General features: G+C 40.4%; 1 long non-coding RNA gene across 1 annotated transcript; it reads right to left on the bottom strand.

The window, feature by feature from the left end:
- Nucleotides 1-10976: 10976 nt before the first annotated feature.
- LOC110309961 (uncharacterized) lies at nt 10977-49158 on the bottom strand. The gene is made up of 3 exons (XR_003834821.1): nt 48980-49158; nt 30945-31115; nt 10977-11534 (listed from the first exon to the last, which is right to left on the bottom strand). It is a non-coding gene; the product is annotated as an uncharacterized LOC110309961 (long non-coding RNA).
- Between the last annotated feature and the right edge of the window lie 22931 nt (nt 49159-72089).

Genomic DNA, 72089 nt, shown 5'->3' on the forward strand with positions numbered 1-72089 from the left:
GCTTTGAGGTCTCCTATGCTCAAGCTCCTCCCAGGAAGGAACAGTCTCCTCTGCTGTCTTTGCATCAAGATGTAGAACTCTTGGTTCTGTCTCCAACAACAAACAGGCTCGGATGCTGTTATGCTTCCTGTCCCTATGATAATGCACTAAGCCTCTAAACTTGTAAGCCAGCCTCAATTAAATGTTCTTTATAAGAGTTGCCATGGTCATGGTGTCTCTTCAAAACAATCACATCCTAACTAAGACATCCTCCCTGGGGGATGGAACTTAGACCATCTCTGTCATGATTAGCTTCAATTATCAACTTGATACTTCAGTCACCTGAGGAGAGTCTCAATTGAGGGGTTGTCTGGATCAGATGCCAATGGCCATGGATAAAGGACTGTGTTGACTAATATTTGATGTGGGAAGGACTAGTCCACTCTAGATGGAACCATCCTTAGAAAGGTGCGCCTGGGATGTATAAGAAAGCTAGTTCCACATGAGACCAAGAGCAATCCAGAAAGCAGCATCCCTTCATGGCCCTGGCCTCTAGATTCTGCTCTAAATCTCCTCCACTGAGCTGGTTTTAGTCACTGTGTTTTATCACACCAAGAAAAGAAAACCAGAATAATGTCCTTTTATCCAGTCATATTTTTTACAGTTATCCATTCTTCATGGAATCTAGGATAAAATTTGCTTTCCTATATCACTATCTCAGTTTAGAAAGCTCCTGTGTCATATAAATTTTTTGTTAAATAACTATGTCTATTTTCTGTTGTGAAATTGTCCTTTGTGTTGGAGTTACCCTGGTGGTCTATGGAGAGATGGGATGGTCTTTTTGATCCCTACATTGCTAAAGCCTCACATCATGGCTGGCGCATGTTGAATAGTGATTTTAGTTGATTGAATGAATGCTCTCTTGAGGAGAGCCAGTGACATAACTTTTCTACTAGGTGAACGCTCCCTACTAAATACACCTGGCTATACATTAAAAACCATAGATATCATCCCTGCAGAAGAATTTCTTTTTTCATTAAAGACTAAAAAAATGACAAGAATTGACTGTCAAGCTTCTTTACTGAGTTTTATCACAACCATGTACAGATAAAGAAGCAGATGACAGGTCTCCATTTGGGAGAAGTGAAGCAATGAGGATGCTGGAGTTACATTTCATAACATAGAACTGTAATTACATGGTTGCCCATAGTATTGTATATTATAATCTAATCTGGTATATAACCTAATCCATGTGCGTACAACTCAGGCATGGCTTTAATATATTCAGAGATGGGAAGAAACTATCAATATAGTCTCAGAACATTAGCATCATCCTAAAAGGAATTTTAAATGACTCTTGAAAACAGTTATCATATGGAAACTGAGTATTTTCTGATGGTTGGCCTTGATCTAGCTGACTGGATTAGGAGAGTACTAGGAGGTGTGAAACTCACCTCTGAGTGTCTGTAGCAGTATTTTCAGAGAGAAAGGGCGTGGGGCTAGAACCTGGAGAAAAGAGGTGGCTAATGTGTGCAACACCTTCCAAAGGGCCCATGTGGATGGAAGGTGATGAGAGGCGGCAGCTTGCAAGCTTTCTTAGTAAATGTATGGCTTTGCTATCTACCATTGACTTCAGACACCAGCTCCTCTGGCCTTTAGACATGTCAGTACTACTGACTAACCAGGGACATTGTGGGCCTTTAAAACTGAACTGAGTCTGCTGAGACATGCACCTTCTTGGACTGAGCAACTCTCACCCACGTTTCTGGCCTCTCCAGCATGCAGATGGCTACTATTGGACTGTCCATACCCTGAAAGCCAATCCAACTAGCCCCCCATTTAGAATACATATTTATAATACATATAATACATATACACTATTGGTTCTATTCTTCAGTAAACCCCGAACAAGTTCAGTTCTAAACAAACAGAAGGCCATGGAAGTGATGGGACATTTCTAGTTAATTTCTTCCATCTGAAATCTTTCTGTCTCTTTTTTTTTCTACTAGTTTTATGCTCACAGGCATAAGGTTTTTGGGCAAAACACTCAGGACTAAAGAGTTCATCACACCCCAGTCTTGGGAAGGTCATACATGCCCAGTTCATGCCCCTGAGACAGCAGTGTTTACTGCAGACAGTAAGAAATGTGACAAGTCATATGCCATCTCGACATTGTCACTACTGGTCACTGAAAATACTGACTGTGCATCAGCCTCAAGGCCAATTCCCACAGGTCCTTTGCCAAGTTATCTGAGTAAACCCAGGCGAGTCTATGATTCTCGTTGTGGCTGAGAAATATTTTTCTCTCGGCAGTCTAAATAGATCTTGGAGCATGTGCAGATGAGCTGTAACCTGCTATGCCCAAGCCATATCTTTACTAAAATGGAATCTACTCAGTATGCAATGTCCCCGTGGCTGTGAGTATACACAAAGAACAGAGAAGCCATCACTGCAGTCAACATTAGAACATGTTGTAACAGTTCCCCGAGATTTAAACATTCTGTTCTGCAGGGAAGGTCTTTAAACAGGGAGGCAAACTACACCAACAATTTCAGGGACTCTCTGGACCTAACCAGATTCACTAGGACCCACCTTTCAAAAGTAAGCAGTAAAGCTGCTAAGAGTCATTCTCTCTCTCTCTCTCTCTCTCTCTCTCTCTCTCTCTCTCTCTCTCTCTCTCCTTCTCTCTTTCTCCCTCTCCCTTCCCCTCTCCTCCCCCCATGTGACTCTCCCCCTACCCCCTCTCTGTGTCTTTCCTCTCAGTGGAGGCCTGTACAATGCTTGGAGAGGACTAAGTCTTACTAGGGTTGAGATATCTATGTCCCCTGGCCAGCCCCCTTGTGAAGTATATAAAGTTCCTGAGATTCGAGGCTGGGCCTTAACATGGAATTTCTGGTCTTCTGCAGACAGCAAGAAACTGGGGGACTCCTGGAACAAATCTAGGAGCTGTGTGTGATCCTGGTATAGGACGTTGGTGGCCGAAAGTGTGGCTCCCTGGGGCTGTAGGTGGACTTAAAGCAGCTGAAACTCAGTACAGGAAACAGTGAACTTCTTGTGCAATGCATACAGGTAGCCCTAGGCAGGGAAAGCTTGTATCCTATGTGCTTCAAGAAGCCATGCAAGCTAGGCTCCTATAGCAAAATTCCTGAGTGCTGTGGTCTTCTCTGATGCCTGGCTATGTCCAGTGCCTAGAGCCCTTATGATTGTACAGGTAGACAACTACTAAAAGAATTTTGTGGACAAGGAAATAAACAAAATACAAAGAAAAGAAGCAGTAGTAAAATTTCTGAACATTAGTAAAATTTCTGAACTCCAAGAACACTTGAAACCATTTTAATAATTCCAGGCCATTTCATTGTCCATGAACAAAAATAAATTTGATTTTTGTAGACCTAGTATCAAAGTTATAGGAAAATGCCATAGCTGTCTGATGTCCCCTGTCTCTGTAGAGTCCAAGGGGAAAATCCTAGAAAGGCTGAAATTATTATTAACACTATGAAAAGTCATTAAAACATAAATGCCAGTATCTTTGCATAAAAACAATAACGATCCCCTTAATTTTACATCTCAGAGTATTGTAATGATTAAGTTACTGCTTAGGTTTTAACTCTATGGAATTTTGACCATCATAGATATTCAGTCAATAATAATTTACTTAATTTCAATGTTACTAAAGACACTCATGGAAACATTGTTTTAATTTCAATGTTACTAAGGATACTCGTGGAAACACTGTTTGAAAAATATTTCTTTATTAGTCTAAGAATGTTTTAAAGCAGGGTACTGGGGTCAAACTCTTTGCCAATCTGCAAGGAACAGGAATTGACGTTTGTGTTGCTGTGAGGAAGACAGGAGATAGGTAATTCTCATTGAAAGTGTAGGAACATTTTCATAGCAGTATTGATTAAAAAATATACGAACTCCAGTGATTCTTTTTTCATTTACATAAAAGTATGAATTTACCATGATTCAGTTATATAGATGTTCATTGTTTTTTAAAATCATTTTGAGATAACAATTTAGTCACAATATTTGTGTGTTCCCTACCCTCCCTCCGTGTGTCCCTCCCCATTCTTCTGATCCATGGCTTCTTTTTTTCATTAATTGCTATTGCATGCACATATGTATATACAGATGTATCCCAGAACCTAACCTGTTCAGTCCACATATATATGTTGTATATATGTTGCCAGAGCTGATGGTTAGACAACGGACAAACAGTTGATGTGCTGTTCCCTGGAGAAGGTCACTTTTCTTATCTATATAGAGGTTCCTAAAACCTCTTCATTTTAGGCTACTTGCATGGCCATGTACCCATCTTGTCATTATTCCACTACCCAAATAATAGAACATGTTAAGTGACGAATCTAGTGCCAAGAAGACACAGCACTTCTTTAAGAACCTCAGTCTATCTAGGGAGCTCCATACCACATCATACTGAGCACTCTGAGAGTAGGCACTGCTCATAAAGTGGGATTGAGAAGCTAAAAAATAAATCTTTTTCTTACTTTAAGGACACATTTCTGATTGAGTATTTCCTTAAAGCAATACATAAACATGCATGTTAAAAATAGATCCCCTTTTGCTGAAAGGACCCAAATATAGCTGTCTCTTGTGAGACGATGCCGGGGCCTAGCAAACACAGGAGTGGATGTTCACAGACAGCTATTGGATGTATCACAGGGCTCCCTATGGAGAAGCTAGAGAAAGTACCCAAGGAGCTAAAGGGATCTGCAACCCTATTGTTGGAACAACATGATGTACTAACCAGAACCCCGGAGCTCTTGTCTCTAGCTGCATATGTATCGAAAGATGGTATATCAATGGAAAGAGAGGCCCATTGGACTTGCAAACTTTATATGCCCCAATATAGGGGAATGCCAGGGCCAAAAGAATGGGAATGGGTGGGTAGGGAAGTGGGGGGCGCGATGGGGGACTTTTGGGATAACATTGGAAATGTAATTGAGGAAAATATGTAATAAAAATATTAAAAATTAAAAAAAAGAAAAAAATAGATCCCTTATAACCAGGAATGAGTAGACACATTCATATTCATTGGCTCAGGAAGGTCTCCAATTATTCCTCCTTCAGAGATACTTTTGCATAACCCCATGACCATCGCGCCAGCCTTAGTGACTGCCCCTTCACCTTGGCTGCTTTGATAGCTCCCACACTAGTCACTTTCATGTGCTTTCCAGGTCCTTGAATATATACATTTTACCGTGCGTAACACATCCTTCTTAGAGTGTTCACATACCTCTTCTGCGGAAAACACACGTGAAGCTTCCCTTGTATACTAAATAGCATGCTAATTTCTGAATATGCGCCATAAGTTCTTGTTGAATATGGTGTTGACCTCAGTCACACCTAAAGTCACCCAGCATTTTATTTGTTGTACTCCAGCAGCATCCCTGTGCATGCTATGCCACATACATGGAGGTCCAAAACCACACGGAAGAGTCACGCCTCTCCTTCATCATGAGTTCCAGGGATTAAACTCAGATTTTCAGGCTTGTGCGGCAAGCCCCTCTTACTGATTAGGCCGTTTTACAATCCCCCGTCACGTTTTAGTGAGCCTGTTTCTAGCTGTCCAACTGCTTTTAACAGCAATTTTCCTCCATGTGTCCACGTGTCCTTTGTGCCCTGTGTGTTAACATCTGCATTTTCAAACCTTCTTGTTACACTGGTGCTTTGCTCTCTGTAATTGCTCACAGAAACTACACTTAGTTAGTTTTTAAATTCCTTATTCAAATTGGTTATTCTGAAATCTAGTCCTGTAGTTGTATCTACCCTTTGGAGTTTCAGAGCTATGCTTTCTTCTCCCCTGGAGTGAAGCGTCACTATCTATAGCTCCTCGATCAGGAGTTTGGGGGCATCCCAGAATCCCCTTCCCCTGCAGTGCAACAGCCCTAGATTCTTCAGCTTAGTTTACAAAGCGGTTCTCTTATCTACATTTTTCACTATCTTCGTAGGGACCCTTAAGTCTTTCTTGGCTCTTCCTATTGCTCTTCTGTCTGATCTGGTGGAATTGTTTGTTTTTCAGAAATGGATTGACAGATTGCTTGTCAGACGATTTAGTCTTTTATAACACCATTTTGAAGCTGGATCAACAAAAACAGATAGCACTGGGGGAGTTTTTATTTCTAGCTCCCAATCAGCTTCCATTTTTTATGTTATTTTGTAAAGTTTCTTTCAAGGACATGGCTTGGGCTAGAAAACCTCTGGTTTTCCTTTAAAATACAAACTGTTCTAGAGTTAACGTCTAGGCACAATTTTATGGTTACTTTCTTCTAAGTTTCTTAGAAACTATTTTATTTTAAAATGGGGATGAAAAACCACACGAAAGGCAGTGTGACCACATAGTAATAGAACTTTGACCCCCAAACGAGACAAGAACCGTCCCAGGAAAGCAGAGCGAGCCTCCAAGAACCGTCCCAGGAAAGCAGAGCGAGCCTCCAAGAACCGTCCCAGGAAAGCAGAGCGAGCCTCCAAGAACCGTCCCAGGAAAGCAGAGCTAGCCTCCAAGAACCGTCCCAGGAAAGCAGAGCTAGCCTCCAAGAACCGTCCCAGGAAAGCAGAGCGAGCCTCCAAGAACCGTCCCAGGAAAGCAGAGCTAGCCTCCAAGAACCGTCCCAGGAAAGCAGAGCGAGCCTCCAAGAACCGTCCCAGGAAAGCAGAGCGAGCCTCCAAGAACCGTCCCAGGAAAGCAGAGCGAGCCTCCAAGAACCGTCCCAGGAAAGCAGAGCTAGCCTCCAAGAACCGTCCCAGGAAAGCAGAGCGAGCCTCCAAGAACGGTCCCAGGAAAGCAGAGCGAGCCTCCAAGAACCGTCCCAGGAAAGCAGAGCTAGCCTCCAAGAACCGTCCCAGGAAAGCAGAGCTAGCCTCCAAGAACCGTCCCAGGAAAGCAGAGCTAGCCTCCAAGAACCGTCCCAGGAAAGCAGAGCGAGCCTCCAAGAACCGTCCCAGGAAAGCAGAGCGAGCCTCCAAGAACCGTCCCAGGAAAGCAGAGCGAGCCTCCAAGAACCGTCCCAGGAAAGCAGAGCTAGCCTCCAAGAACCGTCCCAGGAAAGCAGAGCGAGCCTCCAAGAACCGTCCCAGGAAAGCAGAGCTAGCCTCCAAGAACCGTCCCAGGAAAGCAGAGTGAGCCTTCTTTGGGTCTTACTCAATAACCACCAGCCTCCTTAACTTTTGCTTGTGCCTTTCTTTCTTTTTCTTATTGTTAATTTGAATTCTTCTATCATTATAAAGCTCTGCCTAGAGGTACATATTTTTTGATTGCTATTTTGCCTGCATGTAAGTGTGAATCTATTGGAAACCCTGGAACTGAAGTTACAGTTATCAACCACCATGTAGATGCTGGGATTGAACCCAGGTCTTCTGAAAGAGCAAGCATTCAGTGTCCTTGACCCCTGAGCCAGCTCTTCAGCTTTGCTTGTGCTTCTAACCGAGGACAGAACTGCTGGAAGCAAATGTGCTCCTCAAACTGATCATAGCTCTGCTTCCGACAGACTCACTTCTGTATCCCCTTTCTAAAACCTCGCCGTCAGGATTTGCATCTACAGACCGTATTTATCACCATAGGTTTTTTGTTTGTTTGTTTGTTGTTTTCTTTCTGCTCTAAGTCAATGAGAAATGCTGTTGATAGTGGCTGATTACTATACTGTACCAGCTCCCCCCAAAATAAACTTTACTTTCTCTTATTTGAGTAATCTTTAGTTGTTTCCATACATGTATGATACACGAACCTTAACCATACCCCCCAACCTACATGTCTCTCATTTCAGTTATAAAACACTCAGGCTCAACACGAAGAGAAAAGCTTTACTTGAAACAATATCTTCTGTTTGGCGTCTGGCTGGCTTGGCTGAGGTCACATGGGCTGGTACCCTGAAGATCTGGCTACTTCCTAGGAGATTTGTGGGGCCCAGTCCCTTGTGTAAATTTCCTCTACCCTGGCCCTTCCCTAATGAACTGAGGGAACACCCATCCTAAGATAAGGCAAGTAAATAGTCCATTGTTTGCTCCAAATGTAAAGTATCTTAAGAGCTTTCATATGGCCTCTTATCTCCTTAATTTTTTTTGAGATGGGTCCTAGGCTTCAATGGAGGGCAATGTAAACCCTGGGCATTGTGCTAACCAAAGGGGTCAACACTGAGGAGCAGGACAGACTTTATTGGAGGGCAGGGGAAGGCAATCTCCAAAGGCTAAATGTAGGCCAGAAAGCTTTTAAGGACTGTGAAAATATTCCCAGATTTCTGGCCCCAATACTGTCAATTAAAAGAAAGTTTTCTCTTTCTTAAAGGGCTATATAATTTCTAAAGGAAAATGAGATAAAAGGGTTATGGCAGGCGGCAGCTCTCTGTATAACTGCAGCGTGGCTAGGGGTTATACGAAGAGCATTTGACATCTTTGCAAGGCCTCCCACCATCCTAGGGCCAAAGAACATTTGGAAAGTTCACACCTGCACTATGTCCTCAGAAAACCCAGGCAGGGTAAGCCAGCCTCCAAGGCCAGCAGCAACTGATCCCTCCTTGCTAAAATGCTTTGTTTGCCTCTCATTAACAAACTAGGAACGTTTGTTAGTCCTTTTTGGAACTTGTAAGACATGGGCCTCATGAAGTTCTGTAATGCTCTGGGTCTTTGTGGTTTTACTGGGGTCCTTTTGTCTTCTAACTAGGCTTTAATGTTAACATTAGATCCACTCTACGGATTCTATTTTAAGGATGTTTAATCATTTGAATTTGGATAAATGCAATCTTTCTTACGCTATCAGCTATTAATTTTGCCTAACAGATACTGAAAATGGACACTAAGGTATTTATTACATGCTCAGTGAGAAATAATTATTTTCACATTGAATAGGAGTAAGAACATGACTGCTCTAAGGAGAAGGGGGAGGAGGAGAGGAGGAGGAAGAGGAGAAAGAGGAAGAAAGTAAGTTGAGGAGATTAGAGGAAGGAAAGTTGTTATCTTGGGTGTACCCTTGAAACTTCTAGGTCCATGGTTCCTGGTTTGGGGCAGTGGAAGAGTCCCAAAACCAAGGGAAGAGGAAGAGAGCCCACCCTCAGGAATAGGGTGGGGCGGGGAGAAACTTCGTCTGTTGATTGACAGGAGTACCTGTCTTCAGTCTGTTTGACCTGTGACTGGTGTATCCAAGTCTGAAACTTACGAGAATTTTTAAAGTTTACAAATTACCACTGTTATCTGTACTGAAGAATGCATTGTAGAAAAGACAGTAGACTCACACTTTTGAATCGTAGGAAAAGTGTGGGAACCCAAAGCTATGATTCTAGGTTAAATGCATTAACACTTTGTATCCAGAGAACTGGAAGTATAGTTGGACAGAGATGACTTTTAGCATGAATGAGAAGCGCTTTTAAGTCTATATTTAGAAAACAACCAAAGGAAATTTAAAAATTTGCACTTGTGACTGATATGTCAATGTTATGGCAGGCTTGGATTAATAGTTATCAGAACTGCACTGATTAATGTTAAGGCTCTGAACTCTTCCAGTCTTAATACAACAATAGCACAGAGAGCAGGGGTGGGGTGGGGAACAGTCGGAAACACTTCCCATTGTTTTCCACAGCCTAATTCAATTTCTTAGACCTTTACAGCTCACGTTTACACATTTTTCTTTACTATTATTACTTTTTAATCTTTTTTCTTAATAGTCCAGTTGTTATTCCCTCTCCCAGACCACCCTCTGACAGTAACTCATCCCATTTCTCCTTACCCTATCCCCTGCCCCATTTCCAAGAGGATGTCCCCACTCACACCCCCACTCCCACTCCTCACTACACCAGACCTCCCCACTCCCTAGGGCCTCAAGTATCTCCAGGGTTAGGTGCATCTTCTCTCACTGAGAGGACCAGGCAGTCTTCTGCTGTCTATGTGGTGGGGGCCTCATATCAGCTGGTGTATGCTGCCTCATTGGTGGCTCAGTATCTGAGAAACCTTAGGGGTCCAGGTTAGTTGAGACTGCTGGTCTTCCTATGGACTCACCCTCCTCCTTGACTTCTTCCAGCTTTCCCCAATTCAACAACAGGGGATCCCAGCTTCAGTCCATTGGTTGGGTGTATCTGCATCTGTCTCAGTCAGCTGATTGTTGGGACTCTTAGGAGGCCACCATGTTAGGCTTCTGTCTGTAAGCCACCACAGCCTCAGTAATAGTGTCAGGTCTTGGAGCCTCCCCTTGAGATGGATCCCAATTTGAACCTGTCACTGGACCTCCTTTTCTTCAGGCTCTTCTCCATTTTTGTCCTTGTAGGTCTTTTAGATAGGAACAATTCTGGGTTATTTTTTTAAATGTGGAATGGCAACCCCATCCCTCCACTTGATACCTTGTCTTTCTGCTGGAGGTGGACTCTACAAGTTCCCTCTCCCCAGTGTTGGGAACTTCTTCTAAGGTTTCTCCCTCTGAGTCCTGTGTCTCTCACCTCTGGGTCTCTGGTATATTCTAGAGCCCCACCCCCACACCCCAACACACACACACACACACACACACACACACACACACACATCCTACCTCCCTAAAGTTGCCTGTTTCCATCCTTTCTGCTGGTCCTCAGGGCTTCAGTCCTGTGCCCCTCCCATTAAATATTCTTTAATTGTTTTGTTTTTTTAAAATAGTCCAGTTGTTGTCCACCCTCCGACAGTTCCTCCTCATCCTGATCATGTTCCCCTTTCCTCCTCAAATTTACACATCTTAAAACACATTCCTGGGCTCTCACAACTTAAACTTTGAAAAAATTTTTTCACCCAGCCATTCAGGAGACACCAATGGTTGCTTGAGAGTAACCATTGCAAAGCAAGTTTCTTTAAACATAGGAATAGTAAGAAAAATTATACTGAAACCTGTTTTCTGTGGTTGTGTGTGTGTGTGTGTGTGTGTGTGTTTGCAAGCCAAGTAAACTGTCTGTGTTTGCCTTTCTCAGCAAGAAACCCAGTAGGTCTGGTTTTACATATAAAATGAACTGATCAGATAGTTACAGCCTTGCCAAGGATAGGGAGTGGGAGTGGAGGTGGTGTGGGAGAGGATGCCTGCTATTGTTAACATAAAGCTACAGTTAGCTGTCACTGTTGATATCCAGAACTCTGAGAAGGATACACTCTAGCAGAAAGTATAATCCAAATGGCCTGTGTATCAATTAAAATGTCAGCGACTTACTGCGCCCGGCACGGTTTCCCTAGGGTCCCCTGGTCTTGATGACTTTGTTGGGGGCAGGTGTCAATCTTCATCCACTAGGCCCAGAAGACCCAAGAGACTTTTCTGTGAAGGAGAAACTTGGGGGTCTGGCCTACCTTGTTTAGGCAAAGTAGGTCGATCAACTCTCTAGTGTCCCGCTTGTCCACGGTTTGGGCAGGGTCCTGTCAGTGGGTGAGGCATGGGACAGTCTTGTCCAGTGGTTAGCATTATGACAGTCCCAGTAGAATCATCTGTGCTCCATCATCTGTTGTCTTCTCATGCCGAGGGTGGTCTAGGAGCTGGCATCCCTGTCTTTCACAGGAAGCCTTTTCTGTTTAACACTTCAAGTGCCATATGCAGCCAATCTCTGAAGAGTGTAAGGACCATTATCTATTAGGTGTATGTGATATTAAAAAGAAATGTCACTTATTAGTCATTTGCTTTAGACTTAACCTCGAAAACATACACAGGGGGCTAAATAAAGCTTGTCACTAAATGAATTACATTTGCACTTAGCGTGCCTATGAACATAGTTTGGAGCACATTAAAGAGTCTTATCATTTATAAGGTAACTGGGCACTAACTTGCATGCCTTAATTATGCTTAACAGTTTTGCAACAAGTTTGTAGCTTTTATGAGATTAGGATTCTACAGCTCTGTCTGTGTTAGGTTGAGTCTTACAGTTTTGAAATGAAGATGTATTTGAAGATCCTTTAGCGTTGAAATAAAACTTTAAGCCATGCATGTAGTAGACTTTAAACCATAAACAGTCCATAGGGTGACTAGGAACTTTCCTGATCTTTTTTATAGTTTACCACTACAAAATATCAGTTTCTGGTATGACTCAGTTTATCCAAATAATTTAAACTTAACAAACTTAGCAAAGTTTGTTAAGACAAAGAAGTTGGATATGTATCTTCAAGCCAGTTTATAATTAGCCTGAGTAAACCTTAGGACTTTATAAACCTCATTTATCAAATATATGTGGCTTTTACTTAAAATTTTCTAGAAGCTCGATGTTGGACAGTGAGCAAAGACATATTTGGTTAGATATTCTTCTCTAAGTTAGGTTATGTTCACCTGCATATGCCTTTATAACCTTTTGAATAAATCTTATTTATCTATTTATCTAACATACCTAACTTATCAAACATATGTTGTTAGCTATCTACAGTTTTTCTAGAAGCCTGGTGCTGAACATATGTGGTTAGACATTTATCTTTAAGTCAGTTTTTGTTAATTTTCATAGACCTAAATAACTTTAGAAATTTATTATAAAAGTCCCATACTAATCTAAAATACTTTGTCTAAAACAAAGATGCAATGATAAGCCAAGGGCTCAGTAGGACTAAGACATTGTTTAATTGTTCTTTATACCATGTGGTCATCTTATTCAAGATGGTGGTAAAGTCATATGACATGTCCTCTTTATCCTTAGTAAACATGGCTGCCAGACACATGCTTGCTTCCATCCTAATGAGGTCATCAGCCAAGATGGAGACAAGCCACATGGTTGTTATTTAAATACATTTTCCTAGTAATTCTACTTTTTAAACAATATTTGAATGAAATAGATAAAAGCTGAATCACATGTATAATATACTATTTTTTAACTATTAACTTTTGTTACAGATTCTTTTATCACACTCATCCAATGATTTTACAAATCCTAAGATAATGAGAGTTTACATAACAGCCTCAGAAGATGTCTTGAGAGCAGTGTGGAAAAATCACAGCTAAGAGGCTTAGGGGAGTGTAGATCAGGGAAAGTTTAGATATAAGAAATTCTGGGGTCATTTATTTGTGCATTGGCAGAAGTTGTTACCATACAAGAGAATTTGAATATCCATTGTGCCAATCTTTGGCTATTGATTGAGCTATACTGAGGCCAAGCTATTTGCAGTAAGATAGCCAGATTTTCTGAGTCCAAGACGAAGAGAGGAAGGGCCAAATGAGGACCAGGAAGGTGTGAGGAAGCTAGAAGCCTAGAGACTCAGGAGGCCGTAAGAGTCAGAGCAGACAGCAGAGATGGGGAGGTCAGGATAGACTTAGGAGGATGTGAAGAAGGTGTGGGGTTTCCAGGAGGGGAGCTGAGAGACAGAAGGGACAGATTCTCAGAGGCCCAGAAGGGCTCAAGGAAGCTGTGGGACAATAGCACTTACAGGGAGGACAGGGAGCTCCAAAAAGAGGCCGAGTGGAGTGGATAAGAGTCATGGTGACAAGAATTTCAATCCCGGGCATCCCCAAGCAGAAGAGACTTGTCAAAGAGAAAAGCCCCAGATCACAGAGGAGAGTCATTCTTTTGCATTGGCTGATGGCCCAGTATGCTGAGAGGAGCATCCTGGCACTCTGGTATGACTTTTATAGTAGTGACAGACAAAGCAGACAGCTCCAGTGCCATATTCATCCAGTAGAGGAGAAGAGAAGAAAGCAGCTGAGAAGGCAGACTGGGAGAAGCTTTTAGGAAAAGTGAGGATTCCAATAGACAGAGTTGGATAAGTGTCTTAGTAGAGAGTTGCCCATGTGGTGGAGCTCTGGGGAATAAAGTAGGTTTGAGATTCCACAGGGTGAGCAGCCAGGATGCTGTAGAAAGCTCCTGGAGACAAAGAGAGGACAGTTACAGATCAGACAAGGTGGATGGTAGAGCAGGCAGAGGGAAGGAAGAAGCGGCCAGAATGGTAGACTCTAGAATTTAGGGTGAAGTGTGGTAGGTGACAGAAGCCAGCAGAAATAAGTGATCTGTATATTCCTTATGAGAATCTAATAAGCAAGAGGTTCCAAGAGTCTGAGTCCCTTAGAAGGGAGCTTATGTAGATCACACCAGTAGTTCCAGCATTGGATGAATGAAAATGAGGACATGACCACTCCAAGGTATGGTTCAGGAGAAGGATTTATTGTAGACAAGTGGGGGAGAACAGACAGAGGAATCTGGAAGGGTTCCGACTGAACCAGACCATGAGAAGAATTTGAGGAGAGGGAGAGAGGCAAAGAGAGATAGGAGAGAGTGGACCAAGATGGGACCTGTGTACCACATGACTGAGAGTGAGGCAAGAAACCAAAAGGATGCTTAGCAGAAATGGCTGAGTCATATAGGGATGAGGTTGGGGGAAAGGAAATGAAGCCTAACCCTGGCTTTGAGAGGTTTAGAGGAGGGAGCAAGGTAAGAAATGGTGGGAGGAGCGACAGGAACTGGGTGAGATGTGTCCACAATGAAGATAGGCAGAACTGGAGATTCAAGGGTAGTGATATTGGCCTGATGGGATTAGCCAGCAATGTCATCTAACACCATGATAAGGTCTTGGCCCATGCTGCAGTCTGCAGCTGAGGCCCAAGTCTGAGTCCATGGCCCTGCAATAGCAAGAGTCTCTTACCATCAAAGACCACACAGAAGTCCCTGAGCTGTTGCCTCTTGTCTTAGGGCTGTGCGGACAAAGCTGACCCCACCCCTCTAGGAACACTTGCCTAGAAGGCCTGAGAGCAGGAGAGCTGACCCCTCCTCTCACCTGGGCAGCAAAGTAGAGCTGGCCCTGGTTGCAGAAATGAGCCAGCCTGTATGGGCCAGTCCCTTGCCTGTTGCAGTCCTCAGGAGAGTGGGCTCTGAAACTTGATTGGGCAGCACAATAGAGCTGGCTCTGCTGACTTGGGCTCAGGCATGGTTGAGCCTGCCCTGGGGTCACAAAGCGGGAGACCTAGCTTAGTCCCTTGCCTGCAGCAGCCTTGGTTATTGTTAGAGTTCACTCTGGTAGACCTCCTCAGCTACCACCCAGGCCCAGATCTACGGCTTTGAGTTGACTTACCCCAACACCTGCCCCATCTATGAACTACTGGAGAGCATACAAGGGCTGGTCCTACAGATCTAAAGCTGCAGGATCCCCATAAAGCAGCATCATTATATCCCAGAGTCCTGGTGAGAATCCAGTAATGATAGTGTAGCAGAAGCCAGAGGCATCGTGCCAGACCAATGACTCGGCAATGTATATTTGCAAGTAAAGAAATGTGAACAAAAGAGTGTACTGTGGGACACACTGTGACACACTACAGTTCCCACAACTCTTTATTCTTTTTTCTTCTTGGGGGCAGGTAGTTGCAAAGGTGAAGGGCAGGGAGATGAGTGGGATTGGGATCCATGAAGTGAAATTTACAAAGAATCGATGAAAAGTTACATTAAACAAAAAAGAAAAAGGAATGTACCTTGATGTTGACATTTTTAGCAGGACAAACCTCAACTACTATAAAACCCACGAACAGAATATTTGCACTTTCCACTGCTCAATGGTCTGTGACCCTAAAAATGTTCCAAAAACTAAAGTTTATTAACAAGCATTTTAGCATTTTAATCGTCGATGACACAGAGTAATCCTTTTATGATTACGATGGACACTATCCAATGAACTAATCTCCATGGCTGTATATCAAACCATGCCACCATCTGTCAGGGACTGTCCAGAGGACCAGATTTTATGATAAGCATTTGTCTTACGTGGTACTTAAAAAACAAATGGAATATCTTTAAAGATCTGCCCTATTATTTAATAATAACTAGATTTTTGTTTCTCTGTTCCTGCTAGTGCACAGGATGACAACCTAAGGAGTGAAGGAACTTCTTGAGTTGGAGGAGATTTTTCTCAGTGGGTAATAATGTTGACTGTGACTTGGCTTGGGATCTCTGTGCCTCCAAGGCATAGAGAAGGTAGAAGGTGGAAACAGGAGCATTGCTGTGACTTGCAGGCCAGCTAGCCAACTGAAGAATGGCAAGATGCAGGTTTGGTAACATACCTGTTCTCAAGGAAATAAGGTGGAAAATGTTACACCATGGCACATTGTGTCATGCTCTAGCCTCTGTGTGTTTGCACGTGCACATGTACATGAGCGCACACATGGATAAAGACACATACAGACTCTTATAAAAAATTTTTCAATAACCTGAAAAAATATTAATTGCTATAAGAAAAAGCCACTCAAATTACTGAAGTTATATTTGTGTTCTTAATTATGCTATGGCAATTAAAATTAAGAATACCTTTGAAGACATGAAATGATATGTATAACTAAACCCTAATAATTTAGAATACCTTATTCATGTATTGTGATCAGTACAAGAGGAGCTGATGAAATGCAATAGCATCAGATGGCTGAGTGATTTTAGAGATGGTTTTAAATTGTATGTATTTTTGAAAGGATAAATACATACAACTTAGAAGAGAAAGAACATCTGTTCTTGGTCAATAAGTTTCTCTACAGAATAAAACTTCAGATAGCTATTACAAAATGCAGTGTCCATCAGTTTTTAAATTCTACCTATGACTAGAAGATTACAGGACACACTGAAAGATGTTCATGTGCATGCTAATTCTAATGGGTAGCTTGATCAGAGGCTATATTGTGTTGGGAAAGCAAAGGGAGTGAAGAATTAGATGATATATTCATTTCTTCACATAAAGGACTATTATACAAAGAGATTCCATACTGTAATATATCATAGAAGTTAGAAACTGCAAAGACACATTAGGTCATCTGGCTGCTCTCTGTACCAAGGACATCATTGTTTGCTACAATATACTCTTTAGTGTTTTATAATGGCAAAATATTCTAAAAGTCTAAGTCAAAGAAAAAAATATCTTGTAACCCTAGAATTATGAAATAAATCAAAGTGATGGGAGATTAGATTACTTCTTAAAGCACCATCTATACGCTAGTATTCTATTAATGAATGAAGAAGTCACTGGGAAAAGCAATGCTCAAAATAAGGACTATAAAACTCTCTTAGGGTATGAAAGTCAACTGGATAGAGAAATGCCTAAATGACCTGGAGTCGGGGCAAACTCCGACATACACTCAGGATTTAAAAGACTTCTCTCATGAATAAACATTGTAGTCTTTTATAAATGAAAAAAGCAGGAGTGATTTGTTCTTCGAATACTGAACAGCTGTAGTTTTCAGTAATGATCTCTGGTGGTAAAGAGGAGTTTCTTTGATGGGTGAGAGCTCATTTATCAGTGGGTAGAAAAACAGATGTCTACCATGAAGTTAGGTGATTGTGGGGTACTCAACCCCAATTGATACATCTACAATACAACGCCTGTACCTAAGGCTCAGTAGACATCAGAGAAGAGCCAGTAAAGAGATTGTAAGAACTGGATGACCAGGAAAGCAGCTGTGAAGATGTGTCTCCTAAAAATAAGAGGGAAGCTTAGCTTAGGATACTTCAACATGGCTGCACAAAGAAGACTTGAAGAATACAATATCAATAGATATGATAATGTGGAAAAGGAGAGATCCCATGGGGCCCCATGCCTAAATGAAGAAGTATATGCAAATATAATGCAAATAACACTAATTTAACTGAGATTTATGTAACAATGACAACTACAGAAAAAGAAGCCATGATTTCAAAGAGAGGCAGCATATATGTGAGGGTTTGGAATGACAAAGGGAAAGAAACAAACAAACAAAATATGACATTATATTTTGGATTTCTAAAAAAAATTCTTAAAAATAATTGTGAAAATTAAAACAGGACAAGGGCGACACTGAGCTATGAAATGACTTGCCAAAGGTGTTGTGTGGGACTTGTAAAGGTTGAGAAAGTATAACACAGTTCTCCTTGGATTTATTCACTGAGCAGTAGCTTACTCAGTTGAATGCTTAATCTCCATGGATTTGTGAATCCTCTAAATTTCTTTTGTGGTTTACAGTGCCATATCCTTTTGATTAGAGAGGAGACACTTGATTTGGTTTGAGTCTTTCGATGTTTGTTAAGGGTGGGTTTGTGGTCTTCCATAGGACCCTTCTTGGAGAATGTTCCATGGACACTTGTGAGGAATGTGTGTTCTGCTGCTGTGAGCTGGAATGTTCTATAAATGTCTCTTAGGTCACTTTGGTCTGAAGTGCAGTTAAAATGCAATATTTCATTGATGTATTTTTTATTCTTGGCAGTTCCCACAGAGCAATGCTATATTCCTTAAACATCTTTCTTGCCTTTGCTAAGACTGAAAGAAGCAGGAAGGTTTTTATTCTCTTCTACATAATACAGAACAGTGACTGGAGTATCAGAGATAAGAAGCAAATCAACTCACTTCTAAACAACAACAACAACAACAACAAGAACAACAACAACCTGTTACTAAAGGACTGACGCAAGGTCACAAATTTAACCTTTAATTTAAAAAACTCAAATCTAGGATTCTTTCTATTATGCTAAATATGTCACAGTACTTTTTGTGTAAGTCTCAAAGTCTCTTGCTATTGGGGAAAGGGAAGGATGGTTTACTGGGGCCTAGGGGAATTCCACAATCAGTGACAACTTTGAGATTTGAAGCCTACAGCTGACATCTCCAGGGACTGGGAATTTACAATATCAGTGCCTTGCATGTCTTTAGCAGGAGGCTGAATTTGTGTGTGTATGGGATATTTCCATTGCCTGCATCTAAATAATTCCAGCATATACCATTTTGGAAACACAGATATGAGAATGAAATATACTGATGTTGAGATAACCTTACAAAATTATTAGAATGTAACAATACCAGCAGAAGTCTCTTCGTTTTTCACACACGGTGGATAGGAAGGGATCTTAGCTTCAAATTCCAGATTTTTACTGGTTCCAAAGTTACTGACATCTAGATTTATCACTCATCTGTAAACTGGTTGACATAATTCCCTACTACGTGACTGTCACCATAGCGTTTGCGGTCAGAAGAGTTGACGCTTTGTCCACACAAGAAATGATTGTAGGCTAATCTACAATCGGCGACACTCATACAAATTACTTGGCCTCTGGAATCAGCTTATGGACACTAATCTACGCAGAGTCCAGGGCTTCAGCACCTTTTCTGAATGTCACAATATACTGAAGGGCATCATCAGCTAACGGAAACCACAAGTGAACCTGTCCCGTGGATAACTCCTCTCTCTCGCTGGCAAACTTGTGAATGTATGACTTCTGAGGAGAATTCATTCTCATACTTTCTGAATATTTTTTGTCAGTGAACCTTTCTGGAACTCGGAGTTCTGGGGACTTAGGTTTGGCAGGTGGGATCCCTTTTGAGCATCCAGGTTAAATCAGAGACATTTGCATGGTCTAGTGAAATCCAGACATAAGCTCAGACAGGCAGACTAATTTCAGCGTTCTGCGGTATTTACAGTGAGCAGTTTTTAATCATGTGAAAAAGCCAGGCATCTTATGTATGTGGCTTTACAAATAAGTCAAATCCATACCTGCCCTTTAAATAAAATGCCATATCATTAAGAAAGCATAGAAGTCTATGAACTGACACACATGAACTGATTGAAAACACACACACACACACAAATTGGAAGTAATATATTAGATACTACTTTCAAGACTTGCCAGATGAGAAAATTCAAATGGTAATCCAAAGACAAACTATACATTGCAAAATACCTCAGGTTCTATAGTGATGTACTGTAATCAATGGTTCTCAATACATGAGAAGAAATATAAGGTTCATATGTACACAGATATAGATATATGTGTATGTGATTTCATTTGGGTCATGTATGCTTTATATTTTATAATTAAATATATAAGATAACCACAAAATAGTTATGTTTTATTCAGAACATGCTAGGGTATCCTATAAAAATCTTAAACCATAGAAGTTCAACTCAGCTAGTAAATGGTTGTTTTCTCGGGACATCAATCTTACTCTAAGGCACAGTCTAGTTAATATTTACTGTGCGCTCTGCTGCTTTGAACTGGAATGTTCTAGAAATGCCTGTTAGCTAAGTATGAAGCAATCTGCCCATGTCCTATATCCTCAAACCAACCCCACGAGGTTAGTACAGTTGATATTATTACCTTTGTACTACAGATAAACAGACCAAAGTTAAAGTGAGCAATTAGCATTCCCAGAGTGTGCGCCACCATCCTGAGGCTCAGCAGAAGCAAGAGCCTTGTTTTATCAGCCAAAATCCCAGGTTTCAACCCATACCCTTGTGTCGGGCTGATTCTATTCCTTCCAGTAAGTAGAACCTAAGGTTCAGAAGACGTAGAACGACTGTAAGAGCTAGAGGAGTGATTCTCAACCTTTCACAAGGGTCTCCTAACACCACCAGAAAACACAGACACTTACACATTATTATTCATAACAGAAGCAAAATTACAGTTTTGAAATAGTAATGAAAATCACTTTATGGTTTGAGGTCAGCACAATTCAAGGATTGCAGCATTAGGAAGGTTGAGTCCCACTGAGCAAGAGGACCAGGCAGTCTGCTGTGAGACTGCGTCTCAACGGTTTCAAAGTGGCTGTGAAGTGAGACCTGAGCCATGACAATATCAATAGAGATTCTAACACAGATGGGGGACTCTCACTAATGACAGCTCTGAGAAGGAGAATCAGTGTCTCCCAGGGATGTGTTCCCTAACGAGTTATTCAAAACAACATGGTCAGTCTTGAAATTATACACAGACATGTAACAAAAATAGACTGGGCAGGCCAAATGTATACATTTATGCATATCTCTGTGTGTATCAATAATAAACAATGAACAAGGCCATCAATCTGAAAGATAAGGGAAACATGGGAGGGGCTGGCTGTCAGGAAGGGACATGGAGGATGAGGGAGGAAAGGAGGATGGGAGTGATATAATTACCTTTTAACCGAAAAATATAGCAGATTGAGGGGGTGGGGGTGGGGAAGGGGGTGGGGGAGGGGGTAGGGGAGGGTGAGAGGAGAGGGAGAGGGAGAGGGAGAGGGAGAGGGAGAGGGAGAGGGAGAGGGAGAGGGAGAGGGAGAGGGAGAGGGAGAGGGAGAGGGAGAGGGAGAGGGAGAGGGAGAGGGAGAGGGAGAGGGAGAGGGAGAGGGAGAGGGAGAGGGAGAGGGAGAGGGAGAGGGAGAGGGAGAGGGAGAGGGAGAGGGAGAGGGAGAGGGAGAGGGAGAGGGAGAGGGAAGTGTATGGGATGAACTGGATTGGAGGCCCAGAAAGACTATTTTGATCTTAGCTATCCCATGTGTTTCCCCTATAGTGACTTCTTGTGACTATTAACTCTGCCCAAGAAAATAGCCTAGAATGAAGTTTCGGATAATGATTCCTATGGATTTTCCTTTCTTTTTCCAAACATGGAAGCCCAACAGGACTAAACAACTTATAGCAAATAGACTACAAGAAATTTACCTGTCTGTATTAAAGTCCACAGGTTTCTGACACTGAAACCCAATCTGATTCATTCCAATTTTTGCTTTCTTCTTTGTAATTGCTTAAAAAATGATATACTAAGATTTATTGTTAGTGTCCCATTTAGCTAAGTTTGTAGGTAAGGCCACAGTCGCGTTCCCTGAGGAAATTCTTATCTTAGATGCCATTTTAGGAGTGAGGCGATATCCCCCCCCCCCCCCCAGATCAGAGACTGGAACTGAAGCATCTATGTTCTCTGCGATTACAGAGTTGTGGTGACAGTAAATGAAGGTGCACATGTGTCCTCACTTGAGGCAAGATGGGTCCTAACACTCTCCTTTCTCGTTCCTTTTCCTTATTTTAGCGTATTCTCATCAAAGTTACATCACATCATGCCAACTTAATGTCCAGCAGCTCATTCCTGATTTTATTATTTAGCATTTTATTTTACATTTTAGAGATTAGGTCTTGTGCAGTCTAGACTAGGTATGAACTTGCTGTGTTGGCACGAAAGAACTGGAATTCCCTGATCCTCCTGCCTTCCCATTCTCAGAGCTGACCTTGCAGGTGTGTACACCACCGATGTATGTTTTTCTAGGAATCGGACTTTCAGGGGTTCCTGGATGCCAGGAAAGTGCTCTGTTGACAGTTATGTCACCAGCCCCAATGCTTTATCAACTGCTTTCAGTACTTTTCTACTGCTGGGACAAAACATCTTGACTAAGGCAACTTGTAGAAAAATCGTTTATAATGGCAGGGACAACAGGCTTGTTAGCATTCTTTCTGGGCTCTGCCCAGCAGTTACCTGGCAATAGCCAAGTAGGCCTGGCTTATATAAAAGGGGCTGTTTGTCCCCTCCTTGCTCTCTTACTCTTTTATTCTCTTTCACTTTCTTCTCTCACGTTCTCCCCCTCTCCCCTCTCTCTTCATGTGTTCCTGGCTGGCCCCTCCCCTCCTACTCCCTTCTCAACTCCCCTTCCCATCCCTAAATAAACTCTATTCTACACTCTATCTGTATGGCTGGTACCTCAGGGGGAAGGAGTACCTCAGCATGGCCCTCCGAGACACCCCTCCCACCTCACCATACCTGGCTCTACAAGCATATCCTTGGCTCCTTTCTTTTTTACAAAACACAACAAGGTTACAGACATGGCACCTGGAGCTGGTAGCCGAGAGCTCAAATCTTGAAAACATTTTCAGGAAAACAGAGGGAGCTAACCAAGAATGTTACACAGCTTTTGAAACCCCCAGTGGCTGCTGCCTGTAGCACACCTCGTCCATCATGTCCACACCTCCTAACCCTCCTCCAAAACAGTGTTCAACCTGGATGAACTGTTCAAGTGCCAAGACCTGGAGTGAAAAGTCTCACGCAAACCATCACAGTCACCGAGCCTGCTTTAGCAGGTGGCCGTTTCCAAGTGGTTTCAGGCTACTGATGGCATCCGCTTGAGAACTGATGATGTTGTCAAAGCTTCTGAGAAGGTTCTTTAAATGGACTGTGTTAGATTTTTCCTGTGATGATGGAATACTTGACATGGGCTACTTGTGAAGAAAACAAAGTTTACTAAGCTCAAGGATCATGGTGTGTAGCACTGAAAGCACAGGCAATAACACATATGTTTATATGTTGAACCAGGAGAGGCAGAGAAGGGAGCCTGGGGACTCGGGATCCTTTGCCAAGGCATTCCTGCAATGACTTAATGACCTTCCTCTAGACTCTGCCTCTTTCACAAAGCAATTCTCTAGCAATTTCTTACATTTATATTCATGATTGGGGGCATCTAGGACTTCATTACATTCTACCATTCACCCTTCCTCTCCTCTCCAATGAAGTGCTTCTTACCGGTAAGGCTCCTTCTCCCTTTACATCCTTTCTTCCCACTCACTGAGTTTAATCATGATTGTTTGCGTAAGGGTGAGTAGGGGATGTGGGCAATAGATTAGAGGCCATGCTACTGAAGAAAAGAAATCCTCTTCCTCTCACAGCCTTTAACTCCCCACAGCCCCTCATTGACTGTTGAAGCCTCATGAGCCCTTCCCCCACACAAGATGAAATAGTGACAGATCCAAGAATGTACAGGATTGTGCAGGTAACCAGAGATACAGTTGGTTCATAGGTCAATGTCTTTGTCATATCTAGAAGACATTTTCATAGCAGTCCACCCCAAAGCTCTCATTCTTTCTGCCCCTGCTATGCTCTGCCTCTTAAAGGTCTTCACCATTTCTCAGTACCATCATACCAGGAATGATGTCTTTAAACACACTGGGCCACTAGGAACACAAACTATAGCAGAGGACAGGGGAAATCATTTTGACCTCACTTATTTTTTATTCTCTTGTTTTAATTGTAAGTTGGCTGGAAATCTGCCATCTGTCTTGGAGTATGGAGCCCACACACCAGAAATGATGGCGCAGGAGCACAGAGGAATCTGCATGTCTGGTGACATCATGGAGGTCCCATGCCAACCTCAGACTCTCTGACCAGGGCGGTTTGTGTGAGAGAGAGGAAGCTCAGGCATTTTACAGCCGCTGTTATTTTAGGGCTGTTATTCTTAAATGATCAAAGATCTTTCAGAAACAAAATAATTGTAATGTTGAGGAGGAAGGAGGTTAAGTGTGGCACAGCATACTAGGTTTGCCATAACCAACTTTCAAGCCATGTACTAGGCTTGTGCATGGCTAATGCAATCACTCTTCATACTTACAGAAGATGAGCCCAGATGGCACACTGCAGTGCTTACTTAGTTCACAGAGCCACTTAAACAAGGAGTTCTATTAAAACCGATCTCTCCATCATGCTTTCTCCCCTTACTCTATTTGCTACTTATAAGAATTTGTTCTTAGTTCTACATTTCTTGTCTTAATTCAAAGCCTGCCTCAGAGTCTTCTGATCTCCAGTCAAAGGGATTTTGGAAGAAAGTGTGCATCAATTTATGTGACACTTTTCAAAGAAGATTGTACATATGTTTGTAATAAGATTGGTTATTGCAATATTTAACTTTATTATTAAATCTGTTTTTAGTGGGTTCTAAGTATCTTGGTGGTATCATTTCTGTATGTACAACCATATCTAAACATGTTTTTTTGCTTTGTGAGTGGTGTTGGTTCTCTTGTGGTTGGCCTGAAAGTGTTAGCAAAGCTTACCTTGCTTAGGAAGCAGGCTTTGCTCAGTGCTTTAGTTATTTTTTTTCTTATTTAGGTGTATTTTATGATCTTTTCATGCCAGATGACTGGTCAAGTCTGAAGAATGTAATTTGCCTGAGTGAAACAGAGGTCAATTATCAGCCATGGTCTAAGCTCAAGTCATTAATTAATAGGAATTACCCATAAAAGCACTAATTTGTAAATCGCATTAAGATGAGAAATCTTTTATGTTTAATCTTACCCATCTTGAAATACTTAGACTGGGTTCAATTTTAATTTTATCATTTACTTTTGAGAAATAAGAAAACATTCTGTTTTTGTTATTTAATTACAAGATACAAGAAAATCTTTGCTTTGTCCACACAAACCCATTTTAAAACTGGCAGACTCATCCATTATACTCAAAGCTCAATTGCGGATGCCAAACTGCCTCAAAGTGGCTTTCTCTTCAGATGCTGTCTTCAGTTTCATAAGTTGATCTGTCATAAATCATAAATAACTCAACAGGATTTGCATGGATCTTTATTATTCTTTTAAGCATCTTTTGATAGAACAATCTTGGGTCAGATGTTAAATATTTACATAAAAAGTTAAAGTAAAATGCAGGCCAAGATGCAGTTCAATGTCCCTGTGGGATGTCACATGTCCCTGTGGGATGACACATGTCCCTGTGGGATGTCACATGTCCCCATGGGATGACAAATCCTCCAGTGATAGCGTCTGCTATGTGTTAGAGTAGCATGCGGACTTTGAAGGGGCTGACATCTTTTTAGCAAAGGAACTTTCAATTCAGAGAGCATGAACTTGAATTCAAACCAATGAAAACAAAACATATTTGCTTGGAATGAATACACGGTATTCTGAGAAAGTAGACAAACAAAAATATGAACTTTATCTCAGTCCGTACATCTACTGGGCTTTTCATTGTATCTATTTGAGAGTCAACAATAGTTCTGTGGACAGCACCCGCAGAACTTGGGAGTCCTTGTAGTGTTTCATTGAATTTACACAAGACAAATTAACAAAATGGTCTTCACATATATACCTATTTAAAGAATTGTCTATGGTGGATTTTCATAAACAAATTATCCCATGGTTTTGAAAAGAATATTTTGAAAAGAATAATTTGACATGTTACATTCTGTTCTCAACCAAACCATCTTCCTTGGAAATCACATTGTTTTTCTAGGGCTAGAGACAAAGTTTCCAAAGAGAGGAGATGTCTCCAACCATTATCAGTGACCAGGGCATAAAGATACACAGTCACTACAGATGTCAAAGAACTTGCTGGAATCACAGGTCCCAACTGCTATTCCATTGAGTACCTATCCTTTCTCTCTCACAGATGACACTTAAGATAGCTTCTCAAACACTTTACTTATAGGGAAGGGTAGAGAGAAGCATAACCTGTCAATAAATTTCTGTTACCCTAATATCTTAGGCAGGAAATAGGGAGGTGGAAGTTCTGGTACAGAGAAAGGATTTCTGGGAATAGAGTCAGGCACAAAAAGATTTGCCCCAGACACAGAAGAAAATTGTCACATGAAACTGAGGACCAGGTAGCCAGCCATGATTTAAAATTGAATAAATGGGTAATTAAGTTATGAGCTACTCAGGGAACAAGCAAAGCTTTTGGCCTAGGCATTTATTCATGAAATATTAAGCATCAGAGTCATTATTTCTATGAATAAAGTAGACAGCTAGAAAGAACTATACTTTACAAATATATCCAGTTACAGGGCAGGAAGGATAGCAGGAAAAGTGTAGGAGTGAGGAGAGAGTCTCCTTGACATCTCCTCAATGCAGTCCCCATCAAAATTCCAACTCAATTCTTCCACATCTCCTTAAATGAATCTTTTCATTTCAAATCTTTCTAACCATGTCTTTGCAACTCATCTTTATCTTATCTATGTTTTCAGACATAAGCTTTTCCTTTCTCTGCCTCCTTGAACACACGGATCATAATGATAGTAATGTCCTACTGTAATAATACTCTAATAATACTTTTGCCCTTCTGGCTGTTTCATCCAAAGGGGTTTCTTCATCGTGGGATGTGGTTGCTTTTGTTTAGGGTGAAAAATAACTTTAAAAGAAATCTGGACATCTTTACAATCATTCATCTCTGTTCAATAGAATTACAACTACCATTTTTTTTTGTTAATGGTTATTGTATTGTTTACTTTTCTTGTGACTCTAAGGCAGGAAGGCAGGAACTTGAAACTGGTTATATTGCATCCACAGTGGAGAAAGAGAAGGACGTGGATGCTGGTGTTTTGTTTGCTTTCATCCTTGTCTATGGTCCATGAACTGGTGTTATACAACAGTTTAAACCTGTTTTTTTTTTTTTTAAGACCTCATATACTTATCAAGATATACACCTCGTGGATGATTCTAAGTTCCTTTGCATTGACAATCAAGGTTAACGGTCACAGATACTGTACTGTTATTTGTTTAGCCAGCACTAATGAAATGCTTACTGTACACTTGATATCACCCTCCAGATTCGGTATTACTGAGACAAAAGGTTGCCTCTTACCTTGTTCCCAGACCAATCATTCTTTCTCAGAAATGTATTCTCAGAACTCATATATTGCTCAATGGGCAAAACACTTGCTATATCAAGATGAAGACCTGAGTTTGGGTCCCCAGTACCCAGACAAGAAACTGGTATGATGGTATGTGGGAAGCCACATACACCATTACAAGGTGGTGCTGGCTACCACCCATAAGTTTGGGTAAACAACCAATGTGTGCATGTGCAGTAGAGTTTTTTGCCGAGTCACAGCCTGGTCCGAGGCATGCAAATGAGGCACTGAAAGCATAATCAATCGGGTGTAGACACACCTCTCGTAGGCCTATATAAGCAGCGCCATTTCTGGGGCTCGGGGTCTTTTCGCCTCTGCAATCAAGCTCTCCCAATAAACGTGTGCAGAAGGATCCTGTTGTGGCGTCTTTCTTGCTGGTGAGTTGGGCACTCACAATGGTATATGTTTGTAGAACTATCTTGGAGCTGGGGAAGGACAGAGTTGAATCCTGGGGAATTGCTGGACATCCAGTCTAATGGAAACTGTGAGCCCCAAGTTCAGAGGGAGACTGTCTCAAAAAGTAAGCTAGAGAGTTTTATAGTGGTAGAGGGTGATACCTGATGTTGGTTTCTGGCCTCCACACAGAAGCATGAATATACCCTCATACATACTACCTCCCTACCCGACCATGCAAATAAAACAAATATATGTAAATTGTTTTTATAAACATAGAGATGTTGTGTTGGAAAGTTTTATGACAACTTGACAAATTAAAATTATCTGAGAAGGGGAAACTTCAGTTAAGGAAATGTCTCCATAAGTTTGGGCTGTAGAAAATACATAGGGCATTTTCTTAGTGACATAGAGGAGGTCCCAACCCTTGTGGTTGTGCTAACCCTGGGATGGTTAAGCAAGCAGGATGAGAGCAACCCAGTAAGCAGCATCCTTCCTTGGCCTCTGTATCAGCTCCTGCGTTCGGGTTCTTGCCCTGTGTGAGAAGCCCTCAGTACTTTCGATGATAAATTGTTCTATGGAACTGTAAGTGAACCTCTGAAACTTGCTTTTGGTCATGGTGTTTCATCACAATAATAGAAACCCTAAAATAGATACCATTATCATTATTAATTAATTAAAAGAACTCTGTGTTTGAATTAATTTCACACATCTCCAGAATTATTTTATTCTTTTTTTGGACATTCATTCTGCCTGTGCAAATAAAATTTTTAATTTCTCTTAAACTTTTAATTATAAAATTTCCACATATTTGCTGGAAACACAACATGAGGGAAAACCATTTGATATATAATGATCACATTAAAAATGACAAAAATGACAGAAAAAAGGATTAATTAAAACATGCAAACAAAACCTTAAAACTTGCTTAAAAACACATTTAGTTTTATTGGAACATGGGAGCGATAGGGCTGAGAAAGGTTTGGGAGACATAGAGGAACTTGCATGACTTACATAAAGCTTCACATAAAGATGTTTACTATAACCTGAGCATCCTGTCAGGACGTGCTCTTTTTCAACTACTTTAAAGATACTTTTAAAATTACACTGATTTACAGTAGAATACATATGATATGAAGGGGGGATTAGAAGCCTGGGAATATTTAATTGAGAAGCAGTTAAAAGATAAATACAGGAGAGGGTAAATATAGGAAGGTTGATTGGAAAACTCAGAAGCAATCATACTGCTTTCAATTTACCTAAAATCACATATAAAAATAAATTTATAGATCCATCCATCAATATATGCACATAAGGATACATAGTTTTAATAAAGTTTTGCACTTGGAATGAAAATACTACCCTTAAGAGGTATAGACTACTAAAAACAAAACATAACAAAACAAAAACCAAACCACCACCACCACCAACAACAACAAAAACCAACACTGTCTCTGGAGTGTTGGTCTAGGGAGCTGGTGAGACCTCCTAAACAACATAGGCTATTGCCATTACCTTATCACTGTAGGCCCTTGGTTGCACTGCAGATAGTGAAGGTAAAGTCCCTACTGCCGAGGACATCGAGGACATCGTGAACTCAGGCAGAGGACTCACAGGATCCAAGCTAGATCTGACATGAAAGCTCCCTCACGAGCCACAGCTTCTGGCACCAGAAGATGCTATGTAAGCTGCCAGTGTGTGTGGGTGACAACCAACACTCTCTCCCAGCTATGACACAACAATGGCAAGCTTGGAAAGCTATCCCTAAGGATGCAATAGTGGCACTCATATTTTTGTGGTGACTAATATCTCTATATCTCTGTAATTACATACACATTCTCTGATCATGTGAATGCTATTTAAATAGAATTTCCTTATCTAGTTTTTAAGTCGTTGATTAACCTATTAGATTAACTTGTAGGTGGTTTTTTTCATTAACTTTAACATAATACTGACACTTTTGTAAATCATACAACAGTACTACATTCTTCGATATTCTCAAGATTCTTTATATAATCCTTTGCTAATGCATTCATAAGTGTCAGTAATTTGAGCAAGACCATATTCTTCAGTGGCTTATAGAATAAATTCAGTTATAGATACATTTTAAGAATGATTTATTGATGTTTTTAACTTGTGGCTTTCTTTGGTAGTGGTCTACTGGGAGGAACTCATTTATAAATATTCTATTATGAAATTAATACAGAGGTTTGTAGTTTTCTCATTATTTTATACTATCTTCTTTGCTATATTAGTTCATATATGAACATTTCTTTAAGCACACTAAACTTGTGACTTATAGCTCTGATATTCTTTCTTAAAGTACTAATATACACAAAAAATTATTGGGAAGAAATAGATTTTGATTACTGTGAGAATTATCCAACAATATAGTCTAGAATATTTGTATAATTCAGAGAAAAATGAGTAAAATAGGTCATCCAACTGAAGACTACACAAATTTAGACTTTTAATGTATCATTATTTGCTAAAGTTTCTGAAAATGGTAAGGTGATTTCAGTAATATTTAATATGATAAAAGGTTTCTTAGCTCAAATGCCCATAGGACCAACTACATATTTGCTAGTAGTTTCTAGCAGTGTCTAGTAAATACAATACCCGCGAGGAATACATAGAAACAGATCAATGAAGATGGTTAGTTTTTATACTTTGTGCCTTTCCTATAATTCATGTAATAATTTCAGATGTGCTTTTTAACTTATCCAGACTGCTTTTGAACAACTTTCAATGTTATATCAATGTCTGAAATTTCAAATATATCTTAAAGGTTCTCAGAATATGCTAATACACACACACACACATACACACACACACATATATATACACACACACACACACACATACACACACACATACATCCTACATATATCCTACAGCTGTTGGATACTTGGAGGACATTTTGTTTGTATGATGAAAAATATTCTTCTGAAGTTCTAATTAATTTTATCAAGAAAAGACTATGATATAGGTACAGAATAAAAAAAGCTATGGTTTTCAAGTAGATGAAAGTTACTCTCACATATATGTTTCTATCTTTGCATCAGAGTATTAAAGGAAGGCATTTTGCAGTTTAATGACTTTACTCTTAATTGAACTTTAACACACACACACACACACACACACACACACACACTTGTGTTTAACTTACAGAGTAATGGTTCTCCATGCAAGGTTTTCATATATATTTTCCCCAACCCACCTTCTCTCAGTACCCTGTTCTCCAGCTGTAACCTCCCTCCCAGTAGTCTCCCTCCCATCGATTATTGTCCTTCCCCTAAAGTGAGCACCACCACCACCACCACCACCACCTCCTCCATCACCACCTCCTCCATCACCACCTCCTCCATCACCACCTCCTCCATCACCACCTCCTCCATCACCACATGGAGCCCTTTCTAGTATCTTGAACAATATCTATGTTCCTCCCATTTGGGTACACATTTTTAAAAGCCAGAGGCTAGGATCTAGATATGAAATAAAACATTTAGGAAATTCACCTTTCAGAGCCTGCATTTCTTTACTTTACATAATGTTTTCCAGATCCATCCATTTTTTTCCTGCAAATTTCGCTCCTCTTTACAGCTGAAAATATTCCATTGTACACGTGGACTACGTCTTCATGACCCATTCATCTGCTGACGGATATCTAGATGGATTCCATTTCTTTGCTATGGAAAAAGATGAGAAACAAATATGGATGGACAACTATCTTTATAGCAGAATTTGAATACCTTTTCATATAGCTTAGGTATAGCTTGGTCTTTACTAAAATCCTAATAGTTACTAAAATTACTAAATTTAGTTTCTCAAGAAACCTCCACACTAATTTCTGTATTAGCTGTACTATACTTTTGTGAACATATGAACTCATACCTGCTGTGACTGCATGCACAAAATATGTTATAAGATCAGGTGAGCAAAATCCTAGCATAGATCATAGAAAGCTTCATGAAGCCCTGTTCCAAGCTGTGAAGCCATTGATGACTGCTTGAAGAGGGAGTTTTCCTTAGGGAATACAACTTCTGAGAGGCTACACTGCCTCTAGTGCATCATCCTATGTCCACCCATATACAGGCAGAACTAAATGGATCCCATGGGATTAAAAAAAATAAATCCATGGAGTTTGAAGGAAATAATGCTGGAAAAATAAGGCAGGGATTAGAGACTGGGGAATGGAAGTAGATTTGATCAAAATGCATGTATAAAATGTTCAAATAATAGAAAAGGAAAAGGTTATATAAATCTGTTCAAAATAGTTTTAGGTTTTTAATTCTGGAATGCATAGAATACAACAACAAACAAAACAAAACAAAGCAAACAAACAAACAAACAAGCAAAAAAACCAGGGTCTCACTATAGGCTATATAAGGCTAGTCTCTAACACAATGATCTATTTGTCTGCCTCTGCCTCTGCCTCTGCCTCTGCCTCTGCCTCTGCCTCTGCCTCTGCCTCTGCCTCTGCCTCTGCCTCTGCCTCTGCCTCTGCCTCTGCCTCTGCCTCTGCCTCTGCCTCCTCTGCCGCCTCTGCCTCCTCTGCCTCCTCTGCCTCCTCTGCCTCCTCTGCCTCCTCTGCCTCCTCTGCCTCCTCTGCCTCCTCTGCCTCCTCTGCCTCCTCTGCCGCCTCTGCCGCCTCTGCCTCCTCTGCTGCCTCTGCCTCCTCTGCCTCTTCTGCCTCCTCTGCCTCCTCTGCTGCCTCTGCCTCCTCTGCCTCTGCCGCCTCTGCCTCCTCTGCCTCTGCTTCTCCCTCTGCCTCCCAAGTTCTAGGATTAAAGACATGTGCCACTATGCTCAACAACACTGGGTATTTTCATTAATATGCGTATATAACAAATATATATATTTAACTTTAAATGTAATTTTAAAATTAATGCAGAGGCATGAAAGTTTGAAGTATGTATATTTTAGTAAGCTAGTTTTAGTTGGACATCCTCCAGCTGATTAGAGAGCGTTGTCATCCCAAAGAGGAAGTCATTAGTAGTTCACATGATGAAGTGCATTCTTCATGTTCAGTGTGTGGAAGAAATCTTGGTGGTAAATAAATCCACAAAGCTTGAACTTACGGAACTTGTATTATTGATTGTGAAAGAATTTTCTTCAATGGGGAACAACTATCCCAGCAAAACTTCATTTAAATACAAGTTTGGAAAAAGTTTTCATAGAACAAAGAGTCAAAATATATTAATGCTTTATTTGTTTAATAGTACATTTTAAAATGTGTCAAGACATTTCAACGTATAGGACAATGGAAAGAAGATGCAATTATCCTAATCCTTACATTAAGTATAATTGGATAGGAATCATATACAGGTGACGAGAGGATTTGGAGCTGTAGAGAAGAGAGACTGGAGGGTATACGTGTTCTAGGAACGCACCAAACCAAGGAGCTGCTCACTAATGAGTTCCCAAGTGTCTTAGTTACTTGTTTATTACTGTGAAGAAATGCCATGATTTAGAAAGCATTTAATGTAGGGGATCATAATTCTAGAGGTTAGTAAAGCCTATGACCATAATGGTGGGGAGCATGGTATTAGACAAAGAGGCAGGCATGGCCTGGAGCAGCAGCTGAGGGTTTATATCCTATGCACAAGGAGTAGGAAGCAAGGAAAAGGCAGACAGACGGACAGACAGACAGACAGACAGGGCCTGTCTTGGGATTTGAAACATCAAAGCTCAACCCTAGTTGAGTGACACACCTTCTCCAACGAGATCATATCCTTCCCCAGATAGTGCTACTAACTAAAGACCAAGCATACGTTCCAGAGATGGAGGTGAACAATGCAGTTCCCAAAAGCATGTTTCCTCCTAAAATTGTTTGCAGTGATATGGTGTAGAAATGGAGAACAGACTGGTGGTTTCAAATGGCCACTGAGAACGTGGAGGGGGAGAGAGTGTGACTATTAACATATGGGTAATATTCCTGTCAATCTGATTATACTAAATGGTGCTCAGCAAATAAACTGTCATTCCTTAGTTTCTCTATGAAGGTATTTGTGGAATATATCAGCATTTGAATTAGTAGTTAAAGAAAGAAAAATTGCTGTTGCCCATTTGTATGGTCACCATTTAGTTCTGACATAGCTTCAAATAATAAGAAGTATAGAAGAAGGCAGGGCTCTCTGTATCTCTCTGTCTCTATCTCTGTCTCTCCCTCTCCTCCTTCATCTGAAGCATTCATCTTCTCTTGCTCTGAATCATCACAAAATAAGGTTTTCTGGTCTCAGACTCCAGAACCTACACCATTGGTTTGTTGGCTCTCATGTTTTTGCCTCAGACTGATTGCTGCTTTCCTGGTTTTCCACCTTGAGAACAAAGCACATTGCAGGACATCTAGGCCCCCATGTTCTAATACATAGTTACATATATGACTATACACTAATATTAGAATTTATAAATGTAATTGAGAATTGGTGGCACAAAGTTGTTTTTTTTTTAATATATTTTCAGGAATAGGAGCAGATATCAAAGTTTCTAGCAGTAGCACAAGAAAGTCATTTTCTTTTGTTTCATCTTTTATTTTACATCACAGCTCTTTAACTTATGCACGGTTTGAACCTCTAATTCCTCGTGTTTGCTTGTTTACTTGAAGTGCATGAGGAAAAAACAGATATGAAGGTCTTAAAAACTAGAGAGACTGACTACATTACTGTTGTGTTACAAAGCTTTCTGGTGAGGTGTAGCACATGTGTCTACTCACAGGGAACTCACAACACAACAAAATACAGATCACACCAAAGTCCAACACCATTCAGTCAAAGTGTTAAGGATGGTTCAAATTCTAAGTCTCAGTTACTCGCTTCCCACTATCATGAGCACCTTCTTCTTGACCTTGTCTGTAAAGGAAGCACAATAGCCCATTAAAAAAGGATGATTTGACATCTGTGTGTACATACACGGTTAGAGTGCATTTAATGTTTCTACGCACTTTAGCACATAGTAGGCTGAATTCAATAAAATGGGAATTTGAAATTTATGGAAACATGTTCACTCTATATGAAGCAGAGAGAGGATCCATATATAAGAGAAGTTAGTAGACTGGAAAAGGCAGGGATTCCTGACTGATCATTCTCTTCTGGTCTCTGCTTTCCTTGCTTTGTTCATTCAGCAAGCTAGGGTTTATTTGAGGTGATAAACTACAGACATGCATCAGTCCATACACATGACAGTCTTAAGAGAGCCATGGAAGCATCTGCTCGTCTTGTGATCCCACTAAAAAGGTCTTCAAAAGCCACTTTATAGAACTTCTTCTATGGTGAATTGGAATTTGGGGATAGCAAAAAATCTGTAGGATAAATCCTCAAAGTGGTAAGATTAAATTCTGCTGTGAAAAACAGCATACTTCATTTTCATTAGAAGTGGGCTCTAATCTAGGTTTGCAGGATAGCTTGGGAAACAAACCCTGAAAATCATGCACGGAGAACTTTGAATTTCTATGAAGTAATAAGAGAATAAGCAAGCAGTGCTAGAAATGCTACCAATAATGATCCAGTGTCATTAAGCTAGCTCAAGCCGTGCACACCATCCCTGGGGACCTCAGGATCCCTAGTGTGCTGTTACCATGACAGCACATTGTCAATAAAGGCTGGTCCCATCATGACCCAGCACTAGGGGCCAGGCAGATGTTAAGCAACAGCCTCCCCCACCCCCTTCTCCTCCAACTTCCCTTATGAGTATCCCCACCCAAATCCCTACAGATGTTATTGTTAGGGGATGACCCTGCAAATTTGTGAACACATGAGTTCTTTGTCTTTTCCTTCCTTCTCTCTAGAAGCCTAAGGTGCTGATGAAAAAGGGAAGGGTCCTGACAGTAAGGGCAAAACAAGAAGCAAGTCATGAGTTAGGCAGTTTTTGAGGAGTAGCTGCGACTCATACATTCTCCTTCGTTACAGTAATAAGTGTCAGTATGACACATCAACTTTTGTTACCATGAACACAATTTTACAATTTTTAATAATTGATGGTTAATGATTCAGAAAATCATGTGAATCTTGGCTATGCATCAACATCAACAAAATCAGGGTCTTAGTTAAGACTCTATGACTCAGCAATAAAGAAAGAATTCAAGAAACTGCATATATGTTTATATGTATGTGTCTCTGTGGTGTGGTATGGTGTGGTATAGTGTGTGTGTGTGTGTGTGTGTGTGTGTGTGTACTTAGAGAAAATCTTATTTGTAGTCTCATTTGAATGTACTACCTTTCAAGAATTCTTTAAACTCTTTAAATTCCACCTTAGACTTTGAGAGATATACAGCCATATTTCAAAATGTTTTTCAAAAAACTCCTTGGGATTGTTTACAAAAAGACTACTTGGAAATGGCATAAAACCTTAAGTGTACTATTGACTGAAGGAATTATATATATATATCTCAAAAAGCATTTAGATGAAAAAAATGAAAAAAAAACCCAGAAGCTACATATAAAATTAATAAACCATCACACATATTAGTATGTTTATTAAAATATAACAATGTATAAAATTTTTCTCTATTAACATGGAAAATTCTACACAACGGTGAGATCAATTATCAGTTCTTGTAGAATTACAGGTGTGAAGTACAAATTTCTTGTTTCTTTGGAAATTCAGTTGTGTCATATGATGGTTTTCTGGATGCTATCTTGTGAGAGAAGGCTTTGCTGAAACAGGCACTTGAGAGGGTGTGTGATGTTTGGAAAGAGAATAAGTAGAATCCCACAGACAGTGAAAGGACACCCTTGCGTTGCTATGCCTTGCAACGCTTTGCTGGTTTTCACTGGGTGTGCAAAGCTTTGCTGGTCTTTGCGGATCTTTACTTCGTAGAGAAAAATGTGCCAACAAAGTTTTCATGGTATTCTGGCTGATTCTCCTCACTTCCACTGACTCCTGCCAATTTGGCGGAGTCTTGGGGTTTTTGCTGGATTTAGCCTCTGCTACTAATTCATGTTTGGTGTTTACTTTGGGGCCGGACTGCCAATACGCTGACAACGAAGATTGGAATCACCCCAAAGAATTACTTCTAAACAGGTCCACAGCCTCCTTCCATAAACCTTCTTTTTTCGTGTACCTCTGATTAGTGGGCTAGAATGGATGCTGAATCATTCCAGAGCCCTAAATAAGGTAGGCTTTGAGAACAATCTAACCCTACATTGTCTTTTCTCTCCCCTCCAATGTGATATGTGTATTCATGAATTTGCATTATTGATACTATGGCAGCGGACCAAAACTGTAGCGCAGAACTCCAGGCACCCAGTAGGTGACAAAGGAAACGAAATACTTTATAAATACACAAGAGAATAAAACTCATTCAACAGCCAAACAGTGAATGGCAAATGGCAAGCAGTCACCTGTCACTGAGTTCAGAATACATCGGTAGAGTCAAGACCACGCGTGGCCTAAGTGGGCCTGCCGTGCTCTGTGCCTTCTATGTCTCCCAGCAGCCGTTCGTTGGAAAGAACAGTTGGCGCTGACATTTTCAGTGTTCTCATTAAGGTCTCTTCCCACCATCTCCAGGTAGGAAGGCAGCAAGCAAGCTGAAGTCGCATGAAGGACTAAGTTATCCCGGAATACACGAGGAATTCTCTAGAGTCAAAGCTGCCTGAACAGACTCAACAGAAAGGAATTAAAGCCCCTGGAAACACTTGAGATTTTCCAGGGCTTCCTGGTGGGTTTTGGAAAACACAAAAACCTTAGTAGATTCATTGTTAGTGATAATCTCTTTTTCCAATGAGGTGGAATGGCACAGAACATTAAAGACAGTCTGAAAAGGTACAGCAGAGCTAGTGATTGCCTCTGAAGGAGGCACCACCCCACCTCCACCCTACTGTCTTCACAGTAGGGAAACAAAACAAAACAAAACAAAACCCTAAAGCAACAACAACAACAACAAAACCAAAGAAAACAAACTGGCATGTAGGTGTTCTACTTAGGGCTGAACTCTCTTCAGTGACCTTTCCTGCACTCTGACCAATTGTGCATCTCTTTATTAATCACCATTCACTACAACACAATCTTTCTTGGTGAGGGGTGAGAGATACAACAATCTACAGGTACGGGGGATGTCACTCATTTAGAAGACAGTTTGTTGCTATGATTCTTGGGCAAAATAATGGTAGGTTATCATCTGGGTCCCACAAAGCGTGACCCCACCCCAGCCACAGGTTCTTAGACAGGTTTACAGCACCAAGCATGCACTCTGTCCTGGGGAGGAGGCCTTCACTAAAATCAGTACCACTCTTGGTACTATTGCTTCAGTGCCTGTCTTCCCAGACCTGTCATCACTGTCACTCCAGATAGGTCTGCCAATGACACCTCTCCCCCAGTAGCCTGTGGAGCACCCTTGAGCATTACAAACGCTGCCCATGGGCACACAGGAAGCACTGCTAGGACCCAGTCAGTTCTAAATAATAAAGACAAAGATGAACACAAAGACATGCATTCGGGAGCACTGTATACTAGAGGAGTTCTGGAAGGAGTTGGAAGAGGGTGATAGCACATATGGATAAAATACATTGTGTGTGTATAAAAATATAAATAAATAAATAAATAAATAAATAAATAAATAAATAAATAAATAGAGTGTTTAAGAAAGACACAATAAAGAGGATGGCATATCTCATTTCAGCCTCCAAGGTGGCCAGGTAGTGACTGAAGAAAAGTTCTAAGCTAAATAGGGTTGGTATAAAAATGAACATGTAGTCTCTGTGTTAGCTGCCATCTACTGAAAAAGGAAGCTTTCCTGATGCGGGTAGAGAGATGCACTTATATATGGATATAGCAATAAGTCATTAAGTGTTGATTTAATACCATGTGCATTTAGCAGAATATCAGTAGTTGATTCTCTTCTATGGCCTATGACCAGTATATCTAGCCATAGATATTTAGCATGATGTGTGTTTCAGCTTATGGAGTAGATGGGTCTTAAATCACTGGCTTGCCTTGCCAGGGCAAGTACTAATTGTAGCTTCTAGAGTAAGGAGAGTTAATCTCCCCTCCAGTAGACTGCATAGCCTCTACCAGCCTCTACCAGCACTATGAAATCTTGACAGTAGGGATGAAGTTTTGAGGTTAGATCCAGCTTGCTAGTTCTGTGATTTATAACTCAAGTATGTGGTGGTTTTGGCAATAGATTCTAACCTCAATTTTGGAGGAAAACCAAGAGCATTGTAAATCATTTGTAATTTTGGGTGGTCTGTGAGATATCACTGGCCAAAAATTCCAAAAGGGGTAACCTTTTACCTTTTACTAACCCTGAGATTTTTATTTATTAAGCTGCACTGTCTAGTATAGTCATTCTTGCCCTGTGATTGCTTTTAAAACTAAGTGTATATGTATATGTTTTCAGAAAAATTTAAAGCCATAGGTTTCCATAATGATCATTCAAAAATGTTTTTAGTGTTAGTTCTCCATCTCCCTTGTATACCCCGCCCTCCCCTCCCCATCCACTGTATCACCAGAACTATTGTCCGCTACTGAAATGCCATGCATGAACTCTTAAGATCTCAAGAGTTTTGTGTGTATCTGGCTCATTCTCTGACTTGTCTTCTTAACTTAGATTCCAAAAGTCATACAGCATGTTCAGTGGTAGCTTCTAGATAGAATCTCTCTGCCTAAACCACACTTCACATTTCTCTGCATGTAAGAATTGTCTTTGTAATTAGTTTTGGTCCCTTGACTATCTATAATATAACATCTTATATCAAATTCACCACCCTCTGGGCTCAAACAACATTCCTTTCTGAACACATCTAGAATCTTCCTGCATCTTTTTTTATCTCAGATGATGATATCTAAGTCCAACACTATCTATCACTCCTTGCTGAGAGTGCAATACCCACAACTTCCATTTATTTCTATGTTTCCGCTATAGTCTAGACTCAATACAACAGTTGAATAAACACCAAAAAGTACCAATTAATTTTATTTTGTTAAACTAAATGACTTCTTTTGTCACTTATAGTAAAACCCAAAAACAGTACTAGGCTACAGTTTTCGATGTATATCTGACTTGCAGACTCCTTAACTAATTTATTTCTCCTGGTCATACTGACTGTCTGCTGGTTATAAAACATGCGGAACAAACATACTTTTAGACCAGCCACTCTGCCTGCCTGCTTGATCACAATCTACTCAGAGCTGTGTGTAAAAACTATCAGAAAGGTTTTTGTTGACCACTTAAATTACAAAACATATTTTCACATTCTATTTTCCCTTATCTTATTCAAGAAATGTATCATGGCCTGGGTAGTGGTGGCGCATGTCTTTAAACCCAGCACTGGGGAGACAGAGGCAGGTGGATTTCTGAGTTTGAGGCCAGCCAGGTTTACAGAGTGAGTTTCAGGACAGTCAGGGCTATACAGAGAAACAATGTCTCAGAAAACAAAAACAAACCAAAACAAACAAAAAAGAAAGAAAGAAAGAAAAGAAAAGAAAAGAAGAAAAGAAAAGAAAAGAAGAAAAGAGAAAAGGAGAAGTGTGCCACAGAGCCACCACAACCAAAACGGTCAGTATTGCGCTCTTCTTTTCAGAATAGTGAAGAGTAATTGAAAACCTGGAAGGCAACCGGAGACATGGCCTTGAGGACAGTTTATAGTTAGAAAGTAAAGATTTGCCTTTCTGGTCGGAGCCAGCACTGGGTCACCTTGGGTACAGAGTCTGTGGACACCCCTCCCCTCCCCCGCCACCGCCGCCATGGTCCCTAGAAGACTCTCCACTCGATCTTAGGACCACCAGTGAGTGGAACACAACTTCTGTTCCATTCCAATCGTGCAGGACCTGAGACAGCATTAGGGAAGCAGAAAACCCAGCCTGACCAGGGTCACAAGTCCCTTCCGGTCAGCACCAGCACCAGGTCACCTGGGCAAGGAGTTGGAGGACACCCCCAAGGTGCCTAGAGGACAGCTTCTGAGGCAGACCCCATTTCAGGCTGCAGACATCTGGCACCTTCCCTGCCAGAAGACAGGTGTCCTCCCTGCCCTGGAGGGCTTTGCCAGAACACCTGGGGAAGCCATCTTGGTTCCTGGATTCCTCTGAGACTAGTCTGCGCAGGTGAGAGTGTGGACTACAGAAGCTAACAGCTTCTGGGACAGGCCCTGTTTCAGGCCTTCCTCTTCTGCCAGGAGGCTGGTCCGAATGCCAGATATCTGCACACCTTTTCTGCAAGACGAGAGCTTGCCTGCAGAGAGTGCACAGACCACTGAAATTCAGGAGAGAGCTAGTCTCTCAGTTCTGCTGATAGAGGCTAACAGATTCATAAGAGGAACAAGCTCTAACCAGAGACAACTATAACAACTAACTCCAGAGATTACAAGACGGTGAAAGGCAAACATAATCTTACTAACAGAAACCAAGACCACTCACCATCATCAGAATGCAGCACTCCCACCTCACCCAGTCCTGGGCACCCCAACACACCCGAAAACCTAGACCCGGATTTAAAAGCATATCTCATGATGATGGTAGAGAACATCAAGAAGGACTTTAATAACTCACTTAAAGAAATACAGGAGAACACTGCTAAAGAGCTACAAGTCCTTAAAGAAAAACAGGAAAACACAACCAAACAGGTAGAAGTTCTTAAAGAAAAACAGGAAAGCACATCCAAACAGGTGATGGAAATGAACAAAACCATACTAGACCTAAAAATGGGAGTAGACACAATAAAGAAAACCCAAAGTGAGGCAACGCTGGAGATAGTAACCCTAGGAAAGAAATCTGGAACCATAGATGCCAGCATTAGCAACAGAATACAAGAGATGGAAGAAAGAATCTCAGGTGGAGAAGATTCCATAGAGAACATCGGCATAACAATCAAAGAAAATGCAAAATGCAAAATGCAAAAAGATACTAAGTCAAAACATCCAGGAAATACAGGACACAATGAGAAGACCAAACCTACGGATAATAGGAGTAGATGAGAATGAAGATTTTCAACTTAAAGCGCCAGCAAATATCTTCAACAAAATTATAGAAGAAAACTTCCCAAACCTAAAGAAAGAGATGCCCATGAACATACAAGAAGCCTACAGAACTTCAAATAAACTGGACTAGAAAAGAAATTTCTCCCGACACATAATAATCAGAACAACAAATACACTAAATATAGAATATTAAAAGCAGTCAGGGAAAAAGGTCAAGTAACATATAAAGGCAGGCCTATCAGAATTACACCACACTTCTCACCAGAGACTATGAAAGCCAGAAGAGCCTGGACAGATGTTATACAGACACTAAGAGAACACAAATGCCAGCCCAGGCTACTATACCCAGCAAAACTTTCAATTACCATAGATGGAGAAACCAAAGTATTCCATGACAAAACCAAATTCACACATTATCTTTCCACGAATCCAGCCTTTCAAAGGATAATAACAGAAAAAAAAATACAAGGAAGGAAACCAAGCCCTAGAAAAAGCAAGAAAGTTCAACAACAAAAGCAAGAAGGTTCAACAAACCTAAAAGAAGACAGCCACAAGAACAGAATGCCAACTCTAACAAGAAAAATAATAGGAAGCAACAATTACTTTTCCTTAATATCTCTTAACATCAATGGACTTAATTCCCCAACAAAAAGACATAGACTAACAGACTCACTACACAAACAGGACCCAACAGTTTGCTGCTTACAGGAAACCCATCTCAGGGAAAAAGACAGACACTACCTCAGTGTGAAAGGCTGGAAAACAATTTTCCAAGCAAATGGTCTGAAGAAACCAGCTGGAGTAGCCATTCTAATATCAAATAAAATCGACTTCCAACCCAAAGTCATCAAAAAAGACAAGGAAGGACATTTTCATACTCATCAAAGGTAAAATTCTCCAAGAGGAACTCTCAATTCTGAATATCTATGCTCTAAATGCAAGGGCAGCCACATTTATTAAAGAAACTTTAGTAAAGCTCAAAGCACACATTGCAGCTCACACAATAATAATGGGAGACTTCAACACACCACTTTTGTCTTAGTCAGGGTTTCTATTCCTGCACAAACATCATGACCCAGAAGCAAGTTGGGGAGGAAAAGGTTTATTCAGCTTACAATTCCATACTGCTGTTTATCACCAAGGAAGTCAGGACTGGAACTCAAGCAGGTCAGGAAGCAGGAGCTGATGCAGAGGCCATGGAGGGATGTTACTTACTGGTTTGCCTCTCCTGGCTTGCTCAGCCTGCTCTCTTATAGAACCAAGATTACCAGCCCAGAGATGGTCCCACCCACAAGGGGCCTTTCCCCCTTGATCACTAATTGAGAAAATGCCTTACAGTTGGATCTCATAGAGGCATATCCTCAACTGAAGCTCCTTTTTCTGTGATAACTCAAGCTGTGTCAAGTTAATATAAAATTAGTCAGTACAACTTTCATCAATGGACAGATTGTGGAAACAGAAACTAAACAGGGACTCAGTGAAAGTAACAGAAGTTATGAAACAAATGGATTTAACAGATATCTACAGAACATTTTATCCTAAAACAAAAGGATCAACCTCAGCACCTCATGGTACCTTCTCCAAAATTGACCATATAATTGGTGACAAAACAAGTCTCAACATATACAAAATTATTGCAATTGTCCCATGCATCCTATCAGATCATCATGGACTAAGGCTGATCTTCAATAACAACATAAATAATAGAAAGCCAACATTCATGTGGAAACTGAACAACACTCTTCTCAATGATACCTTGGTCAAGGAAGGAATAAAGAAAGAAATTAAAGACTTTTAGAGTTTAATTAAAATGAAGCCACAACATACCCAAACTAATGGGACACAATGAAAGCATTTCTAAGAGGAAAACGCATAGCTCTGAGTGCCTCCAAAAACAAACTAGAGAGAGCACACACTAACAGCTTGACAACAGACCTAAAAGCTCTAGAAAAAAGAAAGCAAATTCACCTGAGAGGAGTAGATGGCAGTAAATAATCAAACTCAGGGGTGAAATCAACCAAGTGGAAACAAGAAGAACTATTCAAAGAATCAAGCAAACGAGGAGCTGGTACTTTGAGAAAATCAACAAGATAGATAAACCCTTAGCCAGACTCACTAGAGGGCACAGGGACAGCATCCTAATTAACAAAATCAGAAATAAAAAGGGAGACATACCAACAGATCCTGAAGAAATCCAAAACACCATTAGATCCTTCTACAAAAGGCTATACTCAACAAAACTGGAAAACCTGGACAAAATGGACAAATTTCTAGACAGATACCAGGTACCAAAGTTAAATCAGGTTCAAGTTAATGATCTAAACAGTCCTATATCCCCTAAAGAAATAGAAGCAGTCATTAATAGTCTCCCAAACAAACAAACAAACAAAAAAAAAAACCCAGGACCAGATGGGTTTAGTGTAGAGGTCTATCAGACCTTCAAAGAAGACCTAATTCCAGTTCTGCACAAACTATTCCACAAAATAGAAGCAGAAAGTACTCTACCCAATTAATTCTATGAAGCCACAATTACTCTGATACCTAAACCACAGAAAGACCCAACAAAGACAGAGAACTTCAGACAAATTTCCCTTATGAATATAGATGCAAAAATACTCAATAAAATCCTTGCTAACTGAATCCAAGAACACATCAAAACAATCATCCATCCTGACCAAGTAGGTTTCATTCCAGGGATGCAGGGATGGTTTAATATATGGAAATCCACTATATAAACAAATTCAAAGACAAAAACCACATGATCATCTCGTTAGATACTGAGAAAGCATTTGACAAAATCCAACACCCATTCATGATAAAAGTCTTGGAAAGATCAGGAATTCAAGGCCCATACCTAACCATGATAAAAGCAATCTACAGCAAACCAGTAGCCAACATCAAAGTAAATGGTGAGAAGCTGGAAGCATTCCCACTAAAATCAGGGACTAGACAAGGCTGCCCACTTTCTCCCTACCTATTCAACATTGTACTTGAAGTCATAGCCAGAGCAATTCGACAACAAAAGGAGATTAAGGGGATACCAATTGGAAAGATAGAAGTCAAAATATCACTTTTTGCAGATGATATGATAGTATATATAAGTGACCCTAAAAATTCCACCAGAGAACTCCTAAACCTGATAAACAGCTTCAGTGAAGTAGCTGGATATAAAATAAACTCAAACAAGTCAATGGCCTTTCCCTACACAAAATATAAACATACTGAGAAAGAAATTAGGGAAACAACACCCTTCTCAATAGTCACAAATAATATAAAATACCTTGGTGTGACTCTAACTAAGGGAGTGAAAGATCTGTATGATAAGAACTTCTAGTCTCTGAAGAAAGAAATTAGAGAAGATCTCAGAAGATGGAAAGATCTCTCATGCAAGATCAATATAGTAAAAATGTCTATCTTGCCAAAAGCAATCTACAGATTCAATGCAATCCCCATCAAAATTCCAAATCAATTCTTCAACGAATTAGAAAGGACAATCTGCAAATTCATCTGGAATAACAAAAAACCTAGGATAGCAAAAATTCTTCTCAAGGATAAAAGAACCTCTGGTGGAATTACCATGCCTGACCTAAAGCTGTACTACAGAGCAATTGTGATAAAAAAAAAAAAAAAAACAAAACTGCATGGTACTGGTATAGCAACAGACAAGTAGACCAACAGAATATAATTGAAGACCCAGAAATGAACCTACACACCTATGGTCACTTGATCTTTGACAAGGAACTAAAACCATCCAATGGAAAAAAGACATCATTTTCAACAAATGGTGCTGGCACAACTGGAGGTTAACATGTAGAAGAATGCGAATTGATCCATTCCTATCTCCTTGTACTAAGGCCAAATCTAAATGGATCAAGGAACTCCACATAAAACCAGAGACAGTGAAACTAGAACAGCAATGGCTTGTGTTATAAGATCAAGAATCTACAAATGGGACTTCATATAATTGCAAAGCTTCTGTAAGGCAAAAGACACCGTCAATAAGACAAAAAGGCCACCAACAGATTGGGAAAGGATCTTTACCTATCCTAAATCAGATAGGGGACTAATATCCAATATATATAAAGAACTCAAGAAGGTGGACTCCAGAAAACCAAATAACCCCATTAATAAATGGGGCTCAGAGGTAAACAAAGAATTCTCACCTGAGGAACACTGAATGGCTGAGAAGCACCTGAAAAAATGTTCAGCATCCTTAATCATCAGGGAAATGCAAATCAAAACAACCCTGAGATTCCACCTCACACCAGTCAGAATGGCTAAGATCAAAAATTCAGGTGACAGCAGATGCTGGCTAGGATGTGGAGAAAGAGGAACACTCCTCCATTGTTGGTGGGATTGCAAGCTTGTACAACCACTTTGGAAATCAGCCTGGCGTTTCCTCAGAAAATTGGACATAGTACTACCGGAGGATCCCGCAATACCTCTCCTGGGCCTATATCCAGAAGATGTTCCAACTGGCAGAAAGACACATGTTCCACTATGTTCACAGCAGCCTTATTTTTAATAGCCAGAAGCTGGAAAGAACCCAGATGTCCCTCAACAGAGGAATGAATACAGAAAATGTGATACATTTACACAATGGAGTACTACTCAAGTATTAAAAAGAATGAATTTATGAAATTCCTAGGCAAATGGATGGACCTGAAGGGCATCATCTTGAGTGAGGTAACCCAATCACAAAAGAACTCACATGATATATACTCACTGATAAGTGGATATTAGCCCAGAAACTTAGAATACCCAAGATATAAGATACAATTTGCGAAACACATGAAACTCAAGAAGAATGAAGACCAAAGTGTGGACACTTTGCCCCTTCTTAGAAATGGGAACAAAACACCCCTAGAAGGAGTTAGAGAGACAAATTTTGGAGCTGATATGAAAGGATGGAACATCTAGAGACTGCCATCCCATAATCAGCCTCCAAACGCTGACACCATTGCATACACTAGCAAGATTTTGCTGAAAGGACCCTGATATAGCTGTCTCTTGTGAGACTATGCTGGTGCCTAGCAAATACAGAAGTGAATGCTCACAGTCAGCTATTGGATGGATCACAGGGCCCCCGGTGGAGGAGCTAGAGAAAGGACCCAAGGAGCTAAAGGGGTCTGCAACCCTATAGGTGGAACAACAATATGAACTAACCAGTACCCCCCGGAGCTCATGTCTCTACCTGCATATGTTTCAGAAGATGGACTAGTTGGCCATCAGTGGAAAGAGAGGCCCATTGGTCGTGCAAACTTTATATGTCTCAGTACAGGGAAAAGCCAGGGCCAAGAAGTGGGAATGGCTGGGTAGGGGAGTAGGGGGGGGGGATGGGGGACTTTTGGGACAGCACTGGAAATGTAAATGAAGAAAATACCTATTTAACAAAAAGCAAAAAAAAAAAAGTAAAGATTTTACCATAGAAAGGGCATGAAGTGTTTGTAACAGAAATGTTCGGCTATGTAACAGAAATGCCCCTCTTCTAAATCATAGACAGAGGAATGTCTCCATGTCTCCGATGATGAGGAAACCTGGCTGTAAGCTGGCTGAGCCCTGGTGTCATCAGACACATGATCCTGCTTTGGTAGATTGGTAGAGACTAGGTAAAGGACTTAGCCTCATTTACAGTTGCCAAGATTTGTATCAAGCCCAGGTGCCTCCTCTGCTTAGCTGAGATCTTAGGCTATCAGCGTTCACTGCCTGTGGAGCACAGTGTCTGGGAGAGAAGGATTGCCCACTCTGCTCTGCCTGGCATTTGGAAGACAGCATTTCCTCATGTGGTTCCTTCCTGGAGGAAGAACCAAGTTTGGAGAAGAAGACAAATCTTCAGATTCAAGCAGACAACGCTTACAGGGGATAAAAGAAAAGGATGAGTACTGTCTGTCAGGTGTTAGGCAGTAAAGTATTTACAAATGAACACAGGCTGGACTGTAGAAGGATTTCCAGTGGTTAGATAAGAGCCAGCATCCCTCAGGATTTTGTCAAATGAGGTTTTAGACCCTAAGGGAATCCTTACTCCCTTCCTTCTGGCAAGAAGGGATATCTGTCGCCTACCTGTGGCTTCTATCAGCATATTAAAGCCCATGTTGGTTTCCAGGGCCATCCATCCATACTCACAAGTACTTGTACATTTCGAAGCATCCTGGCCCTTCTCACTCCCCCAGCTTCCCTCTTTTCAGATGCCTGTGTCTTCTTAATGTAAAGGCACGGTTTCTCTTCTGAGCCCACTGTCTCTGGCTACCGTGATGTCTGTACTCCTGGGTCTCTTGGGCTCTCTCGGATAGCCCAGGCCATGTCTAGTCTGCTGGTCCACTTTACTTCTCTTGCAATCTGCTCGGAGCCTTCCCAGGTGCTGCTGTATATTTTCTGTCTCTTATTCACAATAAAAAAAATCTTCCCCCTAAAAATGGATCTATCATGTTGGCAATCTCTTTAGTGTACACCCCCCCTTCCATACACACTGTTCTCTGAGGGGTATCTCATGGACGGGAGCTGTGTGTCATCTTAGGGAACTCAATTTGTATTGCTGAGATAACATCTGGAGGCCACTGGCACCAGGGAACTCAGAGATGTAGCTCTATCACTGCCCGCGTGGGTTCACATGGTAAATCCATTTTTCATTTTAAAAAGTATTTGTTTATACTGTATCCATGTTGAAGACACCATTTACATCTAAGGAGAGCCATCTAGACCTTCCTTCAGGATATGTTGACCCAAGGTTTTCTTTTAAAACTCCATAGGCCTACATTAGATTTCATTTCTAGTGCAAAGTAGTTGAAACATTGTTTTTTTTTAAAAAGAAAGTAGACTTGTGAGATATTTCAATTAAAAGTTATACTTTGAAAAAACATATTAGTAAAATTTATCTGGTAATATTTCTATCAAGTTATATTTGAGAAGATAATATTCTTATCTAGTTATATTTGTTAACAGATTTGGTAAGTGTAATTTTCAACAGAGTTTTTGAAAATTCTGAGTACTGGAATATACTTCTTTATAACTTTAGTGATAAATATCTTTATTGTGTATTTGTGCAATAAATAATCCCATTGACAGCTATGGACATAATATGGATCAAATGTCACATTACATTCTAAATCATGCATCTTATCCATGATTTGACCCGCAAAAATAAATTATAAGACTTTGGAAAGTGTTTGGACTAAGATGTCAAAGAGGTTAAGTAGCTCACATGAAAATCAAAGAAAACCATGTTTTTATCTGGATCGTTCGGGTTTTCACACAAAATAGGAAATAAAAAAAGAAAAGAAGAAAAAAAGAAAAGATATAAAGACAAGGAAATCACTCTTAGCTACAGACACTTAGCTTCTCAGCACTTCAGCTCACTCTTGGTGTCGTAACTTATCAATTCAAGTAGCAGGAAAGAGTAGAATTTAGACATAATTCTGATCATTTCTTCTAAGAGGTAGAGAGAGAACAAAACCCATGCCAAAGAGAACCCTCCCTTGAACGGGTGATGGAAGAGTGAAGAAGCATTTAGCATCCAGGATAATGTGCTCAGGTAAGAGACTGGCTGCAGTCAGTGTAGCACTCACAGTGCCCATGCTGTCCTGAAGCAACAGGTAGCAAAGTTCGGGGAGGAGGGGAGCAGAGAAAGAGGTTCAAGGTCCTACCTGGAATCCAGGTGGTTTTAGGTGAAGATAAAGGTGGCATTTTCTGTATTCTCATCCAGAAGTGTAGCGCGTGCCAATGGAAAAGAGCCTGGCTAAAATCAACAATTTTTATTTTGGAAGAAGAAAAAGCAGACATCACTTTAGGGGCATCTTAAACCAGAAACAATTAAATATGCTCTTTCTTGCTTTAATGGATATAATATCCCAATGTTCTTCAAGAAACTCACTGTTCTTCCTTAACAAACCTTGGGGGGCGGTGAGAGGGAGGTAGGGAAGTGATTAATTTAATCTGTAACTTTTTCCATTCCCAGTCTGTTCTCAGCACTTGGTGGGGGGAGCTTTAGAGTTCTTACAGCTCCCCCTACTGGTAGTAAACAGGATGTGCAGCTTTTGTACATAAAGCTTTTTTGGCTTGTTTATTCTGAGAACAACAGCTAAATATAACATCAGCTTGTTATTGCAAAAGCAAGATTCCTCTCGTCGTTTCCGATGTCTGAAAAAGTTCAACGCGTAAATTAAAAACACGAAGGGTCATAGAATCTTCTGGAGAAACTATTTCCCGAAGTCGGGGCAACAATGGATTCTGGATTAGAGCAATCCCACACAGTACAGCTTCAAGAATCTGTTTCTGAGATTCAGCCCCAGAAATGACTGTGGGCTATCGTTTCCATTGCATCGCCTTGTCGCCATGCTCTGTTCAGATTTTATCTGTAACCCTGGGCAGACAGAAGTGAGAGAGATACCAGTCTGTTTAGCTGCTGCAACATTGTGTCAAAACCCCCGCTGTCCTTGCAGTTGGGGGTCTGTCATGTGTCAGGCCTGACTCATTCAAGAGAGCTGTGGTCTACAGCTGCGGGCAGCGCAGCAGATGCGCCTGGGATCACTGCCTGGCTTGTGTCCCTGCATGTCATGCAGAGCTGAGATATTTGTACATTTCCGTTTCTTGACCAATAAAATCTCTTAAAGTCTGTCTTGCCTTCATATTTCCAAGTATGAAGATATACTAGCCATTCCACATTTTTAATGGTAGCTTTAAATATTTTTTTACATCACTGGAGTCTCTTCATATCTGAGTATATTCTCCTTGTTCTCAATGGTGTCTCTTTGCATAATGTGCAGAACACCTCGGGCATTTTTGAGCTAACTGGTTTTGGTGTAGAAGAAAAGCCCAATTGCTATTTCAGGATGTAAAGATCTTTAAAACTGGGAAAGTAACATATCTCCATCAATTCTAACCAAGTCTTTCATATTTTGACAGACAGGGGTGCGAAGGTCTGAAAAATCGGTGTTTAATCGATGTTTCCTTGTGCCAAGATTATTCTTGTTTGTTGGACCACGCTGTCCATTCATGCCACTTTCCTTTCTCTTCGCTTCACTTGTTACTCACTCCAAGAAACATGTGTTCAAAGTCAAGCTGATTACCTTTAAAATGCATTGCTAATTATTAAAACTCAAGGCACATTTGATATGAATTTCAGCTAGACAGTGGCTTCCATGACCAGGATTCTGTTGGTTTTCTCTGGGGTTTGCAATTGTCTTTCTTTCTTTTTTTTTTTTTTAACTGGGAATATTTGTTACCTCCTATTTTCTCTTGTTCTTCCTGTGCACTTTGTGCATCTTGATCTCCCGGAAGAGGCTGCAGTCCTTCTGGGGTCTGGGGTCTGCGTGTCCTCTTTCTACTGCTGATGGTTGTCATGGTATGCAAGGGTTGTTGCAGAAAGAGTGCCTAGAGGAACTGCCTTGCCTCAGGGCTATCAGCTGGCACTTGGAGTTCCTCATGTAACTGCACAGCCTAAGTATAGTGCAGGCTCTGTTTATCTTGTATATCAATGATGCAACTTGCCCTTCCTTGCTGTGGAAGAAAGGACAACTACCTTTAGTTTTCCTTCTTCTACCCAAGCAAGCTGCTGTCATGGCTCCAGAGCTAAGAGATTGCCACCTTGGAAGAAGAGGGTACAGAACCTACTTTACACATTCCAGAGTGTAGGGGATTTTCCACGGTTAGGGGAGTAATAAAACATTCTTTACTTGGAGAGAGTGCTAACTGGACACAGTGCTGAAGATGGGGGAACAGACGAGGGCCAAGTTCTACAGAAATGATTTCCCTGTTTCAGCTTCACTTCTTTCCCCACCTTCCCAATCCGCTGATGCTGAACTCAGTGATGTTCTTCGCATCTTGGCAATACGGTCTACGCTGGCTTTATCCGCTGTCATTTACAGCAGTGGTTCTCAACTTGTGGGTCATGACCCCTCTAGGGGTTCAACAATCCTTTCACAGTGGAAAACAGAGATATTTACATTGTGATTCATAACAGTAGCAGTTATAGTCATGAAATAGCAATAAAAAGAATTTTGTGGTTGGGGGGCGGGGTCACCACAACTACGAGGAGTTGTATGAGAGCGTCATAACATCAGAAAGGCCGAGAACTACTCATTTAGATTCCTTGCTATCCTCTCCGGATTTCTCTAAAGATTGTTACAGATGTTTGTACATTGATAATTATCATCATCCCCTGACTTCTGCCATCACCTGTTTGGGAGCGTGGCTTTTGACACTGTATACTTACCACTTTGCTTTCTGCTACCACTCACAGGCCACGGAAGATGAAAGGCAAACCGAGATGTCCATAGTGTTTTTTTGTTTGTTTGCTTTTTTGTTTCGTTTTGCTCTTTAATTTTTCGGTTCGTTACATAGGTTAGAGACTCTAAGGTATTTCATAACTGCATAGCAATGTGATTGTGCAAGTAAAAGGCAGCCACTACTGGAGTGGATGGCTGCAAAGAACCGAATGCATGCTGGTGATGGAGTGTGGGTCAGTCACTTCTCTGAACCTCTGTAAGGAAGTGGGCTGAGCTGACTTCAGATCCCAGCAGTCGCCTTTGCAGGGTTTTAGAACATCCGGTCTCAGTTCTTCTTCCCATCTGCGTCAGTGTGCGCCCAGTTTCCAATCTGCTTTTCTGCCCTAGGTCTCCTCTCACACCTTTCCTCACAACGCCTCCACAAAAGAATTGAGCTAGTCTTTCTGGCTTATCGGCACCATTATCATCCTAGCTATTATTACTGAAAGGACTGCGTTTCACTGATCCCCATTTCAAACCTCAAAAAAAAAAATCCCTTTAGATTTTTAATCTGCAATTCCCAGTGTTTGCCAATTTAGGACCATCTGCAAATTAGTTAATGTGCAGTTTAGCCTTTCTTTGAAATCAGTAATTAAGATGTAAAGTAAGGCTGAGACCAAGACTAATTCCACGGGCCTCCCACTGGGACCTCTCCTGAGCTCTAAAACTCTTTCATCCGCACCTCTGGCTTCTCAACTTCCAGCCAAATCTCCAGCTATTTCTCTCGATATGTAATTAAGCCGATGCATGAGGCTCACCAGATTAACTTCTGTTTTGTAAAATGCTATCCGGGATACATATTTATTTGACTTGGTTTTGTATTTACATGTGTGGAAATCTTATAACCAACACATGAAGAATATTTCAGTTAGACCGACCCTGGCTTTTCCCATTAGTTATTTCTCCTACACTGGAGATAGACACAAGATAGCCTCTTAATATTAATTCTATTATTTAAGTGCAGCCAACATTCAGAATCTAGACTATAACTACCACTAAGGGCTAATTTTATCCTTTCTTTTCATTTTAAATTTGTTCCGGCATTCTAAAATCTTTCTACTTATTTAAGATAAAATCTGGCTTTATTTTAATAAGTTTATTCTATTATTCCCCCATCAGCCATAGAAAATCCTTTTGTTTTCAGGTCTTAGGCGTTTTCTATTAGCTGCCAATTATCTGTGTCTCAGACTGACATTCAAATAATTAAATATTCAGGTGCACCGATCTTGCCACCAAGGGTTTTATGAGCATTTGAGAAATTTGTTTAAGTTTAATTGGGAAATTAAGCCATGGGGCAACATTACTGCAGCGCTCCACTGCTGTGCTCTGAGGAACCACACTAATCTAGGTCAGAAACAACACAATAGGACCCACAAACACCCAAAGAACACGAACCCACAAACACCCGAAGAACACTAAACCCTGCTCTGAATGACTGCCAAATTCAGAGGTATTTTAATCTTCCCTTTCTGGGACTCTTTCTGCCTCTAGTGTGCAGACGAGCCTCTGGTTTATAGTCTAAATCTTCTTACTGGTCTCAAACTGCTACCTATTCCCTGTGGCTCTTTTCCCCTTCAGAAAGTACTCAAGTATTTTATTACTGTGTGTCTGCAAAACATATCGCTCTTTTCTCTGTAGTATCAGATGACATTCCGAGCATTCTGAGTTAGACGCTGGTTTCTCCGTTGCTGGGAAATGCATCCAGACAGGCAGTAAACATTTTTATTCTGCTATAAATACACACGAGTTTATGATGTATGTGCGACTCTAGCATGATGGATTTCTTCCCAGCTAAGACTTACCCACACGGAACGAAGTGGCTTGGCTCACTTTATATTTTCTTTAAGAACATATCTTTGTTTTTCAATTACTGTAACTTCGAATTGAGAAAAACGTAAAGGAAAGACAGAGAAGGATACATAGAGAGGAAAGGACAGAACAAGGCTTGACTTGGGAGACTGAAGGGAAATGTGTGTTTAAGCATACTCCAGATCAAACTGTCCTATCATCTCTTATATAACATTACTGTGCTTTGACTTGATACCCCCCCAATACACATCAAGAGGTCCTGAGTTATTTTTTAATTAAAACTGTACAAGTGTATGTCTCCATATTGACTTCTTACTAAGCGTATGAATCAGCTGAAAATAGGACATTGTTTTGTGAAGCGCTTTTACAAGCCTAAAACTCTTGAAATCACAGCCTCAGAAGAGAGATGGAGGCATGTTAGGTTTAGATTTTTAAAAGAAGTTTTTCAACTGGAAATTTGAGGAAAATCCATCAGTTTGTTCATGTTGCCATGAGGTGGCCTCGTGTGAGTCAGGAATACGCCTGTGCCCATTCCACGTAGGAGGGTCTGTAATGCTGATTTTGGTCTGTAGCATTATTCTTCTTCCTGAATGCATACTGCTATTTTCTTTTTCTTGCTATTTCACGTTGCCAGTGCCTGAGGGCCAAGGATCACTAAACCTAGAACAGAAGATGTAAGAATAACTGTCATGTATGAGTGTTCCTCCAGACATACGTAGGCATGATGTCACTGCATTTTAAAGAAGGGCATCACCTCAAGTGTTGTCTGGATGATACCAGGTCCATTTTTATCCTCTTGCTTCTTCGGTGAGCATCTTCTAAGTAGTTTATTTATCAGATACTGGTTTTAACAGAATTGGTTTCCCACATATATAAATAAAAACAAATAAGAAGTCACTGTTCTCTACCTCTGGCTTTTACAAAGGATTGGAGGAACAGGATTCGTGATATCAGACTCAGCTACCATCCTACATGAGTTTCACCGGGTCTGCTGTTAAAATGGCATACCTTTAGAGATACGTAGAAACTGACAAACAGCTGTTCTGCCTTTTATGTGTTCCGTTGTAAGTATCTCCCAAAGGCTTACGCCTCTGGGTGACAGTGATACTAGAAGCTGGGGAAACGCCTGGGGAGGTCAGAAGGTAATTTGGACCTCCCCAGAACATGTCCTAGAAGGGGACTGGGAACACCTGTCCCCCCTTTTCTCTAGTGCTTTTTAATATCATGTTCTATCCCAACACAGACCTAAAGCCAAAGGCAGGCAGGCCAGGCACTGAGACTTCCAAAACCACAAACTAAAACCAGATCTTCCCCCCTTTAAACTATTTATTTCTGGCATTTTGTGACAGTAACTTAAAGGTGTCTAGCATACTACTCTTTAGTCAGGTCTAATGTAACTACCATTCCGAGAAGTAAAGGCCTCAGCCACAGTGACACCACACTCCAATGGAAGGTAGTGACCATATCTGGAGATGGTCGGACTGTTCTTCCAGGCCTGACACAGCACGGCGACTTTCTACAAGGAAGACAGAAGTGAGTAAGCAGGAATGTCTCTACAGCTTTAGTCAATAGTTCCAAATTAATAAATAAGATTATTCCCTACTCATAAATGATCAGAAACCAACAGAAAGTATTGACAATTAGTGAAGGTGTTTAACTAAAACCCATGGATAAGTCACTACAGTGGAAGCCACAGAGAGCTTACATTTAGTATTTAAGTCAGCCATACAGGGGTAGCCATTTCAATGTACAAACAATTTAAAATACTAGGACTCTCTGCAAATGTGATCACCATCACAAAAGCACTAAAACCTGTCTTCCTTACCATCGTGTTTAGTGACCTATGAGGAGGTGGAATATTACAGACACCATTAGATGGCAGTATCACACAAACTACAGTCCAACTTAGAACAAGATGGTGTTCTAAATGGCCAAAAAGTTTGTCACAGAGCTAGCAAATATGTAGCAAATGTGTGGGTGGCACATTTTTAAACACAAGAAGGAACTCAGATTAGAGATTTGATTCAAGTAAAGGCAGGGTTTAGGGAGGAAGAGAAGAGAAAGGCTTAGAAGGGCAATGAAGCTCTGACAACTCCTGACCATTGGAAGGCAGGTCCCGAGCACCGAAGGGATGCCCACAGCATGGAGAGAACACGGTGGACTTTCAGGGCTTGGTAAAAATTTTTCAACACCATTATTTTACCAGAAAAATACTAAATGGATAGTAGTTTAATCATTCTACGATGTTTTCTCTAAATTTAAGTTTAAAATAAAAATCTATTCCATCTGTCGTTAGATAGGAATAATTTTGAGTTTTTAAAAGCAGGATATTTACCGAAGTACATTCTGTAGGATAATAATTTTGAATATAGGAATACCCCTTCATGTAAAATATGAAGTGTAATAACTCTAATGTTATTAACCAGTTCAGTTTTAGAAACAAATATTGTGTACAAAATGCTATAAACAGAATCATATTTGTTCTAAATATTTGGATTTTACAGATTTTTTGTGAACATATTAACAGAAACGTTGAAAATGCAATACAAACTTACCTCAAAAATTGTTTTTATTTGGTCTAGTAGGTAGCATGCCAAGGCTTCATTTTATACAAAAGGGTGAGTATGTGTATGCACAGACATAGAAACTACCAAACTGAAAAGCGCTGCTGAGAGTCTTTAACCGCCCGACGGTGGGTTTAAGTTTCTTAGAACATAATGTAACTCTCCAGCTTAGCACGGTTCCTCCATTCCTTATATGACCAGCCTTTGACTCAGTGACAGCAGCTCTTGGGGACCAGATCCATGAAAACTTGAGATATTATTCATGCCAGGGACATTTTGGATGTCAGCCATATTCCATCATGAAATGAGCTTGTTTGGTGCCTACATCTGCAGAACCAGTGTCTCCTTTTTCAAGTGAGTTCTCTTCTGTAGTGGACTGGTCTAGTTTATTAAATATTCTAGCTTACATCCAAGAGTGTTCTTGGATAAGTTTTAGTACTTATCATTTGTTTATGTGATGTTTTTTGAGTTATCTTTTACTTCTTTATTGTGTGTGTGTGTGTGTGCAGGAACCCGTGAATGTCAGAGGACAACTTGCAGGAGTAGGTCCCTTCCTTCCCTTGCATGGGTCCTGGGGATTGAACTCCGGTTATAAGACTTGGTGGCAAGCACCTTTACCTACTGAGTCACCTCATTGGCCCAGCTTGCATGTGATAGAGCTAAGATTTTCTGCCACCCTTTCAGTAGAATCCCACCAAGTGGCTGCCCTGCATCCAGGGAGCCATTCACTGATGCTCCAGGCCATCTTGCTATCACCAGCTGCCGTCAGGGAAGAAGAATATAAAGCCCTCGCCCCTGTGATGTAATACTGTACAATTAGGCACATAATGTGGATTTTATGCTTTTCTCTGGAACATCTGGCACGCTGTACTTTCTAAAAGCAAAGCTTGAGTAGCCAGACCTCCTGTTGGATTTTAATATAAGTGTTCCTTTACACATATCAGTTATCATGTTTGTGCCAGGTTTTGAAATACCACACTCTAACTAGCACCTCTCCAGTGAGTGTAAATTCAGAGTGCCTGCCGGGAGGTGATGTGTTTGTGGCGGGAGCTAATATCTCCCCTAATCTAAATACCAAATGGGTTTTAGATTGACATTCTAGCCCAGCATTGGTCTTGGCCCTTGGGAAAAATCATTGTTTATGAATTCTTTTCAGATACTCAGAATTAAGAATCAATCTATTTAAACTTTGTTGCTTACATTACATTTGCATTTCTGAGATATTAGGGAAATGAGCGTAGTTATTGTATGTGTCCACAGGAAAAAAAACAGTTGGCAAAAAAAAAAAAAAAAACCACCATTTAAATAAAATTTCCTAAGATCTCAAGAATAAAAGATATGCTGCCCAGGGAAAAGCAAATCACTATCTAGAAATTCTTGTGAGCCAAAATCTTTTTCACTGACAAAGAAGGAATGAGCATGTCCACAAAAGAGCATGCTGCTGCTTGCAGAGACAGCTTATAACAGTGTATTTTCTTGTAAACAAAACAAAACAAAACAAAACAAAACAAAACTTGGGAACTGACAAATGAGAATAAAGACAAATGACACAAAGTTAAAACTGAGAAGAAAACAAGAGAAAAAAAAAACTAAACATGGTTTGCATAAAGCAGTAAAAATAAAATATGCTTTAACAGACATGTGGTTGACAGTTGTCTATGTTCATTCATCGGTCCACACTAGGCAGTCTTCTAATTCTACTGATTATTTTGAAATTTAAAAAAAAAGCAATTATGGAACTATTTAAAATAACTGCAACATAGGAGAAGACAAATGTTTCACAAAATTAAAATTATTACCTCATGCAGCCAATGGTCCACAATGACTTCTTTAGTTAGTGGGATTGGAAGGAACTTTCCTGACATACTTTAGTCCCTGTCTAAGTCTGAACATTAGACTTAGTGACCTGCAGCCACTTTTTTTTCTTTGTCCTCTCAGGCTCCAGAGACCTTGGCTAGGGTCTTTTTCTTGAATTTTTAAGCTCCTTCATTTGTGTGGTTGCCTACAACAAAATGGCCTCTGCAATGGTCCCATATCTAAATTATAGTTATTTGGATATTCCATAGCTAAATAAATATCTATCCTATCCAATCCATAGGTTTTATTATTAAATTCCATCATTGCACAGTATATAACTCTCGATAAGAAAACTAAGTTTGTGACTTGTATATTTTGGTATTTTCATAGAATAATGGTTTTTTTGGTTGATATCAAAGAGCGATGCCCACAGCACCACAATATTGGACATGTTGGAAACAGATGGCTGTGAGTGTCTTCTTAAGTAGAAGGGCAGATGGAACAGGACTCAGGGACCAACTTTCCATGCTTTGAAGGGTTTGAATGACAGGACAGGACTTTTTTTTTTTTCTTTCTCTAATTGGTAGCATCACTGGGTCAAAGAAGAGGGAACTTGAGGTCAACCACATGAAGTACTGGTGAACAGAATTCCAGCAACAGAGCAGACTGAACACCGTGAAAAACAGTCCTACTCTCATACAGGAGGCACTGTGTAAAACATCAGAATATTATTCTAGGACAAACCAGGAAGACAAATTAGACACAGGAAACTTCCTAAGTACACAGAGTCAGGGGCTATGACCACAGGCAGAGCATAAACCCACAACACAGAGCTTTGACTACAGAGACATTGACAATCAAATATAGGCTCAGGAAGAAGAGGGGAGGCATATAGCCTGCCCTACAGTACAGTTGGGAGCCTAGAGGATCTGCGTCTTTCTTAAAGGACAGCCCTGGGAAAAGGTACGAGACCTTACCTCTAGATAAATCAATAACCCTCCCAAGAGAAATCAGGACTTCAAGTTTGAATTTATGCCTACTGTGTATGATTCACAAATAGAAATGAATGAAAGGAATATCGGAGTCTCAGCCAGTAAGATCTCTGGAGGATTCTGTGAGGACAAATCTAGGAACTCTTCAATCATATAGCATATAGCATGCAGCAGACCTCTCTCAGAGGGGTACGTATAATAAATAAAGCATAAACCGTGAGAGCTCATGAGAAGTTGGCACAGGACAGGAGAGGTTAGTCAAAACAACAACAACAATCAAACCAACAAAAAACCCAAACACACAAATTTCAAGTAGGCAGGGCATTAAGGAGAAGGTCTATCATTAACATTGAGAAGGGTACTTAAAAGCTAAGTACTTCATGCTTTAAATTTGAGATTACACATATCCTCACCATAAGGATCCAAGACAAGGCACAAACCAACTTACGTAGTCATTCAATGTAGACATACTTCAAGACAGTATGTTTTGTATTTTGAATCATTTTTTTTTAAAGTAATAAAAGGTATGCTTGCAATAAACTTGCAAGTAACGGGAGGGAATGGTAAACATAAGGAAAGAAAGCGCAAAACAAGAACTGACTCAAGAACGAGAAAATCAAAAGGTTTTAATGACGTAAATGTGTGTGAGCATGCGCAAGTCCATCGTATGCGGCAACGGGATTGTTTTCTACTTTATACTTTCTTCCAGCTCATTAAATTTTAACAAATAACACATTTTATAGGAAACTATGTGTGATGAAGGTTCTTATTTTCTGCACTTTGTATACTAGTTTTTCGGGAAACTTTTCAGGTTGATCTCTGTTGAAAAGCAGGGCAAGTGTGCCCTTTCGTCCGAGTATTAGGGGCTCATCTAGAATGTTGTAGACAATTCTAATTTTGTTTTTTATTTGTAACAAGTCTTAATTTTCATCTTCACCTGAGCCTTCCATTTCTGCTTTTCTTTCTGCTCATTACTCTAGACTTACTTTGGCAATCATGGGAAGAGACAAAGGAAATTATGGGAATAACAGTTTTTTGCACTCAACACCCCACTTCCAAACCCTGTATATCGTTTCTCTGACAAAGAATGAAGCAATTTGAATTATAAGATTATATTTTTGTTAGTTTAATACAGTATCCTCATGTACCGTATAAGGTGACTTAGTATCACAGCTTGCAGAGAGAGGGAAGTTACATTAGAAATCATGTGTTTCCCTTGTGTCTTTGCAGGAGCACAAATAACCTATCTTTTTCTTAAAAAATAAAATCAACTTAGAGTCTGGGGTTGGGGCAGAGCACACTCAGCTCTCAGAAAAGGGAGGGGGCACACAGCTAACAAGGAGCTGCCTTCAAAGATGGTTGAAACCCAGGGGGATTTTCATCACAGGATTTTGGCTCTGGAAGGTCTTTGAAGATTTTTGGATTTTCACTTAACAGGTGGTCCTGCGCCTGCTGCTCTCTCTGCTGATCTGAAGCCACACAGCCCAGCATGGCTCCCACTGCTTGACTTTCTGGAGGTAAGGCCCCAGGAACTGCTCCTTCCCATTTTTTTTTATTTATATCCAATAATGACTTTTCTTATGAGAGGCTTACAATCTCCCTTCTCCTTTTCCCCACCCACTACCAACCAGCACTCCGGGGTTTGAGCATCAATGCCTGCCCCTCAATTATATCAGAGAAAACCCGAAAGAGCGCATAGCGGGAGTGCAAGGTGTCCACTAGATGGCAGAATTGATTAAGCTGAATCGTGCGCCGCGCAGCGAGACTGTGAACTCGTGAGTACAGAATCCAGATGGAGGGATAGACAGCCCTCTAAAGCTGACATCTCCACGTTTTCCCCAGTGTGAGTCCTGAGCGGCCCAAGGGTGCTCTGAAATGCTCCGGGCCGCACCATTGTTACAGTCCATAGAGGTGACACTTTAGGGAGTGACGTTATGGTGTCTGACAGCCTGTTACATATTGTGATGCTGTCACTGGAGGCTAGAGACTCCTCCAAAGGTCCTAGTTCAGGAAATCCTGACTTACAAAGTTCAGGTTGTCCATCCATACAGAAAGTCAGACACACTCTTTATGATGTCCCACGAGGAATACTAGCAGCATCACTCGTTTAGAAAAATATTATCTACCAACTCTCAATTCTCCATTGTTGCAAACTGGTCCCGTTTTGGTCCCAGTAATGGATTTATACAGCTAAGTAATTTATTGTGCCATTCTCATTGAACATCTTTTCAGAATACTTCAAGATTAAAACAAATACCATGACAAAAAAAAAAAAGAATTTTATATTTCAAAGGCTCTGTACTTTTATTCACCTAGTTTAACATTTATCTGATTTATTTCATGCAGCAACTCAATGTTTCAACAGTATTGTGCTGTTTAGAACACACACACATAGTATGTCTTGAACAATAATACACTTTGTAAGATCAACTGGGATCCCCCATGACTATGCTTGCTGTCAGGAATGTGCCTTAATTACTTTATTTCAACATTGTACAATACACAGCAAGCACCAAGATGCTGGTACCAATTCTATTTGTTAGCAAAGGAGCCCAGGCTCAAAACAGCAGACTGAAGCAAATCACAGCAACTATGAAGTTTAATAGGAAGCCTCTTCAATCTTACACTTGAAGTCTCTTAATGAGCAACATGTTTTTATTTCCCTAGTTGAATGAGAACATTTTAAACACCGAACCTATATTTGCATATAGTTGCATATAGGGCCACTTGTACATTCTTGTATCCTGTGAGTAAACTATCTACAAATGCACTAAAAAATGAGCAAGCCAAATACAGGATGAGTTACACAGTAATTAATTGTGATTACAACAGAATTCATTTTTCCCAGGCAAGCAGGATGAGACCATCTTCTATACAATACTGAAGGATGAGGCCAAAATGAATGGACCTGCTGCTGTCTTTTACATTTGCAGCCATATTAGCTGTTGCTCTTATTGTTTCTGTCTGTGGCGACAGAGCATGTGGTACTGAGTGATAGCATTACTTTAGATCTTATGTCTGTCCTAATGACGACCCAGCAGCTAAAACGTTGTCTCTGTTCTTTCCCTTTAAGTCATTACAGACTCAGAGAACAGTGTCAAAGGATATGAGACAGTCCCATGAATGCTTCTTCATCCAGCTTTCTCTTGTCGCTTAAGATGGCACACTGGTCAAAGAATATTAGCTACACTGCTAATCCCATGCTTCATTTAGATCTACAGAGTTTTCCACTGGTACCCTTCTCTGTTCTGGATCTAGTGTGGGACCTCATGACAGGTGAGACCCGATGACTGGTACCCTTCCTTTCTCCTTTTGTCTAACTAGTGCTGAAAAATGTGGAGGTAGAACCGCTCTCCTCACTGTCCATTTGCTTCGACATCAACAACTCTAAAGCCCAGGGGTCTCATGCAGAACCCGCTGATGTGGAGCAAAGTAGGAACTCAGTGTGTGGAGTACTAGGTCTGAGCTCTTCACATGGGCTGGGATCTGACTTAGCCTGAAATCTCATGGGGACCTGGGAGCCTGCCCACTTCAGAGCTTTTGGGTAGATTTGGATATCCATGCTAGCCTTTAGGTTTGCTCACCTAGGAGTTTCCTAATGAGGCATCCCATCAGAATGCATTTTTCAATTTGGAATTTCTGATCAGCCAATAAATTGCTTCGGAAAACATGCATTGTGGAAATCCCTGACAAAAATCCTCTCCTGCCTTTGTCTATAGGAGCAAAGTTCAGAGTGGCTCCAGGTCAGTGAACCCATATTCTCTTTATACTTCATGTCAGCCTTTTTTTTTTTTTAATTTTAGTTATCAGTTTCTTTAACTCACCCCTAATGTCCCCACATCCCGTATTGCTTACCTATTCCAAAAAGAGATCATTTCATTTGTCTTAAAGAAACAAACAAAAAAACCTCACCAAGCACATAGCTGTTAAGCACACTTACATGTATTTTTTTTTAAATACCCTTTTGGATACTAACTGACATAGTCAGGGTTTGTATTCCTGCGCAAAGCATCATGACCAAGAAGCAAGTTGGGGAGGAAAGGGTTTATTCAGCTTACACTTTTATACTGCTGTTCCAAAGGAAGTCAGGACTGGAACTCAAACAGGTCAGGGAGCAGGAGCTGATGCAGAGGCCATGGAGGGATGTTACTTACTGGCTTGCTTCCCCTGGCTTGCTCAGCCTGCTCTCTTATAGAACCCAAGACTACCAGCCCAGAGATGGCACCACTCACAAGGGGCCTTTCCCACTTTATCTCTAATTGAGAAAATGCCTTACAGCTGGATCTCATGGAGGCATTTCCTCAACTGAAGCTCCTTTCTCTGAGATAACTCCAGCTGTGTCAAGTTGACACACAACCAGCCAGTACACTGATACTTTTCATTTGGAGGGGGGGTCTGTCCTACAGATAAGTCACAATTTCATTTCAAAGACGACTAAAAAGGTCTCCATATTACAGTGTCTTTACTTTGTCAAATACAATTGTTCTTGACTTCATTATGCTTTCTCACAACATTCCCAGGTTCCCACATTATTCAGGATAAACACAAAATGCGGTGCAACTCTCTATAGCCAGACAAAATAATGGTTGGCTTACAGTGAATGAGAATTTTAATGTAGATTTCTAAACATGTACTTCATGGTAAGTGCCCAAAAGGGATCATAGCAACAAATTCACCTTTAATTTCATGTTTAACATGATGGATCCCTACATGCTGACAATCACTTATAAACAACAGACTCAAAACCGTCACTTGGGTGAAATTGAAGAGGTTATATTTTTATTATTATAATTTTCGGTATAACTAATGAGGTTTCCCCATACATGATTGAAAAATAACTTTCTGGTTTCTTAGCTGTCAGCTCTCCGCTTGGGTTATGCCCATGACAGTCACGCAAATAGGAAGCTTATATTAAAGCCAGAATCAAAGGCAGCAGGAGAGGGAATCAGGCTACATTAATGAACCATTGAAGCCTCTCTCTAGCACGGATGAACACTAAATCACTGGTTAGATCTCTGGTGATTTCCCACTTGAGAGATGAGAAGAAAACACACATCCAGAGCTCTAGCAAAGCCCTAGCAACTTGCCTGCCTAACACAGTGGCTGAAAGATGATTTTAAAGATGATCTTGATAGAATGACTGGAAATGTCCCCTCTAAGCATTTGATTCTGCTGTGACCCTCCCAAGGGCCAGTGACATCAGACAGAAGCACGGGGGTCCAACAGACTTGCCAACACTTACATTATCAACTCCTTTGGTTTCAATTAACCTTAAGGTTCCGGGTAGAGAAGAGAACAGAGGGACATAAAATTATCAGTCTTTTCTCAAATTGACAAGGTAGTCAGGATGACTGCTCTCTTACTCATGAACGGCTGCACTGCATCCGCACTGTCCGTTACACAACACCGAGTAACTAGATGGAACTACCGGTCTGGAATATGCCACAAATTAGGCTTCGTAACAGGGAAATATATTCTCACATTTTTTTTTTTGTCCTTCAAAGGGGGGTTGTGTTTTATTTTAAATTAAGTTGTCAGCGCATACTGCAAATCTATTTGCTGCTCCTTTAGATATCTATGTTGTCATTAGCGATATAATTAGCACATGTTCTTGATTGCCTTCCGTGTTGGGCACCAGGGGAGCTGAAGATTCGTGAAGCTCATACGCTTTTCCACTTTGAGCATTTAGTTGAGGAGAGAAAGAAATGGGTGAGAACGAGAGAGATAAACAGGCAAGAATGAAGAGACATCATCTTTATCCTATCAGAGTAAAATTTGACTTCTGAGACATGTGTCTCTATGTTTTTAGCTGTTTTTCTGGTCCACAAAAGACAAGCTTAAAGGACTGGTTAGCACTCAGTTATATTAGATAATAATGAACTTCCTACTGTATTATTCTAGGGTAGGATCTCAATAGCAGTTTAGTATTTTAGTTAAGATCATGGAAAAAAATCATGAAATCTGCACAGGTTTTTGAATAATAGCCTAGTATTAGAAAGTGTGACAAAGGGAGAAAGGCAATTCTAAGAGATTAATGGTGGGAATAGAGTTCTAGAGATACACAGCTCTAACGCACATTTTGGGGATAATATTAGACCATTTTGTAAGGGAACATGGGGATACAATCTCCAAAAAGAGCATGAGTCTTAAGTGTTCTTCCAGCACTGGGAAGATACTTACAACAGGCTAGGGATGGGTTGTTCAGAACACCATTTTAGGACATTAGTCTCAAAATAAGCATGATCAGGCAGATACTAAATAAATTAGAATGAATAATGAATTGGAATTTTTTTTTGAATAAAAGTTCTGTTATGTCCATAAAGGACTTGAAATGGAGTAGAAAATCTAAGTGAAGAAAACATGGAAAGAGGAGATTCACAGGTGAAGGCAGACAGAAGCAACTTAGTATCTTATTGGATTTTGATAATCACGTCATTAGCGGAGTTGAGAATAATATATCTGCTCTCAATCCCTAAGACTCGGGAAATAGTGACACAATTGGTCCAGACTGAAAACAAGAACATTGGTAGTAGGGATGACCTTAGACTTAAGTGAAAGAATCCAGAAACTGCCTGCTCTTAAATTTCACATATTATGATGTAACCTGAGTCAGGAAAGGACGTCTCAATAGCACCCAACAGGCATTCACAGCAGTCTGCTAAACAAATGAATTGTGTACAAAGGATCTTAGCTATAGCTATCTAATGGGGGTGGGGGCATTGTGCAAAGTGCCACAGTTGTTGGTTAATCTGTTATGATTTGTGTCTCAGATATTCTCAGAAAGCACCCATGCAGAATACTGTTACTCATGTACAGACAGTTGGAACATAAAGGTTCTAACCACATGAGCAGACCTCATCCACTTATCAGGTTTCTAGCTTAATGATCAGCTAAGAGATGGCAGAAACTTCAGGAGGTGGGGCCCACATGCAGTCGGTGGGTTACAGGAGGTGCGACGCTGAAAAGCATGCTCTGTTCCTGGCTTTTTCTCTTCTCTTTGCTTCCTGGCCACCATGAAGTGAGTACTTTCCTCCCCCCATGATCCACAGCTATGAAGATGCTCTGCCTACACAGACATAAACGCAGCATGATGTTTCAGTCTGCAGCCTCGGAAACCATGAGTCAAAGCCAATCTTTTCTCTTTTAAACTGATTTGCTCAGCCATTTTGTGGCCAGGAACTTCTGTCCTGAGTAAAGGAAACAGAGGCCTGCCAAGAATAAGCCATGGTTATGAAAGAGCCTGGTCTCAAAGGGAAGGTGAATGTTGCTGTATGTAAGTGAGTAAGGCAGGAAACTGGGGTTTGATAATGAGGGATAAAGAATGTTAAGTATATCTCTATCTATCTATCTATCTATCTATCTATCTATCATCTATCCATCATCTATCAATCTATCTGTCTATAATCTATCTGTCTATAATCTATCTATCTATCTATCTATCTATCTATCTATCTATCTATCATCTATCAATCTGTCTATCATCTCTCTCTCTCTCTCTCTCTATCTATCATCTATCTATCTATCTATCTATCTATATCTATATCTATATCTATATATCATCTATCTATCATCTATCTGTCTCTGTCCCACTGAGATGCTTTTCACAATATCATTTAACATAAGCATGCTAGGCGAGTGACTCCTCACCTTAGAATCAAGAAATGGGGCAATTATTAAAGACAAAAGCTAGATATCTGAATCCGAGACTGGCATCTTTTTAACTACAACACCTGATCATTGGTCTTAGCATGGTCACATACTGGGAGAGTCAACTTTGGGTGTTGTTTCCTTTACAGATCTGGGTACCTATTACAAGTACTTATGGTAATACTTAATGATAATACTTAACTTATGAGGGTTATAATGGTGATATTTAACTTATAAAGAGGTTGCAAGGATAGAATAATGGTGTACATTGAATAACAGTTATTATTTGTGTTAGATTATCAACACACTAATATAAATGTGAATTGTATAACTCTACTAGGATGTGAAGGAACTGAAGTGTAACTGACATTCTATAAGTATCTTAAATTTTTCAAAATACGTCCAGAATATGTTTCCACTTGATTTATTATTATTATTGTTGTTAAAAACTCCAGCAGAATCTATTATTATATATTCTGGTTACATAAAATTCTTTATTAATAGTATCTTTTATTTCTGACAACTTCATATTTGTATATGTATGTATTTGTACTGTAATAACACTCACGTCCTATTCTCTCTTATCATTACCTCACACTCTGCTGAGCCCTTTCTTCTTCCCACCCTGTCCATTTTCTTCCAAGTCTTGTTTTTCTTGTCATGTCTGTGTATATGGTCACAGCTGCTGTGAGATCATGTTTGCAATGACCAGGTCATCATACTCAGAAGATATTTCCAAGTCCTGCTTCTCACCCTCCAACGTTTACAGTCTTTCCACATCATTTCCCACAATGCCCCCTGAGCCTTAGAGAAAGTGACATAGATGTTATATTTGGGCAAAGCTTCCAGTATTCATTTATTTCTAGAACTTTGACCACTTCTGCCTTAACCATTAACTACTTCTGAAAGTGGAATTTTGTTTTTATTTTTGTTTTTTTGTTTTTTGTTTTGTTTTTTTTTTGTTTTTTTTTTGCCAAGGATAAGAACTGTACTAGTTTGTGAGTAGAAACATAAAACTTCAGCAGGCATTTTAAGCACATGTAGAATTTATAAACATGTCAGTAGTAGCTTCTCCCCCAGAGCTGTGGTTTTCCCAGCTGTATGATTTTGACCAGGAGTCCAAGTGGCTGGTTTCTCCCAGAAGTCATGCCAGTGTTGCACGAGTGCACCGAGCAGGTTGGTTTGCTGGGTGAGATTATTGACGACTTGTCTTCATCAGTATCTGCTAACACTATAAATGCTAGCCAAGGGGGAGGAAGCCGTATTCTTAGCTACAGCTTGGTTTCTCTGTATTCTGTATCTAAAGCACGTTATCTTCACCAATAACATCTAACCATCTCATTGTAGAGAGCAACCAAGAAGAGAGGCAGTGTCACATATTATTCAGAGAGCTTATGGGAGCTCCTTGGTCATTAACATACATGACGTATCCCTCATCTGACACTGGGACTTTGTTTTAAATCTCATGACTTCTGAGAATAGTATTGCACTTATCCAGAGAACCACTGTTCGGGATTTTTTTCTTTAAAAAAAAAATCATATCTTTTTAGTTAGCTTTAAGTAGGTAATCCTCTTTATCAGTTTTTCATGCATCCTTAGTTTTGGTCGACTTTCTCTACCATAATAACATCTTCACCCCATCTGCTGCCTACATCATTGTTTATAAGAATCAATTAAAGCGTACCACAAAATCCATTTACTTCTAAAGATACCTCTTAAATTTCTAGAATATACTATAATGCTCTAGTTGTTTTCATAAGACACACAGGTCTAAAGTACTTATAAATATTTTGAGACTTTCCAGATAGTGATTAGTTTATTCTGTAATATGCCACTCCATCCTCTATGTAAATCTTTTGTATTCTGTAGTCATCTGTATGTCAATGAAAGAATAATAATGTCAACTAACAGAACGCCAACAGCGAGTCATTATGCGATAATCAAAGCCAAATCAAGTCGAACCACACAGGGACAGCATCATTCAGAATCTTCCTGGTTCTTACTTAGCTTCACGTTAATAAAACAGATACCAGGACACATGAAGACCTGCTTCTATAACTTGACAAAATGACTGATGATGTAACAGAGCTGGATTATTGGTGCAATATATGATTGGTATAACTTACTGGAGGATGTAAACACTGGAGGTATTTATTTATCAGAAAACAACAGCTGTTACCATTGCATGCAGAAAGCAGAAAGCTATAGACCTAGGTTATTGTGGTAAAGTGGAGAAGGATGCTTTTGCCTTTTATCTATGTGGAATTTTTAGGTCTTCCACTTTAGAGATGCATTTTCTAACTTTGTATTTATTTCTCAGGATTTCTCAAGCAATATCAATATTAAATTTGTTTAGGCTGCTCTATAATCTTAGCTTATTTAGCTAAGTGTTGGAGGGAGAAACCTCTGTCTCTAAGAACTGAAAGTTCCAATAGTGATCAGAGTGGAGCATCCTTTTCAAGCTGCATTATCTTGTAGAAAGAGTTTCACAAGATGTCAAAGATTAATCCTCTGTGCCTCTGCAGGAGAAGCCAAGCCTGAGCTTCTTAATATTCAACTCAGAGAAAATATGACGACACGCTACCAACCTTCAGTGTGTGTGTGAGAGACATGCTACCAACCTTAGGCATGTGTGTGACATTCTACCAACCTTCAGTGTGTGTGTGACATGCTACCAACCTTCAGTGTGTGTGTGAGAGACATGCTACCAACCTTAGGCATGTATGTGACATGCTACCAACCTTCAGAGTGTGTGTGACATGCTACCAACCTTTGGTGTGTGTGTGACATGCTACCAACCTTCAGTGTGTGTGTGACATGCTACCAACCTTCAGTGTGTGTGTGACATGCTACCAACCTTCAGTGTGTGTGTGAGAGACATGCTACCAACCTTAGGCATGTGTGTGACATGCTACCAACCTTCAGAGTGTGTGTGACACACTACCAACCTTTGGTGTGTGTGTGACATGCTACCAACCTTCAGTGTGTGTGTGACATGCTACCAACCTTCAGTGTGTGTGTGACATGCTACCAACCTTCGGTGTGTGTGTGAGACATGCTACCAACCTTCGATGTGTGTGTGGCATGCTACCAATCTTCAGTGGGGGAGGGGGACTGATAACAAAGTCCTGTGATTAAGCAGAGAAATGACATTTACAGTATTGAGTATTTTTACATATTATATGACTTCAAAGTAATTAACATCATGAATAACTCTATTGTATTTATTTGAAAGTAAGTTATTTGTCTTACATAGAGGCATGATTAAAAAAAAATTCATCACATACATGTATACAAATATATCCAGGGCCCAGGGACCCAGGAAACGGATGTATGTCCATCCTGAGATCATAATTATCTCGTAAATGCTGAGATATCCAATTTTCACTAATACTACTCATCTACTTGTATCTTTATTTTCAATATTCAATTTTTATATTTTGGAGATTTCTAATTATTTTTGTTTATTTTTTGTTGGTTTGTCTTTTGAGAAATGTGTTTTCCTTCTTGAATCTTTGTTTTTAATATAACCAGGGTTTTACAGATTTCCCCAAACTCAAACTCATGCTGTCCTTTCTCCATATCATGAACATATTCTTTTGACAAACTTTTAAATAAAGATTTATGACGACGATGATGATGGTGGTGGTGATGGTGATGATGATGATGATGATGATAATATCATTCCACTATGTAACCATGGGTGGCCTGGAACTCACTATGTATTCAGGCTAGTCCCAAGCTCACTGTAATCTTCCTGCCTCTATCTTTTGAATGCTGAGATTAAAGGTATGTGACAATATATTTGACTAGTTTTAATTCTGTGTATGTGCCTTTGCGTTGTGTGTACATATGAATCCAATTACCAACAGAGTAGTTGTGAGTCACTTGATTGTGGGTGCTAGGATGGGCCATCTGCAACAAGAGCATTTATCTCACTGCCAAGCCATCTCTCCAGTCACTGTTTTGACAAGTCTTTATGTTTACAACACACATACGTGATGAGAAATTGTGAGAGAAAAGAAGAACCATAGATCCAAATTATTTGAGGACCAAACAAATTTTCTCTTCAAGTAAGAGCCTCATTAAAATTAAGACATTTTACTACCCCCCCAAAAAATAATAGAAAACTAATCTACTCTTTTAAGACTTAACTTTTAAAAATACTTTTCCAGTGGTCTTGGGAAATTCTTATATATCTATTAGCAAGAGGGGGAGGGGAGCCAGGTTGTTCTCCATATAAAATTGCAATGATCGAGCAGACACCATGACATATCTTTGTATAACCAACTTAAAATATGTCAGGTTTCAGTAAATATTTGTGAGTGGACCATAACCCTTGAGACATCACAGTTTCAGATACATTACTTTATCTCTAAAGAATAAGGAGTTTCTTGCTATTAAGAATCAACAGCCAGGATATTCTAGTATTAGTGAAGTATTCAAGAATTCAATTTTGTAACAAGTTCTCAGATGATGTTGGTCTGAGACAGAACCGCTTTCTATATAAAGAAGGCGATAGGAGTAAAAAATTGAACTTTCCTTTGTCCCCCTTCATGTGCACACAATGAAGTCCACTCTCTCAGCAAAGAAGCCTCTCATTGCAGTGAACAGAGGTTGAATGCAAAGCCTCATGGCTGCCCACAATGTTGAAAATAAGATTCAGCTGAGGGCCCAGCTCTAATCAAGATCTTTACATCACTTCCTCAAGGCTCAGAGAACATTTTGGAAGAGGTGGCAGAAAGAATGTAAGAGCTGGCAGTTCAGGAGACCAGCTGAAAAAAATCATCTAACCAAGGTACAACCATGGAAACCATGAATTCACAGCTGCTGTGCCTACTGATTGGCTATAGGACCACCCAAATTGGGCCCACACAATAATATGGGTGGGGAAGGGGCTCAGAGAAGCCAATTACTTACTGCTGCTATCTTGGCAAATGACAGATTCTGGGACAAATAGATATAGTATCTAAAGTTGCCTGCCCAGTGGTGAGCCCATTAGACTCTAATGAGTCAGTTCCAAACTTAGGGTCACATAGACATTCCAGATTAAAGTCTGGAGGACACAAAACAAAATAATGTTAGTAAAAATGGCAAAGAAATTTGTAAGGGGGTGGAGAGCTGGCAGGGAGAGGATAAAATGAGAAAATGGTAAGAATCAACAACTAGAATAAAGTTGGAAATATAGGAATCTGACTATTTAGGTCACTTAACTCTTTCATTGTCTGTTATTTTTAGTTTATAAAAGTGTGATGAAATATTTCACAGTATGGCAGACTGCATACAATGTTGCTAGGAACTGCTTCTAAGTGCACACATAAATTCATTAAACTGACTGAAGCAGCTTTTTATCATCCTGAGTCCACATTCAGGCTCTTGGTAGGCTGGAATCTACCTAGAGATCTCTATTCATCCACCAAGTTGGGAATGTGAGAGGCTGGACTAGCTGTGTTGTGTTATGTGGATAGTATTTGCATTATATGTTCCATATCCCCAGTGGTCTGAATGGTCTAGGCTTTCAGTACACACAGAAGGACAGAAAATACATCATTGACTCTATTGCACAGTCAGCATAAGCTACAGACAGACCTGCAATCTGACTTCTCTGAAGGTTGAGGTTATGTACCAGGCTACTCTAGAGAAACCCTACACTGCTAGGAAGATTCCTAAAGGTGATGTAGA

This window comes from Mus caroli, unplaced genomic scaffold, assembly GCF_978045245.1.
Source record: "Mus caroli unplaced genomic scaffold, Mus_caroli_1 scaffold_12, whole genome shotgun sequence".
Classification (NCBI taxonomy): Eukaryota; Metazoa; Chordata; class Mammalia; order Rodentia; family Muridae; genus Mus; species Mus caroli.